The following is a 72,089-nucleotide window of genomic DNA, read 5'->3' as shown; positions in this document are numbered from 1 at the left end:
AGTTCACTTGAGATCTTTTTAATGTAACTAATCAAAACCCTCCACAAAAGGAAGATAATATCCGGCCAAGCCGAGAAAAATCCAAATCTCGATAGTTGAAGACGGTTTGGGACAACTCTGAACTGCCTCGATCTTCTTTGGATGCACCTTAATTCCCTCACTGGGGACCACGTGCCCCAAGAACGCCACTGAACTATGACAAAACTCACATTTGGAGAACTTGGAATAAAGCTTCTCCTCCCTCAACCTCTGTAGTACAATCCTCAAATGCTGGGCATACTTCTCCTGGCTACGTGAGTACACCAGGATATCATCAATGAATACTATGACAAAGGAATCAAGATATGGCTGAAATACACTATTCATCAAATGCATGAATATTGTTGGGGCGTTGGTCAGCCCAAAAGAGATCACAAGGAACTCACAGTGACCATAGCGGGTCCTGAATGGCGTCTTCATAATATCCGAGTCCCTAATCTTTAGCTGGTGATACCCATACCTCAAATAAATCTTTGAGAACACTCTCGCACCCTGAAGTTGGTAAAATAGATCATCAATGCGCGGCAAAGGATACATGTTCTTGATTGTAACTTTGTTCATCTGTTTGTAATTGATGCACATCTGCATAGTACCATCCTTCTTCTTCACAAACAGAACTGGTGCTCCCCAAGGTGACATACTAGGCCTAATAAACCCCTTATCAAGGAGCTCCTGAAGCTTCTCCTTCAATTCCTTCAACTCTGTTGGTTCCATACGATACAGAGGAATAGAAATGGGCTGAGTGCCCGGCACCGAGTCTATACCAAAATCAATATGCCTATCAGGTGGCATGCCCGGTAGGTCTGCAGGAAACATATCCGGAAGGTGTCGCACTACCAGAACAAAATAAAAAGTAGGGGTATCAGCACCCACATCCCTCGCAAAGGCCAAATATGACAGACACCCATTCCCAACCATCCTTTGGGCCTTGAGATAAGAAATCACCCTGTTGGGGACATAATCTAGAGAACCTCTCCACTCGATCCCTGGCAATCCCGGCATCGCCAACGTCACGGTCTTAGTATGACAATCCAGAATTGCATGACATGGTGACAACCAATCCATACCCAAAATCGCATTGAAATAAACCATACTAAGAAATAAGAGATCAACTCTAGTCTCCAATCCCCCAATGGTCACCAAACACGACCGATACACACGGTCCACAACAATAGTATCGCCCACCGGCATAGATACATAAGGTAAAACTAAGGACTCACGGGGCATATCCAATTAACGAGCAAAATATGATGATATATACGAATAAGTAGAACTAGAGTCAAATAATTTAGAAGCATCCCTGTGGCATACTGAGACAATACCTATGATCACTGTGTCTGAAGCAACGGCCTTGGCCTGGCAGGAATAGCATAGAATCAGGCCTGACCACCGCCTGATCGACCTCCCCCTCTAGGGCGACCTCAAGATGCCCAAGCCCCACCTCGAGTAGGCTGAGCGGGTGGTGAAGTAACTGGTGTGGAAGTTGCAGCCCGACTCCTCTACTGAACTGGACCTCCCAAAAGGCGAGGACAATGCATGTTCACATGACCGAGCTCCCCACACCTAAAGCAATCCAGCTTTGACAATGGCGGCAAGTACTGAAGTGGACCCCGAGAACCTGAATAACTACTAGAGGGGCATGGCACAGATGAAACCTGAACTGATGGAGCACGAGATAAACTTTTGGCCAGGAGAGCACTCAGAGATGGTTGACTCAGGCGAGCACTGTATGAACCATGGCTAGCTGATGCGCCACGATGAACCGGACGAGCCATCTGAGAGGGCCTATAAGGATGACAACTGTTGTGGTGGGATTGACCCCCAAAAGAAATACCGTTGAAACCAACCTAACCACGAGGCCTCTTGGCCTCCCTCTCCTCACGCTCCTAACTATGGACCAGCTCTAGGCGCCTAGCAATATAAACAACCTCATCGAACATAGCACCTGATACATTCTCTCCACTCATAACAAATAGAAATCCATAATTGAGGCCATAAATGAACCTCCTAGTCCTCTCCCTCTCTGTGGGAACCAACCAGATCACGCGATGAGCCAACTCTAAAAATCTCATCTCGTACTGGGTCACAGACATGCCCTCCTGGTGTAGGTGCTCAAACTGCCTACGCAACTCCTCCCTACTAAATGATGGAGGCTTGAGCCTCCCAAACCTCTCTAATCTCTTCTGCTCCTCATCGCTAATAATGGGACCCACCTGGGCCTGAGCAACTGCAACTGACTGGCTGGTAGTACCCCCGGTGTTTGAAGTCCTTGTACCACCTGCTCTGGAGTACGGGCGGCGGGAGTCTGAGAACCTCCTCCAGCCTGAGAAGTGGCTGGTACGGCCTGAACTTAAACCACCTGAGCAAGGCTGGTGCAAATAGTCAATATCTGGGTCAAAGCCTCCTGAAGACCTGGAAGCACAATACGCATAGCTGGTGCCTGAGCTGGTCCCACCGGCTCAACTATATCTGGAATCTGCTCCCGAGCTGGAGCAACTGATGGGTCTGGAGGTACTGCTCTAGCTACTGTATGGGCTGCACCTCGGCCTCTACCATGGCCCCGACCTCTCGTGGCCCTAGCTGGTGGTACTGGTGGCCGTCTGCCCGATCCGGTAGCACATGTCAAGAAATCAATAAATTGGCACGGCAAGAATACAAGAATGTGAAGTTTTTCCTAAGGGTTTGGCAGCCTCTCAAAGATAATACAGACGTCTCCGTACCGATCCACAAGATTCTACTAAACCTGTTCATGACCCACGAGACCTATGTAAACTAGGCTATAATACCAACATGTCACGATCCAAAACTCACATGTCGTGATGGCGCCTATCGCAATACTAGGCAAGCCGACAATCATAATAAACACACGCATTTTAAATTTGGAAAATAGAGTAATATACTGAATGAAAACACCGCAATTCAATACTAAATTTCCCAAAATCCGAGTGTCACTGAGTACATGAGCATCTATACAATAACACGGTCTGACAACTGAAACATTGTCTAGAAAGGTAGAACTATATAAACAAAACTAAAGATAAAGGAGGAGAGTCAACGTCTGCGAACGCCAAGGTAGCTACCTTAATAATCTTCGAACTGATGAAGCTCCAGAAAGCATCCACCGGCCCGGAAGTACCTGGATCTGCACACGAGGTGCAAAGTGTAGCGTGAGTACAACCAACTCAATAAGTAACAAGTCTAACCTTTGGGCTGAAAGCGATCATGATCTCAACCAATACAGTCCAAATAAAGGAGTTAATAGTATAGAAATGATGGGAAATAGGACAATAATATCTCAGAGCAACACATAATCTGTTCGTACACAGTACTGGAAATGTAGACATACTTTCAGGTTAACAATTAAGCTCAATATGGATAAAATATGCCACGTCTGAATGATATGAGAAATATGACATCTTTCTCTATATATATGCCAATATGCATATCATATGTGATGCAACACAATGAAAGCCTTACATACTCACACTCTCAGAGTACTCAACCTGACTGTCTCAATTCTCATTCATCATACTCAGCCACTCAGCACTGTACGGTACCCACTGCGGCGTGCAGCCCAATCCCATCATGAACCAATAGAACCTGCGCTCACTACTGGTATGTCAGACTCCTGAGCGGCAGATCCTGCCCAAGCGCTAATAAAACCTGCTGCGGCACGCAACCCGATCTCACCATGAACCAATAATACCTGTTGTGGCATGCAGCCCGATCCCATCATGAGTCAATAGTACATGCTATGGCGTGCAACCCAATCCGATCAATATGACTCACAAACAGGCCGTCGGTCTCACTCAGTCATCAATCTCTCTAGTCTTCCGGGCTCACAACACTCATGCCAAGCAACCCAAATCAATGATACATGATGTGACAATAAATGATAACAAAGACTGAGATATGATATGCAATGATGATTGCGATTGAGTATATAACTGCGAATTAAGCAAATAACTCAACAACAAAGAACGACCATTGTGGGTCCCAATAGTACATGCACATAGCCTAAACATGATTTCTAACATAAATCACGACAAGTGAGGCTTGCTCAGTTGGTAAAGCACCTCCACCCACGACCGTTGGGTCTTGGGTTTGAGTCACGTTGGAGGGAAAGTGTAGAAACACTATAGATCCTCCTAATTTGGGAGGGATTTGAAAAGTATAAAAAAATAAAATAAAACACAAATCACAGCTCAAGTGCTCTAACACAAAGTGTACAGTAATAACATTCAGATAAGGTGACTACACAGTCCCACGAAATCGACCAAGTCATAATTACTACAGTGTATACCCACACGCCCGTCACCTAGCGTGTGCGTCACCTCAACACCCATCACATAACACGTAATTTCAGGAATTTATACCCTTAGAACCCAAGTTTAGAAGTGTTACTTACCTCAAACCGTTTAAATCTCCACTCCAATAAGACCTTGCCTCACGAATTGGCCTCTGAACACCTCAAATCTAGCCACAAATAATTCGATACGATAAATACAAGCTATAGGAATCGATTTCATTTGAAAAAAGCAAAGTTCATAATCAAAAGTCAAAAAGTCAACCCCGAGCCCACGTCTCGAAATCCAACAAAAATTACAAAATCCAAACACTCATTCAACCACGAGTCCAACCATATCAAATTTATCAAATTCTGATACCAAATCGTCACTCAAATTCCCAAATTTAACTTTTCAATCCCTAGCCCAAAACTTCCAAAATTCCAACTTAAAAACACATAAACTGGGTGGGAAATTCAATGGATAATCAATATTATTGAATAAAAATGATCAAAAGTGGATTACCTCAAGAAATTACTCGAAACCCCTCTCAAAAATCGTCTAAATTTGAGCTTGCAAAGTGCAAAAATGATAAAAATCTAGGAACCCTCGAATTTAAACATTGCCCGGGCATTTCCGCACTTGCGAAGCCTGGGCTATCACCTACGCTCCCGCTTTTGCAGAGAAAACCTCACTTCTACGAAATCCACTTAACAGCCGACCTCGCGCACCTAAGGTCCCAGCTTTGCACCTGCGGGACCGCATCTGCGAACCACCCCTCGCTTCTGCGACTCAAACGATGTCTGCCCAAATCCGCTCCTGCAGTCGATCATGCGCAGATGCGCATCCGCATATGCGGAAACCCTTCCGCGCCTGCGACCCATAGTGGCCTTCCTCCTCTTCGCAGTTGCGCAAAGATAGCTGCTCTTGAGGCTCCGCACCTGTGGCCAATCCCACCACAGGTGCGATGACACCAGATTTGAAGCACCTCAGCGTAACACTTAAGCCAAATTCGATCCGTTGACCATCCGAAATCAACCCCAGGCCTCTAAGACCTTAACCAAATATACCAACAGGTCCTAAAACACGATACGAACTTAGTCGAGGCGTCAAATCATATCAAACAACATCAAAAATATGAATCGCACCACAATTCAAGCCTAATGAAAACTAGTGAATTCCAAATTCTACATTCGATGCCGAAACCTATTAAATCAACTCCGATTAAACATAAATTTTGCACACAAGTCATAAACGACACAACAGACCTACTCCAACTTCCGGAACCAAAATCCGAGCCCGAAAACCACAAAGTTAACTATCACTCAAACTTCTCAACTCTCCAAACTTCTAATTTCCAACTTTCGCCATTCGAAGCCAAAATCACCTACGAATCTCCAAATCACTATCCGGATACACTCCTAAGTCCAAAATCACCCTATGGAGCTATCAGAACCGTCAAAACTCTATTGCGAAGCCATTTACACATTAGTCAATATCCGGTCAACTCTTTCAACTTGGACTTCCAACCTTGGGACTCAGCGTCCCAATTCATTCTGAAACATCCCCGAAACCAAACCAGCCACCCCGGCAAGTCACTTAACAACAATTGAGTATAGAATAAGTAGTAAATGGGGAACGAGACTACAACACTCAAAATGACTGGCCGAGTAGCTACATATTCTCTCATAATACTTCTTCGAAGAGCCCTATTCATGTTGAGCAGGGGCGGACCCACATTGGTTCAAGCGGGTTCAGCTGAACCCGCTTCATAAATAATTTTTACTATTTTTATATGGAAATTATTTATGAAAGAATCAAACTGTATAAAATTTAAAGCGGTTGAGCCCCCTTATACAAAGATGTCCCTTGCTCTGATGATTCAAGCGGGTTCAATTTTTGTAATAGGTCGTGCGTTCGATTCCGAACTTAAGCACTTTTTATTTCTCTCTCATTTTCAAAATGCTGACAGGCACTTATTCAGCATGTCGTTCTTCTTATCTTCTTTTATTATTTACTTTAATTTAGTATCTTTCCATTATTTTGGAACTTCGTGTATAAAATTAATTTAGCTTAGCTCTCTTTTGTTATTTTTTGTTTAGTGCTAGTGCAAGTTGAATTAGTGTTTTTACTATTTTAAATGGATCAAACCGATGTTTGTTACCGAAAAATGTCTTCAATAAATTATTAAATTGTAAAGGTAAATAGTTTTATTTTTAATATATATAGAGAGTTTTGTTTTTTTGAAAACAAAATAAAAAACGGCGGGTAAATTTTCTTTTAAGGTTTTATTAAGAACCAAAATAAAAAGCACTAGGTAAACATGTTTGCTTGTTAACTTAGTGTCACTTTTACTGTCGATTATTTTTTAAGACTTCAGTATATGTCTGAACCCGCTTGCATAAAAATTTGAGTCCGTCGCTGGTGTTTGCCACCCACCCAACATTGATACCTGACCAGCTCAGCGAAACTAACCACTTACTATTAGAAATATCCCTTATATTCTTTAATGAACGCCAAGATATAACATAAGCTTTAACCATATTAACAAAAGTCACTACCTTTTTATCATAATGATGTTCGCTGTGGAAAAGAGCATTATTATGCCTATTCCATATTTTCAACAACTATATTCAAAGAAAATTATTTAGTCATCGTCCATAACTCCCTTGAGCTCAAACCTTAAATTTGCGATAAGCGAACTATGGAGATTGGTGATGGAAGCGATATCTCTATATATTTTTTTAAGAATTTTACCTTTGCCACAAAACTCTAAATTATTAGGCCCGCACCAGCCCCAAATTATCTTTTAAACTTTATTACGCAGAAGATAAAGAACTGGTAAGAACCTCATATATTGAAGCAATAGTGAAGGAACTACCGGCACTATATTTGCAGAAAAATTCATTATCTCCAAGTTGTAGACTAGAAGGCAACAATTTATCAATTAACTCCACTATTTATTGTAGAACATAATGAGAAAGGAGCTGCACATTTCAATATCCATTATGCCCAACAATATTCAATAAATTTCAATGCAAAATATGATCAAGGATGGAAATATTAACTCTCTCAATTAAAGTCTTACCCATCAACCAAACATCATATCAAAAGGAGCAAATTTTACTATTAGCAACTGACCGATAAAGTTTTGATGGATGAATGGCTAAAGCTTGCTACAGATAATTTCATTAAAGTTGTACCGTTAGGAAGAAGGAAAAGACAAAGGACGAGCTCTTACCTCTTATCCCATTTTTCTTCAAAAATCGAGACCCAAAAAGCCTGAGGTTATGAGATAAATCTCCAATAGAATTTGGCAGTAAAAGCCTTATTAATTTTGTTAAGTTCTTAATACCCATGCCTTCTTTCTCTTTTTATAAAAGAAGATCGTCTCAATTAACAACATACACTTTGCGAGAGTACGCGTTTCTTCTCCAAATAACATTCCTACACAACCTTTTAACTTTAAAACAACAAGCTTAGGGATGACACAACGTTTCATGGCATAAGAAGGCACCGTTAAATAAACCAAATTGACATGCATGATATGCCCTGCCAAAATAAGGAAATGATATTTTCAAGCATTTTATCAGCTTTTAACTTCATTCATCAAGTAGTTAAAATACCTACAACTATTCTGACCATGAAGAATGAGTACATCTAAGTAGTGACCCAAAATATTAGGATGTTTAAAGCTAGAGAGCCATAGAACATCTAAAATAAGCTCAAGACTGCAATTCATAAAAATACAAAGAGCAATCTTCTCCAAATTTATCTTCTGACCAAAATAAGTACAAAAACCCTATAATAGACTCGAGATTACTTGTAATTGATCCAAAGAGACCTCCGCAAATAAGACAAGATACTCTGCAAAGAATAAATGTGAATAAATGGGGCCCATGTATATCCAAATGAATAGGATGTCAAAGACCATTTGGAATTGCTTATTAATACTATGAGATAACCTTTCCATGCAAAGCACAAAAAAGTAATGTGACAGTTGGTCTATGATATTTGGCTATAAATATATATTTTTAGTGTACTCCGAACCTTACATTTTGGGTATTTAATGTTAATATGTGCGATATTTGAGTTGAATTAAGTTGTGTTTGTATGTAGGAGCGTTGGAAGATGAAGATGAGTGAAGGTTTAGACAAGCATACCGAACATACAAGAAAAGAGCACGAGAGGCAAAAATCGAGCGAGTCCAAGGACCGCGAGATGGTTGGCTCCTAGCGACCAACATCTTGCGCCCAACCTCGCACCACGAGGTCTATAGAGTGCACTAAACCAGGCCTCGCGAGGATAGAGGCCTGGTCCATTTCCCAATCCACAAAAAATGATTTCTACTATGTTTTGAACTTGGAGATTTCAACCTAGCCTATAAATACCTCATAAACGTGATTAGTGAGGGGTTGGTCATCTTTTGATGGTAAAATAGGCCTAGAAACATGAGCGGACCACAAATTTCATCAATTTTTCCATCCTCCATCTAGTATTTATAACTTTTATGTTTAAAAATAATATTTTGATTGTTGTTATGAACATGAGTGGCTAGAAACCCCTCTATTCTGGGGTTATAGGTTGTTATTAACTATTGTTGTTTGACGGTTGATGATATTGCTTGAATTATCGTATTAATTTATTTATTCAAGCTTGCACTTATTTATTTTACTGCGTATCAAATAGTAGAATACTATCCACGAATTTATAGTTGAACTCGAAAGTGGGAACTATAGATTACATATAAGATTGAATAGAGTACGTTGTTGAATCAGGGCATCAAAGAATATATTCGAAGATTATTTTGATCGCAGATGCAGAACCGCAGATGCGGTTAAGTAACTGCAAATGCGAAATCATTGGCAGAGTTTATATTCGAAGATTGTTTTTCTCATTTTGGGAGTTTTGGAGCTCGGTTGAGGGCGACTTTTAAGAGACTTTTTGTTGCAATTGAAGTGGTAAGTGAATTTTAATCACTTTTGATGATAGATATTGATTACTCATTAACTATTACACCTAGTTTATGTGAATTTAAGGTGAAATTTAGGAATTTTAGGATATGTTATTAGAGAGTGAGATTTGATGATTTGAGGGTCGATTTGTGGTTGGAATTGGATGAAATTGGTATGATTGGTGTAACGACCCGACCGGTAGTTTTGATAATTTGCACTTCGCTGGGTGGTTTGAGGGTATGAGTAGCTCCGTATGATGTATTATGACTTATGTGTATCGTCTGTTTTGGTGTTCGGGTGATTCAAAATTAGTTTAGAAGAATTAATTTCATGTTTGAAGCTTTAAGTTGGAAGAGTTGGACAAGTTTGACTTTTTAGTATTTGACCTCAGGTCAGAGTTTTGATGGTTCTGTTAGGTCTGGATAGTAATTTTGGACTTGAGCGTATGCCCGGATTTGCATTTGAATATTTTAGAAGGTTTCAGCACTAATTGGCGAAAGTTGGAAATTTGAAGGTTTGGAATGTTCATAAGTTTGACCAAGAGTTGACTTTGATGATATCGAGTTTGAATTGTTATTTCGGTAGTTGGAATAAGTATGTTATGTCATTTGGAACTTGTATACTAAATTTGGATTCATTCCGGATTGGTTAGGCTTGAATCGGATGCTTGGTTCGATGTTTTAAGTTTATAAACTTAAGAGACTGCTCTTGATCGATGATTCGTTGCTTTAATATTATTATTTGTGATTTGAGGCCTTAAATAGGTCCGTGTTATTCGATAGAAAGGTGTGGAGGTCGAGGATTAAGGTGGTGGGTTGAGAGGTAGTTGTGAGTTTCTCCTAGGTTTACCAGTAGTACTGGTAATATTCTTGTTATTCGTTGAAAGATACTTTCTTCTAGTTTGTTATTATATCTGGTACTTAGCAACCACGTCCATTATTTTTGAAAATTACTACTAAAAATTGTTGCTCCCTGATTGTAACTATTTGATGCTACTTTTCTCCCATTTTACTGAAAATTATTGTTTCTCTGATTGTTACTATTTGATCTTCTTCTTCTTCTTCTTCTTCTTCTTCTTCTTCTTCTTCTCTTTCTTCTTCTTCTTCTTCTTCTTCCCTTTTCCTCCTTTCCACCTTTTTTGAACCGAGGATCTATCGAAAACAACCTTTCTACCTCTCTAGGTAGGGGTAAGGTCGGCGTACACACTACCCTTTCCAGACCCTACCTATGGGATTATACTCGATATGTTATTGTTGTTGTTGAATATGCTCGTGTTATATTTTGGGACATGTTGGTATGTTCGGACTGGATCCCGATGGGCTCGAGTTAGTTTCAGGGTGGTTTTGGACCATTTCTAGGCCATTTTTAGTTGTTGGTTTTTAGCCACAAGGGTGTGCATCGCGATCGCGAAATTTAAGTCGCGTTCGCGAAGAGAAAATATGATGTTTGGGCACTGTGAATCGCGATCACGGAAGCCTTTTCGCGATTGCGTAAAGGTATGTTCTGTTTTCACTGATCCGATTTTGGAAACTTATATCATGCAATCTATAAGGAATTTGGAGATAATCAAAAAAAGAAAGTTGTATCCCTTTGTGTCTAGTTTTTAGAAAATCAAATTGTTTATCGTTGAGAGTTATGTACAAAATGTTATGGCTGATACATTACAGGCTCTCTCAGAAGAGTTTAGGAAGGGTTAATGGAAGTTTGTTCAACGCGATCACGGGGAAATGGCCACGATCACATAGGTAAAAATTGTCCTAGAAAATTTTGTAATCGCGATCATGAGGTTTGTGACTGTGACCGCGAAGGGTACCTCTGGAACAATGTATAAAGTACTCTATTTCGAAGGTTTCAGACATTTTAGCATTTTTGAGCTGTGGAGCTCGGATTGAGGCAAGGATTTAGGCGATTTTCATCACATGGATTGGGGTATCTATTTTCTACTCGGTTTTGATTATATTTTATGAATCTATCTTCCATTTTGGCATTTGATTGGTGATTTTGAAAGAGAAATTGGAGGTTGGGGTTGTCTAAACTTTTATAAAGTGCAATTTTGAGTTTTGAACATCGATGCGGAGTCGGATTTGAGTGAAACTACTATGGTTGGAGTCGTAACTTAATGGGTTGTCAGATTTTGTGTGTTTTGTCGGATTCCGAGGTGCGAGCCCGGGTTTGACTTTTTTGTTAACTTTTGGCTTTCGATTAAAGATTGCACCTTTATCGATTGGGTTTGTTTTCTTTGGCATTATTTGATATTCTTGAGTTGATTTTGGCTAGTTTCAACCCGTTCCGAGGTCCGTAAGCGCCGGATGGCATTCCTAGAGTATGGGGTGGCTTGCTAGGTATTAGATTTAGCTTGTTTGAGGTAAGTAATATATCAAAACATCGATTTGAGGGTATTTGACTCTGGGAACTGTGTTATAAGAGATGTATTGAGGTGACGCACATGCTATGTGATGAGCGTGTGGACGTTCACTGAGGTAATCATGATTTTAGTTGTCTATTATTAGAATGTGCTCGGACTTATTTTGTTGTTACATCTTATTACCTCCCCGTTCTCCCTACTTATTGATTATATGAGCTGTGAATCATGTTTAGGCTATATGCTTATTCTGTTGTGACCCACTGAGGTCATTTCTGTAGTTGAGTTATTTGCTTAAATTGCAATTGTGTACTCAGTCATATTCATTTATTTGCATATCATATCTCAGTCTCTGTTATCATTTGTTGTCACATGATATTATCATTGTTTGGGATGATTGGCATGACATTAGTGAGCCGAGAGATTGGAGAGATTGAAGACTAAGTTGGGGCCTGAGGGCCGGATTGTGAGTGATATTAATGGAATTGGGCTGCATGCTGAAGCAGGTTTTATTGATTCATGATGTGATCGGGTTACACACCGCAACAGTCCATGTTGTCTAATACTAGCATTGGGTAGGATCTTCCCATTCTGTTGGTACCGAGTGCTGAGTGCCGAGTGATTGAGTGTACTGAGTGATTGAGTGTGAGACAGTGAGCTTGAGTACTCTGAGAGTTTGAGTTCATCACTGTGATGCATTACATTTGACATGCATACTTGGCATGTAGGCATAGAGATGCATTTCATCATGCTAAACGGTATTGTGACTATCATGGCTTCACATTCATATTGACATGTAGGCATAGAGTTATACTTTCCTCATGGTATTTGATAATGAAACATCTTATCTGTTGTTAAATATTTTTGAGAAAAATCACAGTCTTCCGATATACTCATATTTTGGTTATTTTGGTGAAAGATTTGGGTTTTACTATAATACCTGAAAAACATGCATATTTTTCCGTAGCTGTGAACGAGCTGACCATCATATCTTTGAGTTATTATTTGTGTTTCTTTTATTATATTATTAAGAATTGTTCTTGGCTATTGGTGTTGGACTCTGACCGTTGTCCAAGCTTGTCACTTCTTTCAACCTAAGGTCAGGTTTGTTACTTATTGAGAATATGGGGTCGGTTGTACTCATACTACACTTCCGCGTGCAGATATTGGAATTGATGTTGCTATGTATGGCGGGAACTGATATTAAAGATGTACCTGCATTTTGATTTTAGCTGCTTCTTGTTCTTGGTAGCTTTAGATTTATAAATCTGTTTATGTATATTTCAAACAGATGATGTATTTATTTCATACCAGCTTTGTAAACTCTAAATCTTAGAAGCTCATAATTTGTTCTACCAGTCCTTGGATTGTTGTATAAAAGTTCAGTTATTTCATCATTATTTATTAGTAAACCTCATTAGAAATTGGATTATTGTTAAATTGGCTTACCTAGCGGGTTGGGTTAGCTGCCAACACTACTAGTTGGATTTTAGGTCGTGACAAGTTGGTATCAGAGTTTTAGGTTCATAGGTTCTACGAGTCATGAGCAAATGTCTAGTACAGTCTTGCGGATCGATATGATGACGTCCATGCCTATCTTCGATAGGCTATAGGGCATTTAGGATAAACTTCTCATCTTTCTTTCCTTATCGTGCAACATTGATTTAGCTTGAAGCATATCTCTTTGAATTCCTTCCACTCACTCATATGTTATGCGTGTGCTCGGTATCAGCTGTGCATCGATGGCGCGTAGTACCATGGATAAAGTGCGAGATGTGTTTTCTATGTTTTGGTGATGGGTAAGTCTAGAGGACTTGAGGCCGAGTTTTGACCACAACTTGGGCACGGTTATTTCAGTTGTGAGTATGTGCTTTTGGACTTCTATGTCCAGTGGTATCCCTATGAGTGGGACTGGTGGCTCGGTGAGTGGTTGGATAGCTATATGATGACTAGGATGTGACTGCGGGATATGTTCAGATGGTTTGAATGTGACTAGAAGAGTTTGCTTGAGATATGAAAAAGACTATCAGGTGCTCAATTTCTGTGGATGTGTTATACGGTCTGGAGTTATGAGGGTTTTGAGGGATTCTTTCATGTTATTTCATTTGTGGAACGAAGTAGATTCTCATGTCTTGTTGATGAGTTCAGACTAAAGAAGATTAAGTGATTGCGCAAAAGTTGTGATTGTGAAAAGGTATATAGAGATGTCCGTTTGAGGCTAAGTAGGTGGGTTATCACCTGCGGGGTAATCTACGGATGTGTGATCCTTATGATATTGTGTGGAGGGTTTCTTTTCTACCAGTGGGTTATAGGTGTTGTGATTTGAGTTTGGATTGGTTGAGAAAGTTGACCTGACTGCCACGAGGATGAATGTGAGCTTAGTAGATGATTTGAGGTATTAAATGGTTTGTGTTACATTAGCTTATGGAGGGTTTAGTTGAATCACACTGTGGGATTATGACAGTAATAAGGTATGGGTATTGTGAGTAATTAGATGTTTTATTCTATGGCTTTAATCCAAGTGGGGGCGTCTACCTTTGACAATTTGATTGCATGGTTATGTATTGTATTGGTTTCAGTCTGGGGCATACTTGTAGATCAGTTATGACTTGTAGAGGCTGGTTTTGAGGATGTCATAAGCAATGAAATTTCTTGATGCATGGTGTATTATACCTTACGGATATATGGAAGTCTTGGAATGATTTTGGTTTGTTATGCGTGATGTATGTAATGTACTAAGAAAAGGGATTCACTCGATTGCTTAGAGGCATGGATTACTCGTTTGGGCATTGGTGTGCTAATGTAACATATGTCGTTCGGCTCATTTTGGCGGTGTATAAAAGATCTTAATAGAGTGGATGACTCCCGAGAACGTTCTAATGGGTTCAAGATTCATATGTGGTATTTGAGGAAATTTCGAATTTGTAAATGGCCAAGATATTATATTAGCATCGAATGGTGTCGGGACTCGCAGTATTTATATATCACTATGGATTCTAAATTTTAGTATCAGAAAGGTAAAAAGAACAACTTTAAATTCACAGAAGGTCTCTTCAGAGTGGGTGTCTTGACTGTGGTACTTTTCGGGTGCTTAAGGGGGAATACAATGGCTTATGGGCCTTAGGGTGGTGTGGATTTATGTTAGGATCTCTTGTGGTGAGCTTTGGGTTAGGATCGTGGTGTTTTGGCAAGGATAAGTGTCAACTTGAGGGTAATTCGGAAGGAACTCAGAGAAATAGGACAACTTGATAGTAGGTTGGATCAGCAAGGTAATGGATATGATCAGTTCTTTGGGTACTTATGATGTGGTGAGTCTCTACCGTTGTTTTGTGACAATACTCTTGGGATTGGCAACCTGCGTGGCTTGATTGAGTTAGAGGGATTCAATTCTAATGGCTTGGTTATGTGCAAATGGGTTTCGAAGTGTTCTCGACGATTTCTGCCATAACTTGAGATGGATTTATCTACAGATATGAGGAGTATATGGCATGTTATCATTTTCTCCTATATGGGATCAAGTGGAAGGTTTCCAGCTAATCGTGTAGGTAATCTTCTTGTGACCCAGGGTTGATAATATGGTTCTCGTGTTTTCATTTGATGGCATGACAGATGTGGTATGTCGCGTGGGATTGAGATTTGCAAGATAATGTGGTCACGGTTCAGTTTTGAAGGGAAGGTCATGAATTCTTAGACAACATAAATAATGTTATATGACTAGATGAATCCTATTACTACTTGGTATTGCCTGAGAAGTGTGCGCATTTAAGAAGGTGCAATATGTTTTGACTTACGGATGCTTCATTGGTATTGTATCGATTCTCCCGAGAGGTCATAATTGCCGCCAGCAAAACTCGCCTGGTTGATCGACTGCTGATGTTCAAATTTTGCTATCTGACATGCAAAAATTATAGAAGTGTTTATCGTGAGTATGATTATGTATGAGAGATGTGTTAGTTTTTCGAGTGGTGGACTTGGGATCGGCTATGGCAATTCATGTGTTCTATGGATTTGAAGACTGGGATTTCTCAGAAGTAGATTGTTTTAGGGTTGCGGACTGTGAAGATGTGGCCAAAGTTAGCTAGATGGTAGTAAGTGCTATGGTTAGGTCATTGTGGACTTTTGGAGGGCCATTTATCCATTTGGGGATGACCGGAGTTGATTTGGGGGCCCATTGGTAGGCCCAATGAGGATGTGTATTCTACACAGAATCGAATTTATTAACTCGGAACTGGTAGTGTTGAGGGGTGTGGCAATAGGTTAGAGTTGAGCTTGTTCGTGTTCTGATATGTTTTATGTGTTACTCTTCTATGCTATGAGGGATTTTGATTTGTTGGTTATATGCACACCCGATGCAGTTCTGTTTGGATCTTGTAGTGGAATTCGAGCGAGATGGTTATTAGGGGGTTGAATGGTTGATTGCACCTTGGCTATGGTCTTTCCAGGATGTGGTATATTGTGTTATTTTCTTCTCCATGGTTATAATCATGCACTTCGTGTACTTGATGTTGAATTGCACGTGGTTGTTGATTTTGAGCATTGTGGCTTGAGGAATTTCATAGGACCGGTGTTTGGATGGGGTCACGCATTGCATTAGAGGTATGTTAAGATATGATATTTTGAGTTAGATTCGTGTGTTTTGGTTCTACTATGTGTGATGGGTTCGTAGCATTGTGGTAGCACTTGTTGAGCTTGTAGGACGGTTCTCTCATTTGAGTCATTTTTCATGTTTGAGTATATCTGATTTATTGCTTATTGGTGCACGTATTGCACGGTTATGGCGTTAGGTTGTATTGGTGTGGCATGTCAATAGACTAGTTGTGTTTGATGAGATAAAGTCATTGGACCTAGAATAAATACTATCGGATTTGATTATGGTATGTTTGGAAGAATAATATCGGAAGTCAGCTTAGGATTTGGCTTTGATTCTTGTCGGACGAGAGAGAGAGAGCTCCATGAATTGTTTATATGATGGGTGGTTATGCGTTTCTGCGTGTCTCTTTCATTATCGGCAGTGTACGAAGGTTTTTAACGAGGTTTTATTTGATATGACGTTTATTACAGGTATCGGGTTTGTTTTGAGTAGCTACTGTGGTCGGGAATTATTGCTACGAGTATGTGACATATATGGCATAAAATGTTATTTCATCTTGGGTTATGGTTATGGCTTGATACAGCTTGTTTAGTCTAGTACATTGTGGAGATGCAAGATTCGGGCCTTGTTAGGAATTTTGGATGTGGGAAATTGGGTACCAAGGTTTATGGGATATGGACGAAGTGAGGATCTTCAGTTATGTTGTGACGTTAGACTTATATGGAATGGGGTGACGTGGGATCACCCCCGGGTATGTTCATGGTAAGGTTACACGGCAATTTGATGACTTTGGAACGACTTTGGGCACGTTCGAGGACGAACGAATATTTAAGTGGGGGAGAATGTAACGACCCGACTGATCATTTTGATCATTTGCACTTCGCTCGGTGGTTTGAAGGCATGAGTAGCTCTGTATGATGTATTATGTATTATGTGAATCGTCGATTTCGGTGTTGGGGTGATTCAAAATTAGTTTGGAAGAATGAATTTTATTTTTGAAGCTTTAATTTGAAAGAGTTGACCAAGTTTGACTTTTGAGTATTTGACCTCGGATCGGTTAGGCTTGAATCGGACGCTTGGTTCGAAGTTTGAAGTTTATGAACTTAAGATATTGGTATTGACCCATGATTCGTGGTTTTGATATTGTTATTTGTGATTTGAGGCCTCGAATAGGTCTGTATTATGTTTTGGGACTTGTTGGTATGTTCGAACGGGGTCCCGAGGGGTTTGGCTGAGTTTTGGAGTGGTTTCAGACCATTTTTAGGCCATTGTTAGTTGCTGGTTTTTGGCCACAGGGGTGTGCATCGCGATCGCAGACTTTGAGTCGCGTTCGCAAAGAGCAAATTTGCTATTTGGGCACTGTGAATCGCGATCGCGGAAGCCTTTTCGTGATCACATCGATGGAATTTCTTCCGTCACTGACCTGAATTTGGAAGCTTATATCGTGCAATCTATAAGGAATTTGGAGATGATCCAAAAATGAAAGTTGTAGTCCTTTGTGTCTAGTTTTCACAAAATCAAATCATTTGTCATTTGGAGTTATAATCGTGATCGCGAGGTTTCTGACCACGATCGCGAAGGATACCTTTGGAACAATGTATAAAGTATTCTATTTCGAAGGTTTCAGACATTTTAGCATATTTTGAGCTATGGGTTGGCTTGCTCGGTATTGGATTTGGTTTGTTCAAGGTAAGTAACATATCTAAACTTGGATTTGACTGAATTTATCCCTGGGAACTGTGTTATAAGAGATTTATTGAGGTGACGCACATGCTAGGTGATGAGCGTGTGGGCCTGCACTGAGGATATCATGATTTTAGTTGGCTATTAGACTTTGCTCGAACTTGTTTTGCTGTTACATCTTGTTACCTTTTTGTTCTCCTCACTTGTTGATTATATGAGCCGTGAATCATGTTAGAGATCATGTTTAGGCTATATGCTTATTCTGTTGGGACCCACTGAGGTCATTTATGCACTTGAGTTATTTGCTTTAATTGCAATTGCTTACTCAGACATATTCATTCGTTTGAATATCATATCTCAGTCTCTGTTATCATTTGTTGTCATATCATATTATCATTGTTTGGACTGATTGGAATGAGATTTGAGAGCCCGAGAGACTGAAAAGATTGATGACTGAGTTGGGGCCTGAGGGTCAGATTGTGAGTGATATTGATGGGATCGGGTTGCACGCTGCAACAAGTTTTATTGATTCATGATGGGATTGGGATGCATGCTGCAGTATGCCATGTTGGCTTATATTAGTGCTTGGCTAGGATCCGCCCCTATGAAGTGTGACATACCAGCAGTGAGCATAAGTACCTAGTGCCGAGTGCCGGGTGATTGAGTGTATCGAGTGATTGAGTGTGAGACAGTGAGATTGATTACTTTGAGAGTGTGAGTACATGAGTTCATCACTGTGATGCATTACATTTGACATGCATACTTGGCATGTAGGCATAGAGATGCATTTCCTCATGCTAAATGTCATGCGACATTCATGGCTTCACATGCACATTGACATGTAGGCATAGAGGTGTACTTTCCTTATGCTATCGAATAATGAAACATCTTATCTGTTGTTGAAAGATATTTTGGAAAAATCACAGTTTTATGACATACTCATATTTTTGTGATTTTGATGAAAGATTTGGGTTTTACTATTATACCTGAAAAGCATGCCTTTTTCTTGTAACTGTGAAAGAGCTGAGCATCATATCTTTGAGTTATTAATTTGTGCTACTTTTATTATATTGTTACGAGTTATTCTTGGCTATTGGTGTTGGACTCTGACCGTTGTCCAAGCTCGTCACTGCTTTCAACCTAAGGTTAGGTTTGTTACTTATTGAGTACATGGGGTTGTTTGCACTCAAACAACACTTTTGCACCTCGCATACAGATTTTGGAGCTGATGTTGCTATGTATGGCAGGAGCTGGCATGGAAGATGTACCTGTGTTCCAGTTATAGCTGTCTCTTATTCTTGGTAGCTTTAGATTTATAAATTTGTTTATATATATTTCGAACTGATGATGTATTTATTTCATACCAACTTTGTAACTCTAAATCTTAGAAGCTCATGATTTGTGCTACCAGTCCTTGGGTTGTTGTATAAAAGTTCAGTTATTTCATAATTATTTTCTTAGTCAATCTCATTTCAAATTGGATTATTGTTAAATTGGCTTACATAGCGGGTTGGGTTAGATTCATCAAGACTAGTTGAGTTTTGGGTCGTGACAGTTGTACTCTTATTTGAATGGGTGTTTGGAATTTATGAATTCTGTCGAATTTCGGAGGGTGCGGGCCCGGGGTTTACTTTTTGGGTTGAGTTTGCATATTTGATTCAAGACCTTAGTTTTATCATTTGGAATTGTTTCCGATGGCTTTTATTAATGATCTTAGGTTGTTTGGTTAGATTCGAGTCACTCGGAGGTCGATTCACGTGGGAAGCGATTTTTGGAGTATTGATCTCCATATTTTGAGGTAAGTATCCTATATAAACTTGGATTTGAGGGTAATTAACCCTGGAAACAATGTTATATGAGATGAGTTAGGGTGACACACATACTAGGTGACAGGCGTGAGTGCATACACCAGAGTATTCATGATCCAAGTTGACTTTAGACTACTGTCAGACTTGTTTTGTTATCATGCTTTGTTATATCAGTGTTTTTCCTACCTGTTTGATTATTTGACTTATGATACATGTTGGAAATCACTTGTAGACTATGTGCTTACTTGGTTGAGACATAATGGGCTATTCCTGTTGTTTTGAGCTATTTTCCTTAACTGTAATTATATACTCAGTCATGATTCCTCATTTATATATCATTTCTCGGTATTTGTGTACTATATGTTTAATTCATCACATGTTGTTTTCCACATGTGATACTGTTTGGGCTGAGTTATATAAGGTTGTTAGCCTTTGAGACTTGATAGGTTGTTGACTAATGTAGGCCGTAGAGCCGCATTGTGAGTAATATTTTCATCGAACTGCACACCGCAACAAGCCTTATTGGCTATTAATTGATATTTGTATCGGGTCGCATACCACAATAGGCTATATTGGCTTTTGATTAGTGCCTGGACAGGATCCGCCCCTTCGGAGTCTAACATACCAGAAGTGAGTGCAGGCACAAGAATATATATACACGTGCTTTGGTGAGAGGCATATATGCCAGACACCCGTACAGTAATGAGTGTTGTCTGTGTGATGGTAATGGACATTGTGCCAGGCACCGTGAGTGTGCTGAGTGTGGTTATTCTTTATGGTTTCACTGTGATGATATTGATCTGATATGTATATTGGACATGTAAGCATAGAGATGTACTTTCCTCATGCTAGCTGGTAAATGAGATGTCCATTATGTGTTGGGCTTTAACTGTCATACTTGGAAAGCATGTTAAATTCCTGTAATGTGAACGAACTCAACATAATATCACTAAGTTACTTACTTATATTGTTTCCTTTATATCTTGAGCTGTTACTGGTTATTGATATTGGTCTTTGACTGTTTCTTTTGAGCTTGTCACTGTTTTCAGCCCAAAATTAGATTTGTTACTTATTGAGTACATGGGGTCGGTTGTACTCATACTACACTCTGTACTTCATGTGCAGATCTAGGTACTTTCGGACGTGGTGATTGCTAGAGTTATGATGATACCGGCTTTTGGGAGACTAAGAGGTAGTTGTTATGTCGTACGCGTACCTTTAAGTTCTCTTTCATTTATTTCTGTTATTGCCGTTCTACTGTTCAGACAATTACATTGAGGATTTGGTCTTGTATTTTTATATTCAGTAGTGCCCATGTACTCGTTGACACTAGATCATTGGGATGGTTGTAGTAGTATTACTATTGTTTCACAGTTATTTCAGGATATTTCCGCTGTTGAATTTATTAAACTCTACTTTATTGAATTTCATTGTCGATGTGTAACTATTGTCTTTCTTAGCAAGTAGTGTTAGGCGCCATTGTGGTTCCGGTGGGAGTTAGGTTATGGCAAGGCGGTAGTAAAATCTTCAAAATACACTCTCTTAAAGTGTAGGCAAAACCCCAAAATCCATCTCAAAATTCCATGTGTTTGGGTGTTAACAATTCCTGTAGATTCTTGAAATAATACCAAAAATGAGTAGAAATCCCTTACCCCAATGTCTTGTGTGAAAATCTCCATGAGGAATTGCCCCTCCTCTAACTCTTGGGTTCAAAATATGAGCTCAGAGCCCCGAAATATACAACTTCTAAAATCTGCCTAAGGGTACCCTTTGCGATCACGACAGCCCCCCGATCACGAAGCACAAATACGACCACATCACTGAGCCTTCATCACGAACGCGAAGCCACATTCATGAATGCGAAGACCAACATCTCCTAAGCAGCACGAATGCGATCATCCATTTGTGAACGTGAATGACAAAGTCCCTTCTGCCTGCACGTCTTCGCGAGAGAGGGCATCTCACTCGAGTGTGATGCTCCAGCCTGCCTAACGCCACGCGAACACGGTTCATCTATTGCGAATGCATGAACAACTATGTAGCAACCAAAAATACTCTACATGATCGTGATGAACCTTCTATGATCGCGATGCTAATCTGAGCACCAGAATATCAGCAATACAAAAACCATCCGAAATGATTCGAAACCACCCCGAATCACACTCGAGGACCTTGAGACCCCGTCCAAATATACCAACAAGTCCAAATACATTAATAAAACTTATCCAAAGTCTCAAAACACTACAATTAACATCAAAGTGAATAATCAAAGATCAAATGCAGTTTCTTAACTTTCAAACTTTCAATCTTCGCCGAACGCGTCCAGACCACGCTAAAACATTCCAGATCACAATCAAAATGTGCACACAAATTACAATAACCTAAATGAACCTATCCAAGGTCCCAAAGTCACATAGGAGTCTGATAACACCATAGTCAACTCCCGGTCAAACCTATGAACTCTCTAATTCTTCAAATAGCCAACTTTCGACGAATAGCGCCAAAACCTTCTAGGAACATCTAAATTCAAATTCGAACATATTCCCAAGTCCAAAATCATCATATGAACCTATATAAACCTTCAAATCTTGATTCCAAGTTCGTTTACTCACAAGTCAAACCTTGGTCAACCCTTCCAACTTAAAGATTCCAAATTGAGAATCACTTTATCAAAATGATCCCGAAGCCCTCGAAAATCAAAACCAACCCTGCACGCAAGTCATAATACATCATATAAAGCTTCTTGGAATCTCAAATCAAAGAAGAAATTTTAGAACGTGCCATAAATCATTCCGAAGTCATCCAATCACTCTATAAGCTTATCATGAACACACATATGGGTGATCTCACGTCTCCAAATTCCATATAAGTTCATTATAACAATCTCGACTAAGGATCCTTTCTTCAACCTTAGTCCATAAACCTTTGAACCCAAACTCCAAAATCCGAAATTTCTAATAAGATCCAATTCTTGCATATATACACTGTATAAGTCTAAACAAGTTGCATCAAGCCATAACCATATTTCAAGATATAATCACATGATATACCACATAGCTCATGTATTCATAGTAATATCACATAACTCATGTACTGATAATAATATCTTCAGACAACAATAGCTGTTCTTTACCAAATCTGGTACCGGCAACATATCTCATATCAAATATAACCTTGTTTCAAACCTTCACAACACTACTAATGATGAAACAAACACATAGAAACTCATAACCACTCTTCAAATCAGCAATTTATGGAGCTCTCTCGCTCGACAAGAACCACTGCCAAATTTTAAGCTGACTAATTACATTCTTCTCCCAACATATGTTATTTAAATCCGATTGCACTAATTCCAGGTCTAATAACCCCATCTCACCCAGTACAAGTCGCTCGGTGGACATGCCACACGTAATGCCGCCTAGAGCCACATACCATGCAATCCTTATCCAACAAGCAACAACTCGAATATAACCAAAGATTGAAGGAGAATCAAATAAAAGAACTATCCAACAAGTCCAACAAGTACACCCTTAATAACACCAGGATTTGAATCTATCCCACAAGGGAGAAGCAAAACACACGGAATAAGCGTAGAGGATAATATCCCAACATAACTTCACTGCAGCGTGTAACACGATCCAAATATATCGGTCAACATAAAAAACCCATCGATTCATAATGCTCACAATCCACAAATACATGTGTATCAACAACGAACACACGAAATGCATGACCATAACCATGGAGAAACGGATTGCAGGATATACCACAGACAGGAAAACCATGACTAAGGTGTGATGAGAAACTCGACATCCCAATGGCCATCTCTTTTCAAATCTCACCACCAGGCCTAAACAGACCACATCATACGTGTGAATAACCGAGTAGCCTCACAACCCATCGTAGAATGATAATACAATATATGAGACATATCATAACATGAATAAGATCATCTCTAGCCGATAACACACCCCGTCAATTGCTTTGCTGTGTAAACAGACTAGATCCAGAGCAGAATACACATTCTCATTATGCCTACCAATGGGACCCCAAGTCAATTATGTGCATCCCGAAATAGGTAAATAACCTCCCAAAGGTCCACAATAACCTATCCATAACACATACAATCAACCATCTAACCCTTAACATGTCTTCACAGTCCACAACCAAGGAATAGTCTGCCTCTAAGAACATCCAGTCTCTAAGCCTCAAGAATATAAGAAATCTACATATCTGACCTCTAACCCTCCCACTAAAATGATTGGTACGTCACTCAAACATAATCAACTCATGAGAATATGTGCCCATGAATCCTCCACGCCATATAGTAACAACATGAACATCAACAGTCAACAACCAGGCGATTATCGTAAAACTCGTCAAGCATCAGCAAATCAGTATAAAATGTGCCTTCCCTAACACATACCTTCTCATGCGATACAAGATAGCGCTAGCATCCTCCAATAATATAAAATGTCCCTTACTTTGTGGAATTCATGACCTTCCCATCAGAATTGAACTGTAACCTTGCCCGTGAAATCTCGATCCCATACAGTGCACCACATTTATCATACCAAGCATCCGCTACTGCGGAGCCGCTTCTGTGGATAATTCCTCGCACATATGCCAGAGATTTAGTGCATATGTCTCCACTCTGTCCAACCCAAAATTCGCTTCTGTGCCATCCTGTCTGCTCATGTGGAATTCCATCTGTGGTCCAAACCGCACAGGTGCGAAAACACAAGAACCTGGCAGACTTCAAACTTCAAAATGATCAGAGACTCACCCGAAACACGCCACAACCAGTACAAAAATATAACACAGACCTACTCGAGGCCTCAAATCACACAAAATATCATCAAAAGTACAAATCTCACCTCAATTGAAGCATAATGAACTAATCAAGTTTCAAAATTCTAAAACTCATGTCGAACCATGTCTAGCCAACTCGTAATAGCCCCAAATTTTTCACACAAGTCCCAAATGACATAATGAACCTATTCTTTTTTCCACAACAACAATCTTACCCGAGTAGCCTCAACGTCAACTCCCGGTCAAACCAATGAACATTCAAAACTTTCAAATTTTCAATTTTTTCCAAATAGAACAAATTCAACCTAGGAACCTCTAAATCCAAATCTGCACATACGCCTAAATTCAAAATCACCATACGAACCTATTAGAACCATCAAAACACCATTCTGAGGTTGTCTACAGAAACGTTAGACCCGGTCAACTCTTATAACTTAACCTTCCAACCATAGATCTAAGTGTTCCATTTCAATCCAAAACCTTCCCTAAACTAAGACAACCATTCCCGCAAGTCACATAATAATAAATACACATACATAGAGCATAAAATGAGAAAATGGGGATCATTTACACAAAACATTCGGCCGGGTTGTTATATTCTCCCCCCTTTTAAACAAACGTTCTTTCTCGAATGAGTCTAGAATCATACATGGGTTATCAAAAAGATGAGGGAATCTACTCCGCATATCATGGTCGGTCTCCTAAGTTTCCTCCTCGACCGGTTGACCTCTCCACTGAACCGCCACCGAAGCAATATCCTTCGACCTCATCATTTGAACCTGTATTTCAAAAATGGCCACTGACTTCTCATCAAAAGTCAAATCCTTGTCCAACTGCACTGAGCCAAAATCCTACACATGTGACGGATCCTCATAGTACTTCCGAAGCATAGAGACACAGAACACTGGATGAATTCCTGATAAGCTAGGTGGAAAAGCAAGTGTGTAGGCGATCTCACCCACTCTCTTTAACACCTAAAAAGGGCCAATATATCCAGGTCTCAACTTTCCCCTCTTTCCAAACCTCATCACACCCTTCATGGGAAAAACTTTGAGTAAAAACTTCTCACTTACCATGAATGCCACATCACGAGCCTTTCTATCAGCATAATGGTTTTGCCTGGACTGTACTGTACAGAGTCGCTCTTGAATCAATTTCACCTTCTCCATAGAATCATGAACCAAACCTGTACCTAATCGCCTAGCCTTGCCAGTATCAAACCAACCAACCAGAAAACGATATCGCCTCCCACATAAGGCCTCATACAGAGCCCTTTGGATACTTGATTGGTAGCCATTATTGTAGGTGAACTATGCTAATGACAAAAACGGATCCCACTAGGCCCCAAAGTCATTGACACAGGCTATCAGCATGTCTTCCAAGATCTGAATGGTACGCTCAGACTGCCCGTTTGTCCGGGGATGAAATGTCATACTTAACTCAACCTATATGCCCATCTCACGCTGCATCGCTCTCCAAAAATGTAATATAAACTGAGTGCCTCAATGCCTCAATACGAGATAATAGACAAAGGCACACCTTGAAGGCGAACAATCTCTCTAAGATAAATCTGAGCCAACTTCTCTGGAGTGTAGGAAATCATGACTAGAATAAAATGTGCAAACTTGGTCAGCTTGTATACAATGACCCACACAACATCAAATCTCCTCAAGGTGCGGGTCAACCCAACCACAAAATCCATATTGATATGCTCCCACTTCCACTTCGATATGTCTAGCCTTTGAAGCAAACCACCCAGTCTCTGATGCTAATACTTAACCTAGTGATAGTTCAAACACCGTGCAATATGCTCAACAATGTCTTTATTCATCCTCTGCCCCAATAATGCTACTTCAAATCATGATACATCTTCGTAGCACCTGGGTGAATGGAATATTGTGAACTGTGAGCCTCCTCAAGAATCAACTCTCTCAAGCTATCCATATTAGGAACACAGTTCTGACCCTAAAGCCTCAATACCCCATCATCACCAATAGTCACCTCCTTAGCATTACTTGTTTTGTACCGTGTCCTTAAAGACAAGAAAATGGAGATCATCATACCGATGCGGCTTAATGCGCTCATACAAGGACGACCAAGATACAACACAAGCAAGGACTCTACTAGGCTTCGAAATATCCAATGTCACGAACCTGTTGGCCAAAGCTTGAACATCCATAACCAAAGGTCTCTCCCCAGCTGGAATAAAAGCAAGACTCCCCATACTTTCCGCCTTCCTACTCAAGGCATCGACCACCACATTGGCCTTCCTTTGATAATAAAGAATGGTGATATCGTAGTCCTTCAATAGCTCCAACCACCTCCGTTGCCTCAAGTTCACATCCTTTTGCAAGAATAGATGTTACTCTTTTGATCCGTATACACTTCACAAGACACGTCATACAAGTAGTACCTCCAAATATTGAGAGAATGTACAATAGCTACTAACTCCAAATCATGCACTGGTATTCTTATCTAGGGGCTTCAACTGACGCAAAGTAGAGGCAATCACCTTACCATCCTGCATCAACACACACCCGATACCTACCCGTGAAGCATAGGCAATCACCTTACCACCCTGCATGAACACACACCCAATTCCAACCCGTGAAGCATCACATTAGATTGTGCATGAACCATATCCCGAAGGAAAAACCAAAACATAAGTTATAGTCAAGGCAATCTTGAGCTTCTGAAAGCTCTCCTCGTACTCGTCAGACCACCTGAATAGGGCACCCTTCTGAGTCAACTTAGTCAATGTGGCTGCGATAGATGAAAACCCCTCACAAAGCGTCAAAAATGCTTAACATTCCTAGAAAACTCCGGTCTCTGAAGTGGTAGAAGGTCTGGGCCAACTCTAAACTACCTCAATCTTCTTTGGATCCATATTAATCCCCTCACTAGACACCATGTGATCAAGAATGCCACCGAGTCAAACCAAAACTCGCACTTGGAGAACTTAGCATATAGCCTTTTCTCCCTCTGAGTTTGAAGCATAATCCTAAAATGCTGCTGGTGCTCCTCCCTACTCTGGGAATACACTAATATATCATTAATAAACACAATAATGAAGAATCCAGATAAGGCTGAAACATATTATTCATCAAATGCATGAACATTGCTGGGGAATTGGTCAGCCCAAACGTCATCACCAAGAACTTAGAATGCCCATAGTGAGTCCAGAAAGGTTTCTTAGGGATGTCCGAAACCTGGATCTTCAACTAATGGTACACCGATCTCAAGTCAATATTCGAGAACACCCTAGTACCATGAAGCTGGTCAAATAAATCATTAATACGCGGCAGTAGATACATGTTTTGGATGGCAACCTTTTTTAGTTGCCAGTAGTCAATGCACATTATCATAGAAATGTCTCTCTTCTTCACAAGTAGAACCGGAGAACCACAAGGTGACACACTCGGCCTGATGAAACCTTTATCTATCAATTCCTACAACTTTTCCTTCAATTCATTCAACTCTATAGAAGCAACGTGATACAGTGGAATAGAAATAGGCTAAGTGCTTTATGCCAAATCAATACCAAAATAAATATCCCTATCATGTGGCATGCCAGGTAGGTCTGCAAGGATCACATCTGAAAACTCCCTCACCACATGGATTGAGTCATTCGTGGGTGCAACAACACTAACATCTGTCACAAAGGCTAAGTACTCCAAACATCCCTTCTCAACCATCCGCTGAGCCTTTAAAAAGAAACAACTCTATTAGGAATATGCCCCAAAAAACTCTCCATTCCAACCTTGGCAGTAACGGCATAGACAACATCATAATATTAGCATGACAATAAAGAATATCGTGATATATAGATAACCAATCCATGCCCACAACCACATCAAAATCCACCATATTGAGCAACAGAAAGTTAATCCTAGTTTCATAGCCCCAAATAGTGACCAAACAAGAATGATATACACGGTCCACCATAATAGAATTCCCAACGGGTATAGACATATAAACATGGGTATCTAGAGAATCACGAGACATATCCAAATATGAAGCAAAGTAGGATGACACATACGAATGCGTAGAACCTGGATCGAATAAAACTGATGCATCTCTATGACATCGTAGAACAACACTTGTAATGACTGCATATGATGCAACTGCCTCATTCCTACAAGGGAAAGCATAGCCGCAAGCCTAGCCTCCCCTTCTAGGACGACCTTTACCTGCCTGTCCTCCACATATTGCTGGTTGTGCAGGTGGAGTAGCAACTAGAGCGGGAACCATATCCTGAGTACCCTGCTGAGGTCCACCCATCCAAAGTATTGGACAATCTCTCACAATGTGCCTACTATCACCATACTCAAAATAACCTCTTTGTGGGCATGACTATGATAGTGAGTTTGCCCAGGACGATTGAAATAACTGTTGTAGGAACCCCGTGCAGAAGTTGCACTGAAACATTTGGCTTATATCCGTGATTCTAGTGTCGAAGTGCTTTCCATGGATTCATTTTCGATTTTGAGAGAGTTCCCATAGGTGTTTCCTACAGATTTGTCATGTTTTCCACCCAGCAGGGATGTCGGCTTTTACATTGACTTGGTTCTGGGCACTCCGCCATTTCCATTCCACCATACCATATGGCTCTAGTTGAATTGAAATAATTTAAGGAGAAGTTGCAAGATTTGTCAGACAAAGGATTTATTAGACCTAGTGTCTCACCTTGGGGTGCATCAGTATTGTTTGTGAAGAAGAAGGATGGATCTATGTGGATCTGTATAGATCATTGGCAATTGAAGAAGGCCACTCTCAAGAACAACTATCTGTTGTCGAGGATTGATGACTTAATTGACCAGCTTCAGGGTGTCAAGGTATTTTCTAAGATTGATTTGAGTTCAGGCTACCATCAGTTGAAGATTAGGACATCGGATGTCACTAAGACAGTTTATCGGACTTGGTATGGTGACTATTAGTTCTTGGTGATGTCATTTGGCTTGAATAATTCTCCAACATCCTTTATGAATTTGATGAACCGGTTGTTCAAACCTTATCTGGATTCCTTCATGATTGTCTTCATTGATGATATTTCGGTGTACTCCAGCAGCCGAGAGGATCATGAGCAGCATCTATGAATCGTACTTCAAACTTTGAAGGATCGTTAGTTATATGCCAAGTTTTTGAAGTGTTAGTTCTAGTTAGACTTGGTTGCCGTTTTGGGGCATGTTGTATCTTCCGATGGAATAAAGGTGGATCCTAAGAAGAATGAGATAGTTCAGAACTGGCCTAAACCTATTTCAGCTACAAAGATTCGGAGCTTCTTGGGTTTGGCGGGTTATTCTCGCCAGTTCGTGGAAGGATTTTCATCTATCTCAGCCCTATTGACCAAATTGATCCATAAGGGTGCTCTTTTCAGATGGTCCGACAAGTGTGAGGTGAGCTTTCAGAAGCTCAAGCTTCATTGACTACATCCTAAGTGTTAGTATTGCCTATATGTTTAGAATCTTACATTGTGTATTGTGATGCATCGCGTATTGGGCTTGGCACGGTGTTGATGCAGGACAGTAGGGCGATTCCCTACGCATCTCATCAATTAAAGGTTCATGATAAGAATTATCCTATGTATTAATTGGAGTTGGCACACATCAACTCATGTGATGAACATTTGGAGGCACTATCTATACGGCATTCCATGTGAGGTCTATACCGACCATCGGAGTCTCCAGCACTTGTTCAAGCAGAAAGACCTTAATTTGCGGAAGCAGGGATGGTTAGAGTTGCTGAAAGACTATGATATCACCATATTATGCCATATGGGGAAGGCCAATGTAGTGGCCGATGCATTGAGTAGGAAGGCAGAGAGCATGGAAGTTTGGTATATTTACCGGCAATGAAGAGGCCACTATCCATGGATGTTCAAGCTTTGGCCAATCGGTTTGTGAGGCTGGAAGTTTCGGAGCCTAGCTGGGTTCTTGCTTGTGTTATGGTATAGTCATCGTTGTTGGAGTGCATCAAGGCTCACTAGTTTGATGATCCTCACTTGTTGGTGTTGAAAGACACAGCGCAGCAGGGTGGTGCTAATGAAGTTGTGATTGGAGATAATGGTGTTATATGGCTTCAGAGTTGGATTTATGTGCCAAATATTGAGGGCTTGAGAGAGCTAATCCTTGTGGCAGAGAATGAAGAAAGATATTGTTAGTCATGTCTCTCGATATTTGAATTGTCAACAGACGAAGTACGAGCTTCAGAAACCGGGGTGGGTTGACTCAGAGATTGGAGATACCGAAGTCAAAGTGGGAGTGCATCATATATGGATTTTGTGCTAGGCTTACCACGGACCTTGAGTAAATATGATGCAGTTTGGTTTATTGTGTACCGGTTGACTAAGTCTGCACACTTCATTCCGGTGATGACTTCTTATTCATCATAGCAACTGGCTCAGATTTACATCACATAGATTATCCGTCTTCTTGATATGTCTATTTCGATCAGTTCTGACCAGGGCACATAGTTCACATAACATTTTTAGAGAGTCGTGTAGTGTCAGTTGGGCACGCGGGTGGAGCTGAGTACCGGGTTTCATACTCAGAATGATGGACAGTCCTAGCACACTATTCAGATATTAGAGGACATGTTGCGAGCATGCTCTATGGATTTTGGGGGTCAGTGAGACCAGTTTTTACCTCTAGCGGAGTTCTCCAACAACAACAGTTATTAGTCGAGCATCTAGATAGATCTGTATGAGGCCTTATATGAGAGGCAATGTCGTTTGTTGGTTGGTTGGTTTGAGCCCAGTGAGCCTAGATTGTTGGGCACTGATTTGGTTCGTGATACTTTGGAAAATTTTAAGGTGAATCAGGAGCGACTTCGTGCAGTTCAGTCCAGGTAAAAGTGTTATGCTGACCGGAAGGTTCGATATGTGGCTTACATGTCAAGTGAGAAGGTTCTTCTCCGAGTGTTACCTATGAAAGGTGTGATACAGTTTGAGATCTTGTAGAGAGTTGAGGAGGTTACTTATAGGCTTGCATTGCCTCCTAGCCTAGTAGGGGTACATCCGGTATTTTACTTTTTCATACTTCGAACGTACCGTGAGGATAGATCACATGTTTTAGATTTCAGCACGGTGCAGCTTGATAAGAATTTGACCTATAAGGAAGAACCGATGGCTATTCTAGATCGGCAGGTTCGAAAGTTAAGGTGTAATAGTTTTCTTTCTGTGAAAGAGTAATGGAGAGGTCAGTCAATCAAGGAGGCTACATAGGAGTCCGATATAAGGAGTAGATACCCGCACCTTTTTACTAGTCCAGGTACTTTTTTATGTTCGTTCGAGGACGAACGTTTCTTTTAGGGGTGGAGAATGTGACGACCTGACATGTTGTTTTAAGTAATAGCCTTAATTTATTTGTACAGAGACCTCCTGTAGCTTCATTTGATGTTATATGACTTGCTTGCATGGTCCGTATCATGTTTCGAAAAACTTTTATGTAAAATTTTGAAGAAAACGTGATTTTTGACTTAAAATAAGGTTTTGATTGACCACGGTCAACGTTCTTAGTAAACGACCTCGGATCGGTGCTTTGGCAATTCCGGTATGTTCGTATGATTTTTTGGAATTGTACGCACATTTGGTTGGGGTCTCCAGTGACTCGAGGGCATTTCAGCACATTATGTGAAAGATTAGAAAATTTGGTTTTAAACTTGAAATTTTGAATTTTGATGATCGATTCTGGATATTCGATATTGTTTTGATGATTTAAGAGAGAGATCGAGTTTATATGATATTATTATACTTGTGTGAATATTCGGATCAGAGCTTGAGGGGCACGGGTAAGTTCCGGGTGAGTCTTGGAGTGTTTTGGAACTGTTGAAGCATAGCAGTTGTTGGTGCTATGTTGCAGGTCTCACATTTGCGAAGAACTAATCGAAATTGCGAGCCTTGCATTAGCGATGTCAGCATCTCAAATATGAAATATGGAATGGCAGGCATTGTTTGCAAATGCAAAGAAATGGTCACATTTGCGAATTGTTGGATTTCGCTTCTGCGACCCAAGTGTCGCTTTTGCGACTGAGGGGTTTGAATAGAGAACTTCGCAAATGCGAAGCTAGAACCACTGCGATAGGTGGGACTATGCAAATGCAAAGTCTTGTGTCCTATTTGCGACATATGGGGGACTGTTTCACTAGTCGCTTTTGTGATAAGTGGTTCACAATTGTGACATCTGCAGCTGGGTGAAAGTTGAAAAAAATGGGACTTAGCTCATTTTATACCATTTTACAACCCTAAGCTCTCAAGAGGCGATATTTGAAGAGGATTTTCTTTCCAAATTCATTGGTACGCAACTTTCTAGTTTTCAATTAATTTCAATTACTTTTCCATGAATTTTAACATCAAAACTATGTATTTCAAGGTAGAAATTAGGGATTTTGGGTAGAATTTAGGGATTTTATAAAATTGAGATTTAGACCTCAAATTGAGGTCGAATTTTAAAACAAATAACATAATCGGACTCATGAGTGAATGGGTAATCGGGATTTGGTCCGAATCTCGAATTTTAACTAAGCAAGCTTGGGGTTGAGTTTTGTTCACTTTTTTAAATATGATCAAAATTGAACCTTTTTCATTCGTGGGTAGTTTCTAAAGCTTGTTTTCGATTGTTTGAATTATATTTGGCTAGATTCGGCTGGTTTGGAGGCTTGTTCTTAAGGAAAAGTCATGGTTGATCATTGATTTGATTCCGGAAAGAGGTAAGTATTGTGGTTAACCTTCACTTGTGGGAATTAGGACTTGATTGGTCTATTTGCTACTTGATTTATGTGTGGGAACGACATATATGCAAGGTGATGAGAATAAATACGTTGTCATGGGTTAAGCATGAGGGGGAGGACTTAGTTGTTTATCTTCAATTACTTCATGTCTTCATTTATTCCATATTACTATGTGTTATATGCTTTAATTGTTACTTCTCTTTACTTGTTAAATTCATGCTTTCATTTGTTAACATGCGTTAATTTGCTATATGTTTCCATGTATCTGTGTCTTCATTTATTGGCTGCCTTTACTTGCCTTATATTTTTGTGTGTTGTTAAAAAGCCGCTTTTATTCATCTTATGTCTTTATTTGTTTAATTCTCTTATTTTATTTTATTGCGAAATACGCCGTAGTTGGTTGTAATATTGTACATACATATTATATATGTAGGCTCGGATTTCACGCTACAACGGATATTGAAATAATATTTGGGATCGGGATGCACGTCGCAACGATATTGATGTTGTATATGGGATAGGATTGCGCCCCACAACGGATATTGATATGGTATTTGGGATCAGATTGTACGCCGCAACGGATATTGATATGATATTTGAGGTCGAGTTGCACGCTACAATGGTATTGGTATATGTATGTGTGTGGATCGAGTTGCACGCTGCAATGGAGAAGATATATTATGACTGTTTTTGACTGGGTGTTCCGTATCTGTGTTGTATTGTGAATTTGAGCATAGATGATATTCTCGAGCCCTCTATTTTGTATTTTTCTGTTCTGGTTTTTATGTTAATCTTTGTTTCTCTATTCTGCTATTGTTTTTACTCATATAGGTTTATAGTGTGTGCCTTGTTATAGCCTCGTCACTACTTCATCGGGGTTAAGCATGGTACTTGCAGAGTATATGGGATTCGTTGTACTCATACTACACTTATATATTTCTTGTATAAATTCTGGTGTTGGTCCCAACTGCGTTTAGTGGAGGCTTGCTTGGACTGTCATTAGCTGGAGACTTGAGTTAGAGTTGCACGGCGTCCGTAGATCGTAAGTTTCCTTTTATCTTTTATACTGTCTATTTCATTCGGATAGTTGTATTTTATTTCGAACTTTGTTATTAACACTTTTAGCAGCTCATGTCCTTGTGACACCATTTTCTGGATGTAGAATAGACTGCGTTGGATTTAGATTATTATGTTACGAGTATTTCAGACTTATATTCTTAATCATTTACTTTTAAATTGTTAAAATTAGTTAAGTGATCAATTAGAGTTGGCTTGCCTAGAAAGTAGATAATAGGCGTCATCACGGCCCCATGGTTGAAAATTCAGGTCATGATAGTGAGGTTGCCCGAAATATTTTTCAAATTTAGCTCCAAGAACTAAAATAATTCAATTAACCCATTAGGAAATAAATCATAAAAGAATTTTATTTAATTTTCTTAAAAGAATTCCTATACGCGTTTTCCTTTCCATGCCAGTATTTTCATAATTGAATACTTATTGACCACGAATTAGTATAGTTAATATTTTTCTAATTGCAACCCATGAACAAAAATCATCAAGGAATCAGACTATAAACAGGAATTAATTTTTTTGTGCTCAATCCTTCTTGCACTAGGAAACGGCTTCCAACTTCTGAACAATAGACTTCAAGAGACCTGGTTCTTTCACAATGGTTTGTTAATCATCAAAACCACTTAAACTCAGGTCAACACTATTATAAATAGGATTGTTGTTAACTTAGTTATGTGTGGAAAAGAGGTAAGAATTATAAAAAGCATTCAGAGTTTTAGAGATTTATACTAAAATATTTTCCTTCACTGTTACTATGAAATTAGTGATAGAAAAATTAATAATTTATAATGTTAAATTGACAGGAGCTTAAATGGAGCGGCTGCAACAGTCTATGCAGAGTAACGAACACGCTTCAAGGCCCGGCATTTGAAATCAACAGCGTCGTCTTGAGATATGTAGTCAAGACATGGGGATGAATTTATTGATAAAGCTTATGCCATGCCATTTGACAGTGAGTATTTGTATAATTGAGTTTAGCTCGCTTGTCATTGAAGTCTAATTATTGTTGTTGGGCGTACCTGAAACAATTTACTTTTAAGCTTGGGAGCACGAACTATGTGCATGACTCCAAATTCTGATTAAGATATTTACTTTGAAATTCGCCCATGTGAGTATATGTTTTCCTTTTAGAAGCATGAATTTCTAACATAACTTTGCTACTTTGAGGGACCCAAATTATAATAGACTGGTCTCTAGCATACTAGCATCATTAATTTGGCTGTATATGACGGTGGATGTTGAGTATGCTTTTTGAGTTAAAGGTATAAAGATGAGTTTAAGAATGTATCACTTCCATCAGCTCTCCATATCAAGTCAAATTGTTTTACGACGCTAGAGAGATTGTGCAAGAACCAGTGGGTTCGGTTTATGGGGAACAGACCCACTGGGAGTCTGGGACATTGCCTTTTGTTTCCTTCAACTAAACCATTCTTCTCCAATACTTTTTCAGTTTTCCCGTGTAAAATATCTCCTTTTAAATATCTTACCTTGCAGGGCGATCACTTTATGTTTCTCTTATGGGCCATTCTTTTCCCGTGCTTTATTCTTTTTATCCATATGATGACAAACTGGAAACTGTTGAGTTAGACACATGAGAATTTCTACTCTCTGTACGAGCACACACATGGCTTGTTATTTAAGGTATTTGGTTCAACTGGCATACGAAAGAGACTTGACAATTATCTTCACATATACACCAATTGCTAAATTATTGTTTCTTGTATTAGATATTTCTGCATTACTGTGCTATCTATAACGACAAATTTAAATCACGATTCCTGCTCTTTGCATGTTCTTTTATTCAGAAGTGTTTTATACTAGGGTTGATCTTATCTATTGGTGGCGGTGACAAATGGCGGGCAATGTAAAACTTGGTTGGGTTAAAATGAGTCAAATCAATAAGTAAATTACGACCTCACAAACCCGAATATACTTTATTTAAGACAAAAGCGCGTCTAGGGGCTTCCATGGGCACGTGAACGCATATTCCCATCTCTATATCATATATAATAATGTTATATTTTTTTAAAAACTCTTAAATATATGTATGTACATCCAAGCTCAAAGTATCATATGATGCAATGATTATTTGGTATAGCTCTTTGAGTAAGATTATGAGGTCAAATTTTAGGACAATCTTGTTATTTTTCCTCTCATTTTTCTATGGGATGGGCATGTCCGGTGTCACTTTTTGCATATTAATTAAGTACTTTTCTTTTTCTTTCTTTCTCTATTTGGTTTATTCTTCCAAAGTTTTCACACATTTTAATTCATATTCTTCTTTTATCATCATAAAATATTATATGATTAAATGAAAAATGTCTATTAAAATTAGTAGCAGGATGATGTAGCATATAGTTAATGGGCTTAACTGATCTCAATATTTCCGATACGGCATATAAATATAGATGAAACAAAATTACTATTTACAAAAATTGAATTTATAATTTGAAAAGTGTAATGGATGCAATAGTAAAAACTAAAGGTTGGACCCTTAAATTTTATTTTCTTGATCCACCTCTTCGTAATAAAGCACCCATCTTCCCAAAATTCTGAATCCGTCTCTGATTTAAGATTGGTCAAATAACGGACCATAACCTAATACGCTAACATGACCCAACTTCCCTCCATTTCATTTTATTTTTGAAAAAAAATGAAAGCTAATGTATTTTCTTAAATTATTTGCTTTAAGTCCTTCCACATTTACATAATCTCAGTCCCTAATTTTGATTTTATATGTTTGGCTTTAGGTTGCATTTTGAGTTTTGACACGTTGCGTTACACTATTTCACATGTTTTGATTAATAACCCATTAGGTCAAATCAACAAGCATATCGTAACCTAACTCATTTAAACTTGGATGAATTGCCAAAAAATGGTTGATCTTTGCCACCTCTATCTCTTGGCATGTGTAAATGTTATTTCAAGACCACCATATGGAAGAATTTTCCAAACTTTAGTTAATAGGTTTTTTGTCATATACAATTACTATAAAATTAGCATATATGGGATCTTTTTCTTTATTATGAGAAGTGAAATTTCTTATATGGTCGAAACACCTTAGGTTTTGGGACAGATGAGCAAGTTAAACGAGAGAAGATATAAAAGGAACCAACAGGTACAAAATCCCTTTCTAGCAGTCTGTCTTGGTCATGGGATAACGAATATAATGTGTCACTAATACAATTCACTTGGAATATTTACCTATTTATATTACATTATAAACTTATTTACCCTTTCTAGAGGGTTATCACTTAATTACATTAGCAATATAATTTATCATTTGTATATAAAATAATATATTAGTGTGACGATCCGATAGGTCGTTTTGAGTATTAGCCCTTATTTCCGTGTTCTGTACCCTCACATAGCTTCATTAGATGTTATATGACTTGCGTGTGTGGTCCATGTTGTTTTTCGCAAAGTTTTTAAACAAAATTTTCAAGAAAATGTGATTTTTGGCTTTAAAAATAACTTGAGTTGACCATGGTCTATATTCTTGGTAAACGTTCTCGAATCGATGTTTTGACGATTCCGGTAGATTCATATGATATGGACTTGTACGCACGTTTGATTGGAGTTCGGGGTTACCCTAGCGAGTTTCGGCGCATTTTGTGAAAGATTGTGAAAAATGAACTTCCAAGTTGAAATCTTGAGTTTTAATGATCGATTCTCGTTATTTGATATTATTTTGATGATTTGAGGTAGCAAGCAAGTTTATATGATGTTATTACACTTGTGTGCATGTTTGGTTTGGATCCCGAGGGGCTCGGTCTAGTTTCGGGTTGGTTTTAGACCATTTTTAGACTTGTGGGACCGGTAGTTTTTCATCTAGTGTCCCGTGCTTCGCGATCGCGAAGGGGAAATATTTGGGTTAGGGGTGGTACTCTTCGCTAACGTGAGAGGTTGGTTGCGACCGCGAAGCCTTGGGGGGATTACCCTTCGCGAACGTGACTCACCTCTCGCGAACATGATACTTTGGGTGATCTAGGGGGATTGTAGGTGATCCTTCATCGCGAACACGACCATTGGGTCGCGAACGCGATGTCTTGGTTGAGGATACCTTCGTGAACGCGAAGGATATTTCGCAAACGCGTAGGCCATTTATCCAGTGCTCTTCACGAAGGCATTAGGTGCTTCGCGAATGCGAAGAATACCTGACGCCCAGTTATTTATAGTGATAAAAGTCGGATTTGGTCACTTTTCACCATTTTTGAAAGATAGAACTCGGCCTAGAGGGGATTTTGAGGAGATTTTCATCCCAACTTTATTGATTAGTGATTTTAAACTAGTTTTGATGTATTTCTATAATCACCCATTGATTTTAACATTTAATCTATGAATTTCATGGTTGAAATTATGGATTTTAGGTAGAAATTAGGGATTTTATAAATTTGAGATTTTGACCTCAAATTGAGGTCGGATTTGAAAATAAATCACATAACCGAACTCGGGGATGAATGGGTAATTGGGTTTTTGTCCGAATCTCGTATTTTGATCAAGTGGGCCCGGGGTTGACTTTTGTTGACTTTTTTCAATTTCATTATAGATTGAATCTTTTTCACTCGTGGGTAGTTTCTAAAGCTTATCTTGAATTATTTGAACTATATTTGATTGGTTTAGAGGCTAATTATAAAGGAAAGGTCATGGTTGAGTATTGATTTGATTGTGAAAAGAGGTAAGTGTCGTGGTTAATCTTGACATGAGAGAATTAGGACTCGATTGGATTATTTGCTATTTGATTTATGTGTGGGGATGGCGTATATACAAGATGACGAGTATATATACGTAGTCACGGGTTAAGCATGCGGGTTGAGACATTTATTTATTTTCAATTATTTTATGCCTTTATTTGATCCATGTTATTATTTGTTAAATGCTTCAGTTGCTACTTGTCTTTACGTGTTAAATTCACACCTTTATCCGTAACATGTCGTTATTATTAATTGTTTTCATATATCCATGTATCTACTTATTGACTGTCTTTACTTGCCTTTTTACCTCGTATGTTTTTAGATAGCTACTTTTATCCGCTTTATGTCTTTAATTATGTAATTCTTTTATTGCATTTTGATTGAGTTACGTCGTAGTTGGTTGTAGATGTTCATTTATATTATTATTGTGTGGGATCGGGTTGCGCGCCACAATATATATATATATATATATATATATATATATATATATATTTGGCAACATATTTTTCATTAAATCTATAAACTCGTACTATTTTGGAAATACTGAATGATGCTGTTAATGGGAATGGAATAGAAGCGGTTAATGAAATCTCTTCAGTAATTGATTAACGGAGTACATCTCCTTTTTATTCACGAATGAATTTGAGTAGAATGAAATCTAACAGGCTTGCTCAGTCGGGTTCACTCGGTTGAGCGCCGGTCGCACTCCACGGTTTTGGGGCGTGACAAATTGTTGTTACTGTATCCGTGTTGAATTGAGAAGTTGAGCATAAGTGTTATTCTGGGACCCTCTATTATGTGTTTTCAGTTCCGGTTTTATGTTAAATTCTTGGTTTTCTCTATTTCGACTATTATTTTGTTTACAGTTCAAGTTTATAATAAGTACCTTGTTATAGCATCGTCACTACTTCGTGGAGGTTAGGCTCGGCACTTACAAAATATATGGGGTCGGTTATACTCATGCTATACTTATGCACTTCTTGTGCAGATTCTGGTGTTGGTCACAACAACAATTAGTGGAGGCTTGCTCGGATTAGCTTTTTACGGAGACTTGAGGCATAGTTGCCCGGCGATCGCAGCCCCGAAGTCCCCTTTCCTATCTAGTTTTACTGTTTATTTTGTTTCAAACTTGTAACGACCCGATCAGTCATTTTGAGATTTAAGGTTCCGTTCAGTGGTTCAAGGTATTGAGTGTCTTCACATTGTGTATTAAGACTTGGGTGCATGGTCGGATTTGATTTTCAGATGTTTCGGAACCTATTTGGATGAGTGATTCTCACTTTAGAAGCTTAAGTTGAAAATATTGACCGAGGTTTGGGTTTTGTGAAATCAACTCCGGAACGGTGTTTTGATGACTCTGATACGTTCGTATCATTATTTTGGACTATAGCGAATGCCTGAAATCGAATTCGGAGGTCCGTAGATTAGTTTGTGTTATTTTTCCAAAAGTTAGCAATTTAAATGCTTAGAATTTTGATAGGTTTGACCGTAGGCTGAGTACATAACTATCGTATTTGAATTTCTATTTTGGGACTTGGAATAGGTCTGTTTTTGTCATTTGGAACTTGTCCGCAAAGTTTGGCATCATTCCGAGTTGATTTGATAGGAATCGGACATGCGGTTGTCGTTAAAGAAGTTCTTGAGTTTCATGTTGAATTCATGTGTTTTGAGGCACGATTCATGGTTTCGGATGTTATTTTGATGATTTGATCGCACGAGCGAGTTTGTGTTATAGTTTTAGATATGTGTTGATGTTTTGATTAGAGTCCCGAGGGCTCGGGCGAGTTTCGTACGCGTTTCAGAATGTTTGAAAGAGTTTTAGTCTTGCTGGTGTTGAACAAGTGTTGCAGGTCTTGCAAATGCGAGCATATGTTTGCATTTGTGGTACTCGCATATGCGAGGTGGGAGATCACATTTGAGTGAAATGGATCAGTCTGCTAGGTTCGCATTTGTGAACCATGTGTTCGCATTTGCAAAGGTGATCTGAGCTCAACAGTGATCGCATTTGCGATCATCTTGATCGTTTTGCGATGGTCCACAGTTCGCATTTGTGAACAGGTCGTCGCATTTGTGATGACAACAGGGATGAGAGGGGTTTCACTTTTGTGATAATTTGCATTTTCGGGGTTCGTATTTGCGGGATTCACATTTGCAAACCCCAGGTCTCTATTGCGACACCTGCGATTGGACATAAAAGCTGAGGGACGGGATTTTAGTCTCATTTTCATATCTTTGAACCTTAGACTCAGTAGGAAGCGATTTGGAAAGGAATTTTCATCTACAATCATTGGGTAAGTGATTTTGATCAATTCCCAAGTATTTTACATGATTATATGAGAGTTTTAACATCAAAATTATGAGAATCAAAGTGAAATTTGAGAAACTTGGTCATTATTTTGAAAAATGAGAATTTGCGTTTTGAGAGTCGATTTGGACTCAGATTTTAAAACCAAATATATGTATGGACTCATAGGGTTATGGGTAGTCGGAATCTACACTTGGACCCGAGTTTTGACCGAAGGAGTCCAGGGTTGACTTTTGTTGACTTTTGAGGAATTGTACAAAGATCATAGCTTTAAATCAGCCAATACGAACGTTAGACTTGACAAAATAAACAATTAAAGCAAAAACTAAAAAGTTGTCAATATTCAAGTTCCCGGCAACGGTGCCTAAAACTTGTTGCTTCCAAACGCACACGCAAGTATACGTGGTTATACAAGTAATAGAATGATAAGTCGAGTGTCGAACCCACAGAGACTTGTGTTAACTACCCACTAAATTCACCAATATTGTTATTCAGTTGAGTCAATCAGAGTTCAAAAGTGTGATTATCCGAAGCAATAATTCTAACCAATAACTAAATTATTAAGCAGCAAAATGGTTATTGTGTATTCAGTAGAGACAAATATTACATGGTTGTGATCGATTCACCAATCCTATTGTGCTCTAGTTAACTCTCCCTTCCATACAATTCACTCATGATTGCTAATTAATCGAACAATTGCTCTTATAGTATTCTCCCGAATTCCTACTCACCTATTCAAAATATATTAACGTCTATATTCCTATGGAATCAATCTATTAAGAATGCATTAAGATTACGATATTTAATTAAGCACAATGACTAGGTATATTCCTATCCTAACCACAAATCCGCCCCGCTCAGAGTTAAGATCATGATCTCTTCAATTATTCTCTAATCTAAACATGGCTTTCCCAAGCATAGCATAGACAGTAAATAGAACCTAACGGTTGGCCAAACAATTAAGCAATTAATCACAGAATTGAAGAAACAATCATATATTGGTGAATCGTAATCATGGTTAAGCAACTTTAAACAACAATATTCATGGCCAAATCACAACCGCAGAACTATGGATTTTAGCCACTCATGATAATATCAAAACAAATTCACAAGTGTTGAATAATTGAAAATACTAAGAAAAGATGAAGAAAACTGAGATATCCTGGCTTTCGGATGTTCCTCGTATGTATTTTCCCTTCAAAGTGGCGTCTCCCTTGATCAAAAGTTATATAACAATTGTGTTTAAAGACTATTTATAAGTGTAGGATAAAAGCCTAGGCAAAATAACCAAGTCTAAAATCAAAAAGGAGACAAAATAACTTCAAAACTAGACCCGGGCGTCGAAGCGTGAAATGCCTGAATTTTCCCACGCTGGACCTTGCGTCACTGCCTTTAATGCGAGGAAATAATCTCGCCTCGCCTTCTTCCTTGCCTCTTCACGTTATTGCCTTAGGTGTTTGCAATCAAGTATAATTATTTGTTCTTCTTGTCTTATGTTTCCTCCACGTATCCATTTCTCCAAGGTAATGACTTTACTTTCCTTTCTTTATTTTTGTTTTACTTCATCCCATCATTGTCCCATAATGTCCAGTCATTAGATACTCATGACCTAATCATTAGTGTATAAAATACACCACAAAATCTTTACTTTGCTCCAATTTTAACTCCAAAATACCTACATATAAAATAAACTCAATTAAGCACAAATATAGCACAATTTAACATTAAAGCACCAAAATGTAAGGTAAGCAATGCACTAAAAATATATAATTATATCCAAACATTAAGCTTAGTTATGGTATCCGATTCATCATGGCTCGGGAGTTGGAGATGGATGTTATGTTTCAGCAGGTGGTAGAGATTGCTTATCGATTAGAGGGTATGCGGCTCCAAGAGAGAAATGAGAGGGAGTCTAAAAGGCCTAGTGGAATGGGAGGGTCTACTGATCCCTATTTTGGATGCAGGGTATGTCATAGTAGAGGTTTTGTGGGTCAGCCATTTTAATTTGCACTCAAGGCTTCACGTTGTGTTTCAGATATCCATGGGTCCCACAGTACCCGTACCGGACAGCTTCCATAGCCACATCAGTAGAGAGGTTGCTTTGAGTGTGGGATACCAGCCACATGGTGAGAGAATGTCCTAGACTCCGGATAGTTGTATCCCAGCATGTTATTCAGACTATGAGTTCCGCTCCAGTTGCTGTTATACCTGCACCGCCAACTAAGGGTGGAGGTCAGGCGGGTGGAGGTCGCCCTAGATGGGGAGGTCGTGCCCATTGCTATGCTCTTCTTGGTTGGGCGGAGGCTGATACACTAGATGATATCATTACAGGTATGGTTTCGGTTGATTATAGATATGCATTTGTATTATTTCGATCCGGTCCTATTGATTGGTAAGATTCATCCTACCTTGCTTCAGATATGGTTGTGTTTTGTGATTCTTGTACTCTAATCATGTATTCACGCCAGTTGGGGAATTCTATTGTGATAGCCTGTGTATATCTTTCTGCTTGGGTTGCTATTGTAGGTCATGAGACTTGGGTAACTTTCTGTTTGTTAATACCGTAGGTTTTGATTTTATTTTTGGATGGTTTGGTCCGACTTATGATTTGGGTATTCTACATGTATGAGAGTCTATTACGTATTGTGGTTTTGGTTCCACGAAATTGACTTAGTAGAAATGGTTTAGTTGCTGAGATGTTTATCTTATCCGTGATTCCGAGTGGAGGATGGGGACCTGGTATTCCTTGCGAATAGGTGTGTTGTGCCGAGTTATGTGCTGCAGGAGGTCATATCAAGGTAAGATTTGTTGTGGTTGTTGCATGTGTCTTGTTTCTTTATTGTGGATTGGATTCGTAATTTGATATCGGTGGGGAGTTGTATCATTGGATATGTTCGGTAGTTCTCTCATGTGTTTCTCTTTTTATATTCAGTCATATTCGAGTTGTGCTTGATTGGATTTTGATTGCGACGTATGTGATCGGGTTGCATTCGATGTGGTTTATTGATCGTATGAGTAGTTATGAGTTTCGCATGTTCTTGCATTATTTTTCAGTATTGTGAAGGTTTGGAACAAGGTTCTAGTCGAAATGAGTCTGTTTTTCTGTACCATGCTTGGTAATGGGAATCTATTGTGGTAAGAGATGATGTTATAGACATATGAATAATGTGTTATATCGTGTGGTTTTACCTTGTGGGTGTATCCATGAGTTGTTGCAGCTAGTGGAGGATTTTACAATGTATTTATGTGATAAAAGAGCACTTAGTGGATGTGAAAATTTGATTCTATGGCTTATCGGCACGAGTGGGAGGAACGATTTTCGGTTGGAATGATGTTGTCGGGCTTGTGTGTATTGGAATGACGTAGGATCACCTGCATGTGCGTGTATGGTGAGTTTGTACTGCGAATTGATGACAAGGGAAAGAATCTTGGTATGTTCGAGGACGAACGTTTGTTTAAGATGGGGAGAATGTATTGACCCAACCGGTCATTTTTAGCTTTAAGGTCCCGTTCAGTGGTTCGAGGTCTTGAGTGGCTTCATATTGTGTATTAAGACTTGCGTGCATGGTTGTATTCAATCTTCGAATGTTTCGAGATCTATTTGGATTCTCACTTTAGAAGCTTAAGTTGAAAATATTGACCGAGGTTTGACTTTTGTGAAATCGACCCCGGAAACGGTGTTTTGATGACTCCGATAGGTTTGTATTGTGATTTTGGACTTGGGCGTATGCCCGGAATCGAATTTGGAGGTCCGTAGGTTGGTTTGTGTTGTTTTACCGAAAATTAGCAATTTAAAGACTTAGAATTTTGATAAGTTTGACCGTAGGTTGACTTCATAGCCATCGTGTTTGAATTTCTGTTTCGAGACATGAAATATGTCTGTTTTGTCATTTGGAACTTGTCCGCAAAGTTTGACGTAATTCCGAGTTGATTTGATAAAAATCGGACGCGCGGTTGTGTTTTTAGAAATTCTTGAGTGTCATGTTGAATTCATGTGTTTTGAGGCCAGATTCATGGTTTTGGATGTTAGTTTGATGATTTGATCGCACGAGCGAGTTCGTGTTATGTTTTTAGACTTTTGTTGATGTTTGGTTTTGAACCCCGAGGGCTCAGGTGAGTTTCAGACGCGTTTGGAAGAGTTTCAGATGATTTGATCGCACGAGCGAGAATATGTTCGCATTTGTGGTACTCGCATATGCGAGGTGGGAGATCGCATTTGCGAGAAGTGGCTTAGTCTACTAGATTCGCATTTGCAAACCCTGTGTTCACATTTGCGAAGGTGATCTGGGCTCAGCAGTGATCACATTTGCGATCATCTTGATAACTTTGACGATGGTCCACAGTTTGCATTTACGAACAGGTCGTTGCATTTGCAATGACAACAGGGATGGGAGAGGTTTCGCTTTTGCAGTAATTTCCTCGCATTTGTGGGGTTCGCAAATCGCAATTGCTCCTGGATATAAAAGATGAGGGACGGGATTTTAGTCTCATTTCATATCTTTGAACCCTAGACTCGGTAGAAAGCGATTTTGAAGAGTGATTTTCATATACAATCATTGGGTAAGTGATTTTAATCAATTTTCAACTATTTTACATGATTATATGTGAGTTTTAACATCAAAATTATGAGAATCAAAGTGAAATTTTGAGAAACTTTGTCTATATTTTAAAAAATGAGAATTTGAGTTTTGAGAATTGATTTGGACTTGTATTTTGAAACAAAACACATGTATGGACTCGTGGGGTTATGGATAGTTAGAATCTACCCTTGGACCTGTGTTTTGACCGGACGGGCCTGGGGTTGACTTTTATTTACTTTTGAGGAATTGTGCAAAAGTCATAGCTTTAATTATTGGAATTAATTTCTCTTGCATTATTTGATGTTATTGAGTCGATTTTGATATTTGAGCCGAGCGGAGATGTATTGTAAAGAAAAGCTATTTTAGAGTAATGATTGAGGGCTTTTGAGGTAAGTATCTTGACTAACGTTGTGTTGGGGAACTACCCCATAGCGATTGGTTGTTTGCACTATTTGAACTACGTGAAAGATGTGTACACGAGGTGACGAGTGTATACACGACTTATATGTGGAAATTTGACCGATTTAGACTCTTAGGTTCTTATGTACATTAAAATAAAATTGTCTTATCATGTTATATCCCCGATTGCTAAATTTACTCTTACATGTCTTATTTGAAGTTGAGTGGTTCATGTTCTCCCCTTTATTGACAAAATATACTATTATATGCCTTAATTGAAGTTGTTCCCTCTTTTATTTCCATGTTATCTCTTCCGTAGTTGCTTATCCTTAATTGAAGTTATATGTTACCTTTTCCATTGTTGACCCATCCTTATTTGATATCGTTGTTATACATTATCTCTCTCATCGAAGAGTTATTCTTATTTGATACCATTATTACTTGTTATGTCTTTCATTGTGTGTTCGTTCTTCCGTTTCCTTGTGTTTTGTAATTCTTGTGTTGATTTACTTGCCGTACTCTAGTGTTATTATTGTTGTTGTTGTACTCAATATTGTTGAGCCGAGGTCTATGTGTGGTTGTGGTATTAGAATTATTTTAAGGAAATGTTGTGGCTCATGGGCACATGTGGTGCGAGTCGTTATATTGTGTTGTTATATTTTTGGCACATGTGATATTGTTGAGAGGATTGTCGGGGTATTCGCACGTGAGTTGTCCATGCTATTATTATTATTGATATTTGCACATGCGTCGTGACAAGGCAGGCCATATATGTGGGTTTGCGCATGTGCGAGACAACGTATGATGATTATATGCGTGTGTGGTGAGACAAAGCGGGCATTTAATTTATTATTGCCCACGCGGTGAGATATGGGGGGATATGTCGGGGAATTATGATGGCCTGGGGGCATTGTTATTGATGATCTTTGTTCAGTGGTGTGTCTGCCTTTTGTTAGTCATGCATATTACGGTTTTGTTGTGTTGTTTCCTATGTTCCATTCATTGTCTTTGATCTTACTTGTTGACTCGAGCTGTGATAGTACACTTGCATAAGCAGATACTATAATCTGTCATTTATGTTAGTCTAGGAATATGAACCTTGATTTTTGTGGATCATTTACATGTATTCTTGTATACCTGCCTTCTGTGCGTGAGTTGTACTATTGGCACGTGAGTTGTCCGTGAGGTTATGAGGTATTGTTACTGCTAGCACGTGAGTTATCCCTGCGGATATGAGATATTGCCACTCTCTTAGCATGTGAGTTGTTCGTGCAGATATGAGGTATTAATGGTATTGTCACGTGAGTTGTCCATACGGATGTGATTTGTAATGTGGGCACAAGATGTTTTGTGATTAGAGTTTGTGATTTGGCACCCGTGATTGAGATTATGAGGCTTGGAACCTCAGGGAAATTCTTGTATAAACTTGTGTGAAAGCGGTTGATTTTATTGAGTTGTTACTTATTTTCCCTCACTTTGTTTCACCGGACTTTAATTGTATTCTGCTTACTATACGAGATTATTACTTGTTTGCTCCTTGTTGTTAATTATTGGTTCTCGTTCTTATTGCAAGTATTGTAATATTATCCTTTCCATATTTAGCTACATATTGTTCCCTACTTGTTTTATATTCACACTTGTACATGCTATTATGTCTAGTAGGTTTCTTGATTGTTCCTCGTCACAACTCCACCGAGGTTAGTCTTGATACTTACTGGGTACCGCTATGGTGTACTCATGATACGCTTGCTGCACATTTTTGTACAGATCCAAGTACCTCGGGGCATGTTGATCATTAGATAGCTGATCGAGTATTGCTGTGGAGACTTCAAGGTATACATGTCGTCACATTCGTAGGCCTCTGAGTCACTTTCTAAAATTTTACTTTGTACTGTTTATTTCTATTTCGGATCAGTTGTACTTATAGATTTTCTAGTAACTCAGTAAAGCTTATGACTTGTACTACCGGTTTTGTGATATTGTACATCTATTGATTGTTGCTGGCTTTGTAAAGGAATTTTCAGTTCTGGTTTAATGATTAATTGGTTAAAATCTGTTATATAACTCACTATATGTTAGGTTTATCTAGTCTTAGAGACTAGGTGCCATCACGATTTTTAAGGAGGGATTTTGGACGTGACAAAACTTTTGTATTTTTATTCACACATTTGATTGTAGCACTTCTAGTATGCTCATGTACTTCTTATACCAGGTTCCGGGATTGATTAGTGTGCGTTTGGAGATGTTATATCTATTTTGAATTTCTGCAGCTTTATTTCTTATTTAATTATTTTCAAATTAGTTTTAAAATGATTAATTATGTACTAATGTTGGCTTTTCTAACAAGTGAACATTAGGCACCATCACGACCCCACGGTAGAGATTTTGGATCGTGACAATTAGACTCAAATCTTACCTATTCTTTTTCCTTCTTATACTTAAAAACTGATGTCAATCTTCTTGTAATCGTCAATATTTTTTGTCAACAGTCACTAATGGTTTTCATACATCTGAAACAATCAAAGCCAAAAAAATAAATATGCAAGGACCTCCATCACCCACAATTATAAGCTTGAAGCTCGAGTAATCTATAGTTATAAAACAAATACTATTTGGGGTAATCAACGTTGCTTCTTTATATATCATATATAGTGTTGCTTTCCCTAACATAAAAAAATATTCAATTCGAGTACATGGTCTACAAATTCGTTGATAATCTAAAAGAATATCCAATTACTCGTCGTCTGTATAATCATTCTGATTATACGATTATTGTAAAGACCCGATTGGTCATTTTGAGCATGAGCATTTTGTTTAGTGGTTTGAGACTTTGAGTAGATTCACATGATGTGTTATGACTTGCGTGTATGGTTGATTTTGTGTCACGACCCAAAATCCAACTAGTCGTGATGGCACTTAACCCAACCCGCTAGGTAAGCCAATTAACCACTAATAAATTTCAATAACAATTAATAAAGCAATTAAGTAAAGAAATATCTGAATCTAATACATTCCCCAAGAACTGGTAGTACAAATCATGAGCTTCTAAGAATAGAATTTACAAAGCGAAAATGAAATACATACATAGTCTGTTTAAAAAGTACATAAACAGAGTTTTATAAATCTAAGGCTACCCCGAACAAGAGGCAGCTACAACCGGACGTAGGTACATCTTCAATCCAACTCCCATCGAACACAGTAATATTAGCAACCAACATCTGCACGCATGGTGCAGAAGTGTAGTATGAGTACAACCGACCACATGTACTCAATAAGTAACAAACCTAACCTTAGGTTGAAAGTAGTGACGAGCTAATAGAAAGGTCGGGTCCAACACCAATATTTCACAACAGTTCATAATAGCATAGTACACGTAACAAAAGAGTATCTCAGAAATAAAAGGCTCAGTCCGTTCACCGTTTCCAGAAAAATAGGCATTTCTTTTCAAGTATCTCAGTGAAAATCCAAATCTTTTAGCGAAAAAGCCAAAATATGAGTAAGTTTGAAAACTGTAATTTTCCCAAAAACTCCTTTTAACAAATAGTAAGATATTTCATTTTCAGATAGCATGAGAAAAGTACTTCTCTATGCCTACATGACAAGATACAAGTAAAATCATAAATATCCCAAAAACTGAGTAGCAGAAGGAAATGCATCTCTATGCATGTATCTCAAGTACACATGACAAATGCAATACATCACAAGGATGAACTCATGTACTCACAATCGCAGAGTACTCAATCTAACTGTCTCGTACTTTCTCTCACTATGCTCAGCACACTCAATCACTCGGTGCTGTAAAATACTCGCTGCGACGTACAGTCCTATCCCTATTTATAGTCGATTGTGCTCACTGGGGGTGTGCAGACTCCTGGAGGGTCTCCTTTCAGCCCAAACGCTATATCGCTGCGGCGTGCAGCCCTATCCAATAATATATAAATAGCCATAAGGCTCGTTGCGGCATGCAACCCGATCCATATACATATACAACCCTAAGGCTAGTTGCAGTGTGCAACCCGATCCATAAACATATACAGCCCTAAGGCTCGTTGCGGCGTGCAACCCGATCCCATAAATGTAATCAATGTATCATGCTGCGGCGTACAGCCCGATCCCAAATTATCACTCTCACGCATGCCCTCGGCCTCACTCAGTCATCAATCTCTCCAGTCTCACTCACGGGATCACACTGTCATGAAACTAGCCCGGCAACAATGATATGATGTATCAATAAGTAATAACTGAGACTGAGTTATGGAATGAATGCATGGATATGGCTGAGTACAGTGAGGTGACAGAAAGAAATGACCACTATGGGTCAAAACAGTATTGGCATAATGTCTAAACATGATATCTAGCATGATTGAAAACTTAACTACTTTATAACATAGTGGAAACACGGATATCAATAAAGTAGGACCACTATACAGTGCCATGAAAACAACAGAGTCCCAATTCACTTGGTTCACGTCTACACGCCCGTCACCTAATATGTGCGTTACCTCAATACCAATCACATAACATATATTTCGGGATTTCATACCCTCAGCACAAAGATTAGAATAGTTACTTACCTCGAACAAGCCAATTCCAACATCAAGCAAGCCAAGCGATGCTCCAAAATGCCATCCTGCACGTTCCGACCTCCGAACGGTACAAAACTAACCAAAAATAACTCAAATACATCAAACAATGCTAAAGGAACCAATCCCGATCGAAAAAGATCAAATCTTGAATCAAAAGCCCAAAATCGGCCAAAAGCCCAACCTGGGCACGCACCTCGGAACCCGACAAAATTTACAAAATCTAACAATCCATTCAATTACGAGTTCAACTATATTAGTTTCACTCAAATCCGACTCCAATTCGATGTTCAAACCTCAAAAATTCATTTTATGAAACTCTAGGCCAAAATCCCCAATTTCTTCTTTAAAATGCACAATCCAATTACCAAAAACGAAGGTAGATTCATGAAATATAACCAAAACCGAGTATAAAACCCTTACCCCAATTCATATGGTGAAAATTGCTTCAAGAATCGTCTCAATCCGAGCTCCATAGCTCCCAAAATGTAAAAATGTATGAAACCTTCAAAATAGAGTACTATATACACTGCCCAGATGTCCTCTTTCGCGAACGCGAGAAAACCATCGCGTTCGCGATGAACAAAATGCACACTGTCACAAAAGACTCTACGCGTTCGCGATGCAACCCACACGAACGCGATGAACATTGCTGCCAAAGCTTCGCGAATGCGGCTAACCTTACGCGATCGCATAGAAGAACGCTCAAATTCCCAGCTGCCAACCTCAATACTACGCGAATGCGATCCTCCATACGCGAACGCGAAGAGGACTTTCCCTAACTCTATGCAAACGAGAGACATACTTTGCGATCGCGAAGAACAATTTGCTGCTGCCATCAAAATGCACTACGCGTTCGCGACACTTGCCACGCGAAAGCGATGAAGAACTGAGATACTAGAAAATAGCAGAACGCAACAGTACCAAAATGAAGAAAAATGATCTGAAATCGATCTGAACCACGCCCGAGCCCCTTGAGACCCCGTCCAAATATACCAATAAGTCCCACAACATAACACGGACCTACTCGAGGCCTCAAAACACACAAAAGAACATCAGAACGACGAATCATACCTCAATTCGGATTCAATGAACTTTGAAACTTCAACTTCCACAACCGATACCGAAACCTATCAAATCACGTCCGATTGACCTCAAATTGTGCACACAAGTCACATTCGACATTACGGACCTGCTCTAACATTCGGAATCAGAATCCGACCCCGATATCAAAAAGTCCACTCCCGGTCAAACTTTTTAAAATTTCAACTTTTGCCATTTCAAGCCAAATTCAACCACAGACCTCCAAATCACAATCCGGACGCGGTCCTAAATCCAAAATCACCCAACGGAACTAACGGAACCATCAAAATTTCAATCCGAGGTCAAATGCTAAAAAGTCAAACTTGGTCAACTCTCCCAATTTGAAGCTTCAACAATGAAATCCATTTTTCCAATTCGATTCCGAAATACCTGAAAACCAAAACCGACGATTCACACAAGCGAAAATACATCATACAGAGCTACTCACGCCCGTAAACTACCGAGCGAAGTACAAATGCTCAAAACGACCAGTTGGGTCATTACATCCTCCCCCACTTAAACATACGTTCGTCCTCAAACGTGTCCAGAGTTGTTCTCAAAGCCATCAAACCACCGTATAACCTTACCATGCACATACCCGGGGGTGATCTCACGTCACCCTATCCCATATAGGCCCGACAACACAACACAACTGTAGTTCTTTAATTCAACTTAGCCCATAAACCTTAAAATCCAATTTCCAACATCCACAATTTCTATAAGATCAGAATCTCGCATTTACACACTGTATAATTCTGAATCAGATGTATTAATCCATATCTATAACCCAAGATGAACTCACATGATGTACCACATAACTCAAATACTCATAACGAAAATTTCAAATCACAGTAGCTGCTCAAAACAACCCAATACCAGTAATAGACCTCATATCAAACAAAGCCTCACTCTAAAACCTTTGTACACTGCCGATGATGAAAGAAACATACATAATTCATAACCATTCATCAGACCAACAGGTCATGGAGCTCCCGCTCCTTCCACAAGAACTATAGCCAATTTCTATGTCGATTTTCGATATTATCCTCCCAAATATACCACAATCAAATCTAATAGCATCCATTCTAGGTCCAATGACCACATCTCACCCAACACGACCACTCTAGTGACATGACACATCAATACAATCTAAAGCTACAACCCATGCAATCCGTGCACCAAATAGCAACTTTCCAAATGTACTCAATCGTGAAAATGACTCAAACAAGAGAACCGTCCCGCAAACTCGACGGGTACCACCCCGGCGCAATTCTAAGAACACATCATAACTCTGTTGCAATACGCGACCCTATCCAAATACTGGTCCATATGAAATACCTCAAGCCACCCTACAAAAAAATAAATAACCATGCGCAATTCGAAATCAAGTACTCAAAGTGCATTACCATAACCACGGAGAAGCAGATGACACAATGCCATGCAAAACCAGAAAGAACATAACCCATACACCATCAACCATGCAATACCCAATTACTCATTTCGCTCAAATTCCTCTATAAAGCCCAAATAGAACCACATCAGGTGTGCTTATAATCAACGGATCACAACTCCTCGTAGCATAGAAGAGTAACTCACAAATCATCTCAGAACACGAATAAGCTCAACAACAACCGAATGGAATATCCCTCAACAATAGCAGTATGGAGCCAACAAATCCGGCTCGGTGTAGAATACACATCCTAATTGGGCCTACCAATGGACCCTCAAATCGACTCTGGTCACCCACAAATAGATAAATAACCCTCCGAAAATCCACAATGACTGAACCGTAACACATAATATCATTCGGCTAGCTTCGGCCACGACTTCACAGTCCACAATTATGAAACAGTCTGCTCCTGAGAACATCCAGTCTCCAAATCCATAGAACACACGAATCACCTTTTCTGATTCCATCTCCACCGCCCGAATTCCTAACACATCTATCATACACGAGAAATACTTTTAAAATTCTTCCGTGCCACTTGGAAAAATTTGGATATCAGCAGTTGATCAACCAGGAGAGTGCCGCAAGACCAATGAAGTATCCATAAATCAAAACACATTACCCCTTCTGAAATGTACACTCTCATCAAGCCATACTAAATAGTAATATCATTTACCTAGTCATCTAAAACCGTCCATGCTACCTAAGAATTTTAGGACCTTCCCTTCAAAACTGAATTGTGACCTTGCTCAGGCAAATCTCAATTCCACACAACAAACCGCATATACCATGCCATCATATGAAAAAAAAATACGAGAACTTCATAGTCCACTCTGAGTCACAAGAAACAACATGCTTAATTAACCAAGGACATTCCATTTGATTTCATCCAGGAGAAATTCACTATACACCACATGCTTCTCATGCCAGCAGGAAATATACCCATCGAACCTTGGTAAAGACCATTGAGAACTCTTCGAAATCCATTTGCACATAACTAAGCTATCTAAATCGAATCTCTCTAACTCAACCCAGCCACGCAGGTTGCCAAAACCCAAGAGCATCGCCACGAAATACCTGTAGAGACTAGCCACGTCATAAGTACCCAAAGAGCCGATCATACCCATTATTGTGCTAACCCAACGTACTACCAAGCTGTCCTATTTCTCCAAGTCCTTTACAAATTGCCTTCAAATTGATACTTCTCCTTGCTAGAACACCACGATCTCTAACCAAGACTCACCGCATAAGAGACCCTAGTATAAAACCACAACGCCCTAAGGCCCATAAGCTGCTGACTCCCCTCTTAAGCACCCCAAGGCGCCACAATCGAGACACCCACTCTAAAGAGACCTTATGTGAACCTAAAACTATTTCATTCACCTTCTTGATACTGAAATGCACAATCCGCAATGATATAAAATGCCACAAGTCTCGATACCATCCAATGCAACTCCCAGTTTCTAGCCATATATAAATCTTGAAAATTCCAAATCACTACATATAAATTTTGAATCCATTAGAACCATTCTCGAGAGTCAACCACTCTACTCAAATCTCAATTAAACCGACCAAACGGACCGAACGACCTGTGCCCCATTAGCACAATAACACCCAAGGGAGTAAAGAGTAACCCACGCTCCTAAGCAACCGAGAAAATTCCTACTCCATGTATACTATATCCTTTGCGAATAACCACTCAATTATTTTATGATCCCCATATACCCATAGAGTATAATACAACCCGTATCCAGAAATTCCCTTACTCGAGTCATCCTCAATCTCAACCCATGCAGTCATAGCTGATTCACCAGTATACCTCAAAGAGAAACAAATACAACACATAATCGTGCAATCAACTTGTCGATAGCAGACTCCCCTACTTGGCTCAAAGCCATAGAACAAAACAGTCGATAACATCACGATACCCATACTCTATTACTGCCAGAATCCCGCACTGAAATTTAACTAAATCCTTAGCAAGCCCATTTAACACAAACCATATAATACCTCAAATTGTCTGCAAATCTCGCATTGACCCTTGTAATAGTCAAGCCAAATTCCCCAAGCGATCCAAACTCAAATTGCAATATATATCATTCACTGGTAAAAGAGAACTCTCTACAAAACATCATAAGGACCACACAATCTCAGGACACCTCGCAGGAGATAGCCTACCGGCTCTACCTCAAGGTGACATCTCTCTATACTCTTCCGCAGTCATAGCTATTACGCAATCACTTAATCTTCCTGAGTCGGAACTCATAATACGACATAAAATCTACTGCACTCCACAACTAAACAACATGAGAGGTCCTTCAATACATCAATAACTCGAGACCATACGGCAAATCAAGACAGAAATCAAATACTCAATAGTTTTTTCTACATAACAAGTAAACTCTTCTCGTCACATTCAAACCATATGAACGCATCTCGCAGTCACATCATACTCACCACATAGCCATTCCACCACTCATTATGCCACAAATTCTACTAATAGGGACACTACCGGACATATATATCCAAAAGCATGTGCTCATACAATCAACATTTCTACGCTCAAGTCACAGTCAAAACCCGGCCGCAAGTCCTCCAGACTGGCCCATCATCAGCATACTGAAATCACATCTCGCACCCCGTTCATAGAATCACAAACTGGCGAATGCACAGCTGATACCGAGCGCTCACATGCGCATACGAATGTGTTAAAGGAATTCAAAGAGTTATGCTTCAAGCTGAATCAATGCACGATAAGGAAAGAAAGATGGGAAGTACATCCTAAATGTCATGTAGCCTCTCAAAGATAGGTATGAACGTCATCATACCGATCCACAAGACTCTACTAGACACTTGCTCATGACTTGTAGAACCTATGAACCTAGAGCTCTGATACCACCGTGTCACGACCCAAAATCCGACTTATTAAGATGGCACCTAACCAAACCCGCTAGGTAACCCAATTAACCACTAACAAGTTTCGATAACAATCAATAAAGCAATTAAGTAAAGAAATATCTGAATCTAATGCATTCCCCAAAAACTGGTAATACAAATCATGAGCTTCTAAGAATAAAATTTACAAAGCGGAAATAAAATACATACATAGTCTGTTTGAAAAGTACATAAACAGAGTTTTATAGATCTAAGGCTACCACGAACAAGAGGCAGCTACAACCGGGACGCAGGTACATCTTCAATCCAGCTCCCATCGAGCATAGCAACATCATCAGCCAACATCTGCACGCAAGGTGCAGAAGTGTAGTATGAGTAGAACTGACCCCATTTACTCAATAAGTAACAAACCTAACCTTAGGTTGAAAGTAGTGATAAGCTAACAGAAAGGTCGGGTCCAACACCAATATTTCACAACAGTTCATAATAGCATAGTACACGTAACAAAAGAGTATCTCAAAAATAAAAGGCTCAGTTCGTTCACAGTTTCCAAAAAAAATAGGCATTTCTTTTCAAGTATCTCAATGAAAATCCAAATCTTTTAACGAAAAAACCAAAATACGAGAAAGTTTGAAAACTGTGATTTTTCCCAAAAACTCCTTTCAACAAATAGTAAGATGTTTCATTTTCAGATAGCATGAGTAAAGTACTTCTCTATGCCTACATGTCAAGATACAAGTAAAATCATAAATGTCCCAAAAATCGAGTAGTAGAAGGAAATGCATCTCTATGCATATATCTCAAGTACGAATGACAAATGCAATACATCTCAAGGATGAACTCATGTAGTCATACTCGCAGAGTACTCAATCTAACTGTCTCGCATTTTCTCTCACTATTCTCACCACACTCAATCACTCAGCGCTGTACAATACCCGTTGCGGCGTGCAGCCCGATCCCTATTTATAGTCGACTGCGCTCACTGGGGGTGTGCAGACTCCTGGAGGGGCTCCTTTCAGCCCAAGTGCTATATCACTGCGGCGTGCAGCATGATACCATAATATATGAATAGCCATAAGGCTCGTTGCGGCGTGCAACCCGATCCATATACATATACATCCCTAAGGCTCGTTGCGGTGTGCAACCCGATCCATATACATATACAGCCCTAAGGCTCGTTGCGGCGTACAACCCGATCCCATAAATGTAATCAATGTATCATGCTGCGGCGTGCAGCCCGATCGCAAATTATCACTCTCACTCAGGCCCTCGGCCTCACTCAGTCATCAATCTCTCCAGTCTCATTCACGGGCTCACAATGTCATGAAACTAGCCCGACAACAATGATATGATGTATCAATAAATAATAACCGAGACTGAGATATGGCATGAATGCATGGATATGACTGAGTATGAAATATCAATGAAATCAGTGAGGTGACAGTAAGAAACGACCACTATGGGTCCAAACAGTATCGGCATAATGCCTAAACATGATATCTAGCATGATTGACAGCTTAACTACTTTATCACATAGTGAAAACACGGATATCAACAAAGTAGGACCACTATACAGTGCCATGGAAACAACAGAGTCCCAATTCATACGATGCATGCCCACACGCCCGTCACCTAGCATTACGTCACCTTAATACTAATCACATAACATATATTTCAGGGTTTCATACCGTCAGCGCTAAGATTAGAAGAGTTACTTACCTCTAATAAACCAATTCCAAGACCGAGCAAGCCAAGCGATGCTCCAGAATGCCATCCTGCGTGTTACGATCTCCGAACAGCTCGAAACTAACCAAAAACTACTCAAATACATCAAACAATGCTAAAGGAACAAATCCCGATCGAAAAAACTCAAATCTTGAATCAAAAGCCCAAAATCGGTTAAAAGCTCAACCAGGGCCCGCACCTCAAAACACAACAAAATTTATAAAATCCAACAACTCATTCAATTACGAGTCCAACCATACTAGTTTTACTCAAATCCGACTCCAATTCGATGTTCAAAACTCAAAAATTCATATTATGAAACTTTAGGCCAAAATCCCCAATTTCCTCTTGAAAATTCACAATCCGATTACCAAAAACGAAGGCAGATTCATGAAATATAACAAAAACCGAGTAGAGAACACTTAACCCAATTCATATGGTGAAAATTACTTCAAGAATCATCTCAATCCGAGCTCCATAGCTCCAAAAATGTAAAAATGTCTGAAACCTTCGAAATAGAGTACTATATACACTGCCCAGACGTCCTCTTTCGCGAACGCTAGAAAACCATCGCTTTCGAGATGAACAAAATGCACATTGCCACAAAAACCTCTACGCGTTCGCGATGCAACCCATGCGAACGCGATGAACACTGCTGCCGAAGCTTTGCGAACACGACTAACCTTACGCGATCGCATAGAAGAACTCTCAAATTCCCAGCTGCCAACCTCAACACTACTCGAACGCGATCCTCCATACGCGAACGCGAAGAGGACTTGCCCCAACTCTACGCGAACGCGAGACATACTTCGCAATCGCGAAGAACAATTTGCTGCTGCCATCCAAATGCACTACGCATTTGCGACACTTGCCACGCGAACACGATGAAGAACTGAGATACCAGAAAATAGCAGAACACAGCAGTACCAAAATGAAGAAAAATGATCTGTAATCAATCTGAACCACTCCCGGGCCCCTCGGGACCCCGTCCAAATATACCAACAAGTCCCACAACATAAAACGGACTTACTCGAACTCTCAAAACATACAAAATAATATCGGAACGACGAATCACACCTCAATTCGGATTCAATAAACTTTGAAACTTCAACTTCCACAACCGATGCTGAAACCTATCAAATCACGTCTGATTGACCTCAAATTTTGCACACAAGTCACATTCGACATTTCCGGACATGTTCCAACTTCCGGAATCAGAATCTGACCCTGATATCAAAAAGTCCACTCCCGGTCAAACTTTCCAAAATTTTAACTTTCGCCATTTCGAGCAAAATTCAACCACGGACGTCCAAATCACAATTCGGACGTGCTCCTAAGTCCAAAATTACCCAACAGAGCTAACAGAGCCATCAAAATTCCAATCTGAGGTCAAATGCTAAAAAGTTAAACTTGGTCAACTCTCCCAATTTAAAGCTTCAACAATGAAATTCATTCTTCCAATTCGATTCCGAAATACCTGAAAACCAAAATCGACGATTCACACAAGTCAAAATACATCATACGGAGCTCCTCACACCCGTAAACTACCGAGCGAAGTACAAATGCTCAAATTTCCCATGTTTTGGAAATGAGCTCAAATTCCGGGTTTGTTACTGTCATCTATATGCCTTCTATTTTGCTTGTTGTTGCTACATCTATGTCTCCTATCTTATTGTTAGTGTTAGCTATATGTCTTTTCCTTGTTTGGTTCTGTTATACTTATGAATGGTGAAGAAGAGTGCAACGGAGGGAGTATATACTAATATCTAATGGGTAAGGGTAATACAATGTATAAAAAATAGATTTTTATATATCCAAAAATCAATTGTCTCAAAGCTGAAATCCAAAATTTTTAAAGATTAAATTCAAAATTCAATTTGTAATCCAAAAATCTAAATCAAAATTCAAAAAAGTTAGATTTTGATTTTAAATTTAGGGTTTGACCAAACTATGCTCAACCCTAATTACAAGTTGACATCTTAATAGAAGGATTTAAAACATCTTAATAAAAATATTTTTGATTTGTTTTGCATTTTTGCGACATCCTTATATATTTTTTTCTTCTTGAATTGTGAGAGAGAAGAGAAATTTCAGTTTTATGTATCAAATACTAGCAACAACAAGGTAATAAGATCTAGAAAACCCAAGAGTAACCAAATAAAATTTACGTAAAAAATTATCAACATCGTCAATGGCATTCAGAAGTACTAATTATCTACATATGGATAGGATTGGTAGAGTGCCAACTAGTAACTTCAGTCATAAACAATATATATTTTATAATATCTCGGGTTAAGATTATATACTTACACTTATCTTTATATTTTTTAATTCTAGATTGCCTATTATTTTCTTGAATAATACCAACTAACTAGAGTAATCTCAGGCTTAAATAAATCAAGGTCACATTTAACAATTAAATTATAAATATAACATGTACACTTAACATGAATAACGTCCGCAAGTGATAGGTTTAAGTGCATTTTTAATAGTGAAATAGCATTAGTGTTATTAGAAGCATTACCAAAATACATACATAAAACGCTTTTAGTAAGGTTTTAAAATTTAGCAACGTTGTCAATTGTGTTACTTATACATATGCCAATACGGTTTGATCTTCATTATATTCAAAAGCAATAATATATTTTTGCATTATAAAATTATCATCTATCAAATGACATGTAATTATCAAAAAATTATATCCATTAACGGCATGACCAATATCATAAGTAGAAAAAACTCTACAAGGAAGGTGGTTAATTAAATAACATATATATGTATAATATTTTTCTTGTATCTTAAAGATATCAAATCTGTAAGTACTTATAGGAACACCATTAAATAGAGGATTATACATTCTATGAATATAAGTAACAAGATCTGTTGAAGAAGTAATTGGAAAAGATAGACAACCCATATCAATTAGTTTTTCTTACTCCTTACGGCCCTTCATTTTGTCATATTTACCATGTAAACTATTAGTAGATGGGCTTAGAGTTGCTTGATTTTCATTTAAATCAATACCACAACTTCTAGGGTGTTTTTTCCTTTATATGTCTACTAAGTGAACCCCTCCCCCCTTTACTACCCCGTCTCATGCTTAAAATCACCTCCACAAATATTACAATTAACACTATTGGTATTTGTAATGATCCGGCCGGTCGTTGTGTGTATTTTAGTCTCTTTTTTCCTATTTGATATTCCCGATATATGTATATTTGATGTTTGTTGATTTGCAAGGATGGTTGGGATAGGTTTGGGGAAGGTATTAGGACTTGTTAGTGTGATTGGACAGGGTCACGAGGGCCTCGGGTGTGATTTCAATGAGTTTCGAAATATTTTGATGTCTGGAAAGCAGTCTAGCTCTGGTGTTTTCGTACCTGCGAGGTTTGGTCCGCACGTGCAAGTTTGCAGAAGCGAATGTGAGGTCGCATAAGCGATGTTAGCTGGGAAGCTCGAAGTCTGCATCAGTGGAGGATACATCGCAGAAGCAAAGGCACATCTGCGAGGCTTGTTGTGCAGAAGAGAAAGGTCAGGATTTTAAGGGAGCTCGCTGGTGAGAGAAATTTTCCGCAGAAGCATAGTATCATAAGCGACATTTTTCCCGCAGAAGCGATAATCGCTGGGCAGTGTTCTTTTAATCGAGGGGTTGGCCTATTTTATCATATTTGGAGATTGAAAGCTCAGATTGGAGCGATTTTTGAGATAATTTTCACCCACTTAAATTGGGTAAGTGTTCTTAACTTGGATTTAATTATTATTCATAATTCTATCATTGAATTTGGCTTTTGGTTAATAGGAAACTAAGGGAAAGAGTTAGTCTTTTGTAAGAGATTTTGGAGAGTAATTATTTGAGATTTAAACCCCGATTTGGAGTTGGTTTTGGATGAAACTTGTATATTTTGACTCGTATTAGAATGGATGTTCGGTATTTATAAATTTGTCGGGTTTCGAGGTGCGGTCCCGGATTGACGTTTTGGTTGACATTTGTATATTTGTGTAAAGATTGAAGCTTTATTATTTGAGGTTGTTTCCTTTGACTTTATTTGATATTATTGAGTTATTTTTTCGCTAGATTAGAGCCATTCGGAGGTGACAACATGGAAAGGCATTTTTGGAGTGTTGATTTGGCTTATTTGAGGCAAGTATATGGCTTAAACTCTGTTGAACAACTAGTTGGTTGAGTTATTGACATAAGCTACGTGTTAAGAGTGGCGTATATGCGAGGGATTGATCTCATGTGCGTGCACCATGTTTTATTCATGTTCGGGATAGTTTTTAGGCTATATTATGCCTTGATTTTAATATGTGTGATTCTTACTATCATGCTTTATACATTGTAAGAGTATGTGACTTCGTGAATTATGTTAGAGATTATGTGTAGGTTAATCTCATGTTCAAACATGATAACTGTTATTTTGAGGTGTATCCACCTAATCTGAGTCATAATTGTTCACTTTGAATATGCATACACTTTAACATGTTATTTTTTCAGTCTAGGAGTACTTGATTTGATGTTCATTGACTGTATACATGTATTCTTGTATATGCTTTATGTATTCTAGATCGGTTTGACAACACTTGTGGTCCATGTGGGTTAAGTTGATTGTGGCACGTGAGTTGTTACTGCAGTTGTTATGGCACGTGAGTTATTTGTGCAGCGTCTGAATAAGGATCCATTCCCCTAGGGTCGTCCTCTTATGTTTCTCCTTGATGACATACACGTGGTCATGGAAAACTGATCAGTGTTGGGTTTTTGTATATCTTCTCTATATACAAATTCCTTGGATGTATATACGATTTTACTACATATCTTCTCTATTTTTTGGCTCTTTACTTGTTTACATGCCCCTTTATGCATATCATCTCTATATGTTGCTTTCTGTTAATAATGTAATACACAGTACATATCATCTCTATATATCTCTTTTTGTGTAATTTGACTTGCCATTTTATGCATATCTCCTCTATATGCTGTACTATTTTCCTGTTAAACGTTCGTGCATATCATCTCTTTGTGCACCATGAGCTTTACCTGCATCTAGGCATAGACTTTGGCATTGTTTCTGCGTATTCGTATGTATATTCATGACTTCTACAGAATTATATCACGTGAGTATCATGGATGATTCTTGCAACTTCGTTTCTAAGGTTAGTCATGATACTTACAGAGTATATAGAGTCAGTTGTACTGATACCGCACTATGCAATTAGTTGTGCAGATCCAGGGTTGGGACTTAGTTGAGATCAATGCTGGACTTTTTTCTGAATTGCTGAGAGACAAGGTAGAGCTACATCCCATCCGCAGATCTTTGGGTCTCTTTCTATTTCTACTACTGTTATTGTTATTTGGACAATATTTTTATATTATTAGACTTGTACTCCTATTATAGAGCTCACAACTCTGTATTATCTGTTCTGGGGATTATCCGTATCAGCATAGTATTTATTTATGATATCTGGCTTTTAGACATGTATAATTTCCTTATTTGTTATCTTAATTAATTATTATTATGCTTGCCTTGCCTAGCGGGTAGGTTAGGAGCCATCATGATCAGATGGTGGTTTATGTTCGAGACAAGTTGGTATCAGAGCCCTCTGTTCAAAGGTTCTATAGGTCATGAGCATGTTTAATAAGGTCTTGCAGATCTGTTCGGAGACGTCTATACTTATCTTCGAGAGGCTACCGAACTATTAGAAAAACTTCTCTTTCCTTCATTCTATATCGTGTGGATTTGCTTAATAGAGAATTTTAATCTTTATTCTTCAGTTCTCTCACAGATGGTGAGGACACGATCCGCCAGATCAGCTGAGCAGGCACCACTGCCTCCTATCAAGGCCGTGAGGGGCCGGGGCCGAGGCCGAGGTAGAGCTCGAGGTGGGGCATGCACCGCAACTAGAACCCCAGATAGAGTAGTAGTTGTGGAGCTACCAATTGCTCTAGTTGAGTAGTAGGTTTTGAATTTTGTTAAGCCAGTGGGACCAACTCAGGCTCCGGCAGTACCTGCTGTTATGCTTGATCTTCAGGAGACTTTGGCTTTGATTCTAAGTGTGTATTGGAGCTTTGTGTCACGCCCCGAACCTGATCCTGGATGTAACATGGCACTCAGTGCCTGACTATATGTGACCGAGGAAACCAATTGGTTGGCTGAATCAACATGTTATATCATAACATACTGAATGCGGAAGATAAACTAACACATGCTGATATACTAAAAGTCTGAATGGCATAAATCAAAGTGTGGAAACACTAATATAGGTCTGAAACATATTTGTAGTCAATATTGCTTAACATGAAAAGCTTGTGACTCTGTCTAATTGTTACTCTAGTCTATAAAGCCTCTAATGAAGTACTGAAAATACTGACTGTCTGTAAATACTAAAAGATTGTAAAATACTGATAATGCACCTAAAGAACTGGGGCTCACCCAATAGTTGGTACGAGAATCCTAGCGCTCTGAATCGTCAATCTATAAATCATTACCTGCATCGTGAAATGCAGGCCCCGGGCGAAAGGGACGTCAGTACATTTGAATTGCACTAGTATGTAAAACAACTGAAAGAAAGAATAGTAAATGCTGGAACTAAAATTGAGCTGATAACAGAAAACTGAAATGATAACTAATAACCGATAACTAAACAGAACAAATGAAGTAAGAATAGGAATACTCCCTCTTATGAATGGTGAACCACCTATTTATCTGAATGTTAAACTGCGGCCTCAAGCGCAATATATATGTGCACAAGTTGCGGCCTCGAGCCTAAGTATACGTATACTTAACTGTGGCCTCAGGCCCAAATATGCATAAAGCATAAACTGCGGCCTCAGGCCCAAAGAGGCATAAAGCATAAACTGTGGCCTCATGCCTAAATATAGGTGTTCAACATTCAGGGATTTAAAATCAGGAACTTAGAATCATATTGCAATACATGATACTGAAATCTAAATCACACTGAGTTACATGATACTAGAATACTGAATAGGACTAGACTGGGACATGTATTCTTGAACTGATTATGAACACTGAAACTTTAATTGTTTATGACATGCCGAGCAATCTAGACTGAGACTCGTGAACATCAAACCCAAGTCTATATTGAACATGCACTGAGCTCACAACGTTCAGAATGAAAGTCATGAACGAGTTACGAAGCTAGAGAATAGAAGTTTAGCAACTATTCAAGGAACTAAGCTTAACTATATTTCTGAGGCAATTAGTAATATCGTAAAAGAAACGTAGTGTAGGGATAATTATTAACATTCCAAAACATAGAGAGTTAGCCTCACATACCTTGACTCTAGTCCTTTTAAGCATATCACAATGTTCGTCAGCTCTTTCAACATAATCTATGTTAATATATATCAAGAGGAACCAATATTAGCACTAATTCTCATGTTTTAGTCAGTTAGGCATTTTATCAAACACCTTATGGGCATAAAGCCTCATAGCCCTCAGTAAATGGTCTTTTCTTCACAAAGTTCTTATTCTACTACTTCTAGGTGATTCTACAATCCCAAATAGATGTAGCTAACACTATTTCTCATCACCGAAATGCTTACAACAATCATAAGTCAACAACCCAAAACCCTAGCATATTTTATATGGTTCTCTTTATCAAACCCATTTAATATTCTCTCAAAATTCATAGTTATAAATGATTTGGGAGTAGAAGCATTACCTTTTTGACGTTCAATCCTCTTGAATTAGAGTTCTAGGTTTTTTTGTATAAACAATGGTGTCTCGATCGAATATCTAATGATTTGAAGGATTTACCCATGTTAATAAGGTGTTGGAGAATTGAAATTAACTTAGAATCATCTTTAAAACTCACCTTGGATGATAGTGGGACCTTGGGGAAGTTGGGTTCTTGAGAGCTCCCCTTTCTAGAGCAAATGTACATGTTTAGGGTTGTAGGGAACGAGGTAGGGTTTAAATAAGTGTACGCGTCCCAAATTTGAGGAGGAAATAAAAGTAGCTCGGATAAACATCATCGACGCGGGTCATCATCTGAGGCGCCAAAACTACAGTGCCTTGCACTGTCAGGGGCGCTAACTATAATACCCTGGATAGTGTCTTGCAGTGTTAGGGGCGCTGAGGTTAATGCCTTTGACAGTGCCTTGCACTGTCACGGAAACTAAGGTTAATGCCCTAGACAGTGACTTGCACTGTCTATGGCCGTGAGGTTTTATTGGTTTCCACTATCTAAGGCTGTGATTTTTCATGGACTTGCACTGTCTAAGGCTGTAAGACGGACCTCCCATAAAATTAGTCGACTCTATCAAATTTTATGGACCTCACTCCCTATCTTGATTACAAAACAATTGTTTCTACCCATACTCATCCGGATAGGACTTAACATGTTAAAAGGTCACGTTAATACTCATTTAATGCATCCACAACTAATTCAAATTTACTGAGTGTTACACTTTACCCAGGCAAGTATGATACAAGTAGCACTCGCTACACTATAGGCTAGGATAGGAGCCCAGACTCCCAATGTCTGCACACCAGAGCAGCTAGCTCAGGGTTATCAGACACCGAGGGTTCTGCTAGTACCGCCAGTCGTTAGAGCTCAGACTGAGATTAGACCATCTTTGACTGTTGGGGAGCAAAAGAGGTTAGAGAGATTTCAGAGGCTTTGTCCTCATCAGTTCAGTGGTGATCCTAATGAGGATGCACATGGTTTCCTTGATCAATGCCAATGAATTCTACGCACTTTGGGTCTTCTGGACTCAAATGTAGTTGACTTCACTACTTTTTAGCTTTCAGGGCCAGCCTACTTATGGTGGTAGACCTATGAGTCGGGCAGGCTAGCTTGCGCAACACTACTCACATGGCATCAGTTCTCAGTTCTCTTCTTAGAGAAGTTTATTCTGTAGACTCGAAGAGAGGAATTGCATAGGGAGTTTAAGCATCTACACCAAGAGGGTATGACCGTGACTCAGTACGAGAGGAGATTCACAGAGTTGGCACGTCATCCACTGTTCTTGATCCCTACTGAGAGAGAGAGGGTTAGGAGGTTCATTGAGGACCACAACTTTGGTATCTGGTATAGGATGGATCGAGAGTCCGAGACTGATCATACTTTTCTTCAGGCAGTTGAGATTGTCAGGCGCTTGGAGCAGATTCGCGGGCAGGAGAGGGAGAAGCCCGACACCAAGAGAGATCGTGGCTCAGGTGGTTTTAGTAGTGCCTCATTTGGAGTCCAAGGACATCATATTAGAGGTCATCCTTGAAGGCATGTTCAGCCAGTTCAACAAGTTCATCATGGTTCTTCAGTCAGCCACGGTTCATATAGTTTGCACTTAGGACCGTCATCTTTCAGTGCCTTGCCATCACAGAGCTCTTACCATGCTCCATCTGTTCAGGGTCCACAAGCGGATATTCGGGTTGTTAGGGTCAGTCACTGGGTCAGCAGCCTCAACAAAGGAGGGGTTGTTTTGAGTGTGGGTACTTGAGTCATCTCAAGAGGGATTGCCCAAGACTTCTGAGCAGTGCACCATTCCAGGTCACCTAGTCCATGGTTCTAGAGCCAGCAGTTACACGACCCGTACAGTCATCTTGGGGTGGAGCTCAGTCTGTTCAAGGCCGTCCTAGAGGGGGAGGTAGTTAGGTGGAGGACTAGCCCATTGCTATGTATTTTTGGCTAGGCCAGAGGTTTTTTCTTCATATGTCGTGATCATATGTATTATTTTAGTGTGCCACAGGGATGCTTTAGTGTTATTTGACCTTGGTTCTACTTATTCTTATATGTCATCATACTTTGCTCATTGCTTGGAAATGCCTCGTTGTTCTCTTTATATTCTTGTTTGTGTGTCTACACCTGTTGGTAATTCTATTGTGGTAGATCATGTGTATTGGTCTTCTGTGGTTACCGTTGGGGGTTATAAGACTATGGTTGATTTATAGGTGATCTTGGGTATGGATTGGCTATCTCCATAGTATGTTATTCTTCATTGGCATGCTAAGACCGTGATATTGGTTATGCAGGGGTTGCCGAGGCTAGAATGGAAGGGTTCTATTGGTCACACTCCTAGTAGAGTGATTTCTTTTCTGAAGGCTAAACAGATGGTTGAGAAAGGGTGTTTGGCATATCTTGCCTTTGTGAGGAATGTTAATTCTGATACTCCTACTGTTGAATGAGTTCAAATAGTGAGGGAGTTTCCAGATGTGTAGCCTGTAGACCAGTCAGGCATGACACCTGACAGAGATATTAATTTCAGTAATGACTATGTCGGGTACTCAGCCCATATCTATTCCACTGTATCTCACGGCACCAGCAGAGTTGAAGGAATTGAAAGAACAATTCTAGGAGCTATTGGATACGAGTTTCATCAGACCTAGTGTGTCACATTGGGGTGCACCGATGCTATTTATGACGAAGAAAGAAGGTTCCATGAGGATGTGCGTTGACTACAGGCAGTTGAACAAGGTTACCATTAGGAACAAGTTACCACCACCACACATTGATGATTTATTTGATTAGCTCCAGGGTGCTAGGGTGTTCTCGAAGATTGATTTGAGATTATAGTATCATCAGCTGAAGATCAGGGCTTCATACATTCCTAAGATAGCTTTCTGGACCCATTATGGGCATTATGAGTTCTTGGTGATGTCTTTTGGTTTGACTAATACCCCAGTCGCGTTCATGTATTTGATGAACAATGTGTTCTAAAATTATTTGGATTCCTTCGTTATTGTGTTCATTCATGATATATTGATGTATTCCCGCAATAGGGAGGAGCACGAGCAGCATTTGAGGGTTGTGCTTCAGATTTTGAGGGAGAATAACTGATATGCCAAGTTATCTAAGTGTGAGTTCTGGTTAGATTGGATGGCATTTTTGGGCCATATGGTGTCTAGTGATTGGATCAAGTTGGATTCTAAGAAGATTGAAGTAGTCCAGAGTTGGCCCAGACCTTCTACCGCTACTGAGATCAGAATTTTTCTAGGCTTGGATGGGTATTACTATTGGCTTGTGGAATGGTTTCCATCTATAGCAGCTCTATTGACTAAATTAACTCAGGAGTGTGCTTCATTCAAATAGTTAGACGAGTATGAGGAGATCTTTCAAAAGCTCACGACTGCCTTGACCACTACTCCGGTTTTGGTATTACCTTCAAGGTCGGTGTTGTTCACGATTTATTGTGATGCTTCACGGATTAGTCTTGGGTATGCATTGATGTAGGACGGTAGGGTGATTGCCTATGCGTTACTCTAGTTTAATCCCCATGAGAAGAACTATCTAGTCCATGATTTGGAGTTGGCAGCTATCGTGCATCCACTCACGATTTGAAGGAATTATATTTATGGCATGTCTTGTGAGGTGTATACGGATCATCGGAGTCACCAACATCTATTTAAGTAGAAAGATTTGAATTTGAGGCAGCGGAGATGGTTGGAGATATTGTGGAATTATGATATCACTATACTCTATTATATAGGGAAGGCTAATGTGATTACAGATGCCTTGAGTAAGAAGGCGGAGAGTATGGAGAGTTTAGCATTAATTCTGGCTAGGAAGAGGCCTTTAGCTATGGATGTTTAGGAGTTGGCCAACAGATTGGTGAAATTGGATATTTCGGAGCCGAGCAGAGTCTTTGCTTTTGTTGTATCTCGTTCGTTCTTGATTGAGCGCATTAAGGCACATCAGTATGATGATCCCCACTTGCTTGTCCTTAAGGACACAATGCAACACGATGATGCCGAGGAGGTGACTGTTGGTGATGATGGGGTATTGAGGCTTCAAGGTCAGATATGTGTTCCTAATATGGATGGCTTAAGAGAGTTGATTCTTAAGGAGACTCATAGTTCACGGTATTCTATTCACCTTGGTGTTACGATGATGTATCATGATTTGAAGCAGCATTATTGGTAGAGACGGATGAAGAAAGACATTGTTAGTCATGTTGCACAGTGTTTGAATTGTCAACAGGTCAAGTTTGAGCATCAGATACCGGTCATGGCTTACTATATCTCAGAATATTTGGCTAAGATCTACATCTGGGAGATTGTTTGCTTGTATGGTGTACCTGTTTCTATCATCTCGGATCGCGACACTCAGCTTACCTTGCATTTTTGGAGAGTTGTGCAAACGTGAGTTGGGCACACAGGTTGAGTTGGGAACAACATTTCTTCCTCAGACTGACGACAGTCCGAACGGACCATTTAGTTTTTCGAGAATATGTTTAGGGTATGTATTATTTATTTCGGAGGCCAGTGGGATCAGTTTCTACGGTTAGTGGAGTTAGCGTATAACAACAGCTACCAGTCTAGTATCGAGATGGCTCCATAAGAGGCCTTATATAGGAGGCGATGTCGTTCTCCGGTTGGTTGGTTTGAGCCTGGTGAGACTAGATTATTGGGCACAGATTTGGTTTGAGCTGCTTTGGAGAAAGTGAAGTTGATTCAGGAGAGGCTTCCCATAGCAAAGTCCAGGCAAAAGAGTTATGCTGATAGGAAGGCTCGTGATATGGCATTCATGGTAGGTGAGAAGGTTCTACTTAGAGTTTCGCCTATGAAGGGCATGATGTGGTTTGGGAGGAACGACAAGTTGAGCCAACATTATATTAGTCCATTTGAGGTCTTGGAGAGAGTTGGTGGAGTGATTTACATGCTTGCTTTTCCTCCTACACTATCGGAGATTCATCTGATGTTCCATGTTTCCATGCTTAGGAAGTACTATGAGGATCCGTCACATGTGTTGGATTTCAACTCGGTGCAGTTGGATAGGGAATTGATTTATGATGAGGAGTCGGTGGCTATTTGATGTTTGGTTAGTTCCGTTGATGGTTAGGATAGGTTTAGGGAAAGTATTAGGACTTGTTGGTGTGGGGGTCCTAGGGACCTCGGGTGTATTTCAGATGAGTTTCAGAACATTTTAAAATTTGGATAGCAGTATGGTTCTGGTGTTTTTCGCACCTACGAGGTTTGGTCCGCAAGTATGAGTCCACATAAGAGGAGGTCGCAGAAGTGATGTTGGCTGGAAAGCTGGAAGTCCGCATCTGTGGGGGATACAACGTTAGAGCAAAGGCACATCTTCGAGACTTGTTGCGCAGAAGCGGCCCCGGAAAAGTGGGCCTTGGTACACAGAGGCAGAAGGTTGGGATTTTAAGAGAGCTCGCTGGTGCGAGCATTTTTTCGCCGAAGTGACATTTTGACCGCAGAAGCGATAATTGCTAGGCAGTGTTCTTTTAGTCGAGGGTTTGGCCTATTTTATCATATTGAGATTTGGAGCTCGGATTGGGGTGATATTTGAGGCGATTATCACCCACTTGGATTGAGTAAGTGTTCTTAACTTGGATTTGATTATTATTCGTGATTCTATCATTATTTTTGCTTTTGGATGATGAAATCTAAGGAGAAGGTTGAGGTTTTGTAAGAAATTTTGGAGAATGAATATTTGAGATTTGAACCCTGATTTAGAGTCCGTTTTAGATGAAACTTATATATTTGGCCTCATACTGAAATGGATGTTCAAGATTTATGAGTTCTTTTGGGTTCCGAGATGCGGGTTCGGGTTGACTTTGTGTATTTGTGTAAAAGATTGAAGCTTTATTATTTGAGATTGTTTCCTTTGTATTATAAGAAAAATCAAATTATGGTGGATGTCTACTCTTCCTCCATGATCTTCTCAAATGCTTAATGACATATTCAATGACATATTTTTATGTTTAATGACATATTCAATGATATATTTTTCTTCACTTTTCATGCGTATATAAAGGCCTTATAATAGATAGGAAAATACATACAATTGAAGAAGAAATACTCTTCCTTCTCTCTATCTCTATTTCTTGTTCATGTTTTACTAAATTGCTTTTATTTCATAACTTGTTCTTGTTCATGTTTTACTAAAATTGCTTTTATTTCATAACACGTTATCAGCTCGACTGTGCTCCCATTTTCGTACACCTCCATATAGTCATAGACTGTGCTTTGTGTTTGCTATCCTTATACCAACAATTCTGTAGCTATCAAACAAAATAAAGATAGAATCCAATGGGCTAGATACTAATACAAGATAAGTTTTCATCTTTCTA

The sequence above is a fragment of the Nicotiana tabacum genome, chromosome 13, assembly GCF_000715075.1.
Source record: "Nicotiana tabacum cultivar K326 chromosome 13, ASM71507v2, whole genome shotgun sequence".
NCBI classification, from domain to species: Eukaryota; Viridiplantae; Streptophyta; class Magnoliopsida; order Solanales; family Solanaceae; genus Nicotiana; species Nicotiana tabacum.
The sequence above is the reverse complement of the archived record's forward strand: the minus strand, read 5'-3'. Positions refer to the sequence as shown.